The sequence below is a fragment of the Vipera berus genome (assembly GCF_964194415.1).
Source record: "Vipera berus genome assembly, chromosome: 1".
NCBI lineage: Eukaryota > Metazoa > Chordata > Lepidosauria > Squamata > Viperidae > Vipera > Vipera berus.
The window spans coordinates 245470320-245542408 of NC_138202.1; the positions used below are offsets into that span (position 1 = coordinate 245470320).

The 72089-nt window shown below is 38.2% G+C and overlaps 1 long non-coding RNA gene across 1 annotated transcript; it reads right to left on the bottom strand.

Annotated features, from left to right (window-relative positions):
- Positions 1–2341: 2341 nt before the first annotated feature.
- LOC308667031 lies at positions 2342–48281 on the bottom strand. Its single transcript, XR_014026216.1, has 4 exons — positions 48247–48281; positions 4040–4158; positions 2849–2935; positions 2342–2501 (listed from the first exon to the last, which is right to left on the bottom strand). It is a non-coding gene; the product is annotated as an uncharacterized lncRNA (long non-coding RNA).
- Positions 48282–72089: the final 23808 nt, after the last annotated feature.

Here is a 72089-nt window from a genome sequence, read left to right on the forward strand (position 1 = left end):
CTCTCTCTCTCTCTCTCTCTCTCTGAAGCCACATTTGGGTCAACTGCAGGGGGGCTTTCAAGCCAACACTTATGTTTCAAAAGCAAATACAGGTAACCAGCTGATTCTCAATTTCTCCTTTAAAAACCTAGAAAATAGCTCAATTCTACTTCCGCTGCTCATTTTGGTTGAGTATTAGTGTTCAGTCAGGGAACCATTTAAAAAAAAGTAATATAAAAGATAAGCCTCTATGTTCCACAATATGCTTATGCTCTGAGGGAATCATAGATGGCAAAAAGTAAAGACTCCATCAAATTAAACTGAATTTCATACAGGTTGGGTTTTATTTTGTGTTTGGAATTTTTTTAAAATTGTTTTGTTTTGTTTTGTTTGGATGATAAGCAATTTACCAGTGCATTTTTCAAGATGTTTTTCAGCTTTTCAATCTGCCCTATAACCTGATCACCCCTGGTGGTATCCTAATGGATATTAATCACGCCTGTTCTTAACTTCTTAGCTCAAATGTGGTTGACCAAGTGCTAGAAGCAACTAAATTCATGCTGCGATGAACCATGACTAGATGACTTTCAACAGTTATTATTAAACAGCCCAAACTAGCCCAAAGGATAGTTTAAAGGTATAAACTTGGAAACAGCTCTTTAAAGCATCTATGTCTTTTCTCAGGCTTACTTGGTTACCCTCTGCAGCTACAGTGGGATTCAATAAAATAAACATTTGATTTAAGGGTTTCTCAGTCTATTCCATTTGTGCATCCCTTCAGAACCTCTGTGCCATCCTAATAAGAAGTATAAATTTACTTTGGAATTGTTTATCTAAACATATGAATGCTTAAGTGCAAACTGTTTCTTCACTGCCGATTTATAGGTTCTCTAAGTCATCAGTGTGACGGCATATCATTAATAAAGATGCACTTTATATCAGCCACAACAATAGCTGAAGCTATAAATTACTTGTGTAGAAATACTGTTTTGATATATTTCTTGAGTCAAAGGCTACATAGTAAAATGCCTATCTTTAAACTCCAAATGATGTTTACATTCTTATTGATACATCAGTGTTAGAATTCACAAATATTGACTATCTGAAGTTTCCATAGTGTGGATTCAAGGGGAACGCATAAGAGATAGAAAAACTCTCAAGATATTAATTCAATTATACACTTGCTTCATAAATACAACTCTCTCCTCTCCTCTGTTAGATGTTTTTCATTATTTTCCTGTATAAAATTTTCTAAAGATGGTTTAGATTTTTTCACAGGTTGAACTACAAGACAGTAATTTGATAGCATTCACTTGTGATAAAATCACGCATAATATAAATTATTGCCACTTAATTTACATGCTGTCATATCTTGTTTAATTAGATAGATGAAAAGGAAAAGATAGGAAAAACTACTCACTATTGTGTAAATATCCAGACATTTCAAAATATAAACTACACAGGAAATAAAAAAAGTGATTTCAACTAGTTATATGTGACACTTTCTGAATTACCTCACAGACTGGAGAGAGAGACTACATTTGAGAGATTTGACAAAAGCTTAAAAAATATAAGGCTAAGGACTTTTACAGCAGCTCTCATAGCACTAAGACTCCCCTATATTAAATCATAAATGCCACCAATCCAATTTTAATCTATTGGAAGAAACATATAAAAAACCTGAGAAATCTACATTGAGCTCAATGAAAAAAAAAAAACCATTAATTGATGCAATCAAATAAAATAACCTAACAAACAGTTTCAGAAGAAGAGTCATAGGCAAGGGCCTACAGAAAAGACCATATTTTCCTTTTTATGGAAAAAGATGTTCATTTGAGACTTTTCCTTCCTAGCAGAAACTCAGATAACATGTCAAGGTAAATAAATACTGTTTGCCCTGTATGTTTATTTTTACTTTGAACTTTAAGACATTACTATACTATTTTAAAGTTTCCACTCAACTGTGGAAATTTTGTATTGCCAGTGTGAACAGTTCCTATCTTCTGATATTTCTGAATGAGATGGCATTGTGATTAATGGTAATAAGGTATTGGCCAGCTAAATGGAGTGAGATGTTCCTTATAAAGAACATCATATTGGAAAAAAGTTTGATGCAGTTTATGGGAGACAACTGCTAAAGAAAGGGGGTGGGGGTGGGAATCTACATTCAATTAAAATAACAAAGAACAACGAGCCCAAATGAGAGGGATGTAATTGTGTGGAGTAATAAATGAAACATTAAATCACCAAATCAGTCTTTTTGGAGTAATTATTATTCCTGAAAAACAAATGAGCACTTTTGGAAATGGAAAAGGTATGTTTCTCAACTAGTTTCCTTTTTTGCTAAATACTCACTCCCTGAAGACCAATATTGTCTTTCTTGTCATGTCCTCATGTCCTCAGTCAAATTCAAAGGTTCCAGGAAGGAAAATGGCAGCCATCAGAAGAGTCATGTTTTGATAAGAAGCATGGTTGAGGTGGAAGGAAAGAAGTATTGGATTTGGCACCCCTTTGGATTCTGGCTAGAAGACAAATGTGCTTCTCAGAACATTGAGCCTTGGTGGAGCAGTGGGCTAATGCCTCCTTAAGTAACACCAGCTGCCTGCAATTAGTGCAGGTTCAAGTCCCACCAGGCTCAAGGTTGACTCAGCCTTCCATCCTTCCGAGGTAGGTAAAATGAGGACCCAGATTGTTGGGGGCAATTAAGCTGACTTTGTAATAATGCCGCTTGAGGGGTGTGTGAAAGCCCTAATAAGCAGGCATATACATAGAATGAAGGCTACTGCTAAGCTTGTAAGCCGCCCTGAGTCTTCGGAGAAGGGCGGGATATAAATGGAATTTTAAAAAAATCCCCTTTTTAAACACTTACCAACTTTTATGAAGAAAAAGCTAAAAAACTGGAACTACCAGGATTGCTTTCTTAGCAACTAATTCTGGTTCTTAGGTTGTCCCATCACTAGAGAGAGATGTGTGTGTGTGTGTGTGTGTGTGAGAGAGAGAGAGAGAGAGAGAGAGAGAGAGAGAGAGAGAGAGAGAGAGAGAGAGAGAGAGAGAGAGAGAGAGAGAGAGAGAGAGAGAGAGAGAGTGTTTAAGAAAGAGAGACAAATATTTTATTCTGAGTGAAAGTCACTTTGGAAAGCTTCCTTTCCAATAATGGAATGTCAAGACTTTAGAGCTATTGTGAAGAAGCATAGAGTTACAGATAAGGTTTTTCTGAATGCCCAATTGTGTTCTCTCAATGCTCTTCCAGCTGCTACTTTATGAAATTACCCTAAACCATCAATTTTTTTCTCAACAGCTAACATCTGAGGATAGCAGTTAAGAATTTCAGCTTTAGTATGTCATTCTCATAAGCTCTTTGTTGCTTCAGTAGCCTCCTAATAATAATAATAATAATAACAAAACATAAGGAACTCTTCAACATTGGCCAGAAGATATTTATAAACAGTGTCACTGACCTCCTATTTAACTGTAGCTCTTAACTCTATAAAGATTTTTTTTGAAAGACATATACAAAACATCCCTCACAGTATTTCAGTGCCAAGGCATTTTATTCCTTGGCTTGTATAACAATAATTCCATAGGAAAGAAAATTATTTTTTATAAATGATAACCATCATTTTAAAATTGAAGTAAACTGCATTACAATCTTTTTATAGATCAACATATTCTAAAAAATACATACCATTTACAAGCCTAGGTCTGGAGTTTTACAACTATAGTATAGAGAAAGAAGCACTGATACTTTATTTTTTTAATTTACCTGCCTATCATTGTCCATTTTAAAATGTCATTGTCAACAATAAAAAAATGGAATTTTGTTGGGTGAAGTACAACAATACTGTGGGAAAAGCCACCTGAATGTTATTTATGGAGGGTTGCTGATGTTAATATGATAAGGAAATATTTAGGACCTCCATTTTCTGGAATCCAGAAGTAGTTATTTTATTTATACTTTCCTAAGCCAATGTCATGATTCTTAAGTAGCATTTTAATTCCATAACTATTTTATTCTAAATTTTACTGATTTTGAAAAAGAGAAGGACTGGCTTTTACAAACCTGATTATAATACTGCATACTGAAGTTTTTTAATCTGTTAAATTATTGGATATATGTAGGGCAAAGGTTTGTTGTTGTTGTTGTTTTCATTTTGGCTGTTCTTCAGTGGGACCTTGATCCTGTGGCAATGAAATGGAGAAATCAGGAGCATTGCAAATCTGAAAACAAACAAACACGTACAGAAATATACAGTACAAACTACTATATAGCATCATAAATTAAGGGAATATACTATAAAATGTTGATATTTCATGTAGATTTGACAACCCCAGCATCTCCTCTCCTAACCACATGATCATCTTGATATGTTCCTGCATAAAATCTGAACTGGGGAAAAGATTCTATATGTATGGGACCTCCAAGGTGCTTCAGAATTTTGCATTGTCATTGGATCCATGGGTTCAAAATATGGGGAATATCTATTGCAACTTATCTGGAGAATAATTGTCATGCTGGGTAAGTATTTTGAAGACCATATAGGAGCCGTGACCAGGGGGGCTTTTGCCCAGGTTCGCCTGGTGCGCCAGTTGCAACCCTATCTGGACCGAGATGCCCTATGCACAGTCATTCATGTGCTCGTGACCTCCCATTTAGACTACTGCAATGCTCTCTGCATGGGGCTGCCCTTGAGGACCACTCAGAGGCTTCAGCTGGTGCAGAATGCGGCCGCGCAAGTTGTGATGGGGGTTTCCCGATACTCCCATGTAACACCTCTACTCCGTGAGCTGCATTGGCTCCCGGTTGCCCTCCGGGTGAGATTCAAGGTGCTGATGATGACCTATAAAGCCCTAAATAGCTTGGGTCCGGGATATCTGAGGGAACACCTGCTGCCGGCATCAAGTTCCCTTCGTCCAGTGCGCTCCCACAGGGAGGGTCTTCTCAGGGTGCCACCGGTAAGAGATTGCAGCGGACGACACCCAGGGATAGGGCCTTCTCAGTGGGTGCGCCTGCCCTTTGGAACCAGCTGCCAGTGGAGCTGAGGACTGCCCCTGACCTCTGTTCATTCCGCCGGGACCTGAAGACCTGGCTCTTCGAGCTCTCTGGCCCAGGCTGAGAATTAATCTTAATTTTAACTGGGGTTTTATTTATGCAGGGACAAATATAATTTTTTTAAATTTGTTTTTAACTTTTGTATCTTGGTTTTTTAATCACCCTGTAAACCGCCCTGAGTCCTTCGGGAAAGGGCGGTATATAAATGTAAATAAATAAATAAATAAATAAATAAATAAATAAATAAATAAATAAATAAATAAATATGTCTGTCTGTCTGTCCGTCTATCTATCTATCCATCCATCCATCCATCCATCCATCCATCCTGAGGACTATCAGATGAGAATAGAAAATATTTACTTATATAATATTATAATAGTCATTATTATACAGTAATGTATATAATAGTCATGGTGGTACAGTGGTTAGAATGCATTATGCAGAATACAAACTCTGCCCACAGCATGGAGTTTGATCCTGACAGGGTTAAAGTTGACTCAGCCTTCCATGCTTCTGAGGTCAGTAAAATGAGGTTCCAGATTGTTGGGAGCAATATGAAGACATTGTAAACTGCCCAGAGCATGCTGTAAAGCACTAAAGGGGCTGTATATAAGTCTAAGTGCTATTGTTATTTCATGCTGAAGCAGCTCTAGGCAGATTACAAAGATGAAATAATTTAAAGCTAGCTAGCCAGTAGTGGGACGTGGTGGCTCAGTGGGTTAGGACGCTGAGCTTGTCGATCAGAAGGTCGGCAGTTTGGCGGGTTGAATCCCGAGTGCCGCGTAACAGAGTGAGTGCCTGTTACTCATCCCAGCTTCTGCCAACCTAGCAGTTCGAAAACACGTAAAAATGCAAGTAGAAAAATAGGGACCATTACAGTGGGAAGGTAACAGCATTCCGTGAGCCTTTGGCTTCTAGTCATGCTGGCCACATGACCACGGAGACATCCTCGGACAAGCCCTGGCTCTTCGGCTTTGAAACGGAGATGAGCACCGGCCCCTAGAGTTGGAAACGACTAGCACGCATGTGCGGGGGAAACTTTACTTTTTTTTAGCCAGCAATGAGCAAATAGGTACCATTTTTCTTGGGAGACAACAATCCAAACAATATAAACCAGTGGGATCATAAATCACCCAGCCCCAGGACCCATTGAAGAAGCACTCTTTACAGCTGGACTTTGGGGACATTCCTGTTCTAAAAGACAGGAGTGGCTGCAGATGTAACCGTGCTCACTTCTATGACTTGATCCAGAGCTATTTTCAGAGGAAAGGCCTTTTCTAGCCCATTTCCCATCAGGCTATTCTTGCTTCGGTCCAAACAATCTTGAAGGCAGGGAAGGGGGCAGACTAAGAATAATTGAACCTTGTGTGTCCTAGCTACTGCAAGAGAATATTGTTTGTCCAAGGAGTCATGCTCATATGATAAAGCCAGCATTACGCCACAAATAACTAAAGCCGACTTGATTTTATCCATCTGCCTTTGATTTGTTGTACATGACATTTATTTAATAAACCAGCCTTCTGGCTTTAAATTCTATCAGTTCTGGAAATCATGAGGTTAGAGAAAGTTATGTAGACCATTGAAGGTTTTGATTCATCTTATGTTTGGGTTTATTTGTTTCCTTTTAAATTTTTGATCCTGATAGATCCAAAAACCTATCTTTGGAATGTTGTCTGCTTAAAAAGCTATTTCATTAATTATATGGATATACTCAGCTTGACTTTTGGATACCCATTAAGAAAGTGTTTCTGCCAGGAGCCCCTATCAACTATGTGCATATTTTGTTCGCAGTAGGAAGGGACCCTCCTTTGGCCACTTATCCTTTTGAACTTTCTTTGGAATCTGGAGCAATGCCAAGCAGCCTTAACAAAGGTTAGACATTGGCCCAAAGTTTGAACATCTGCCAGAACAAGAAAAGTGTTTTCCTAATTGGAAGCACTCACCAAGACTGCAGTTTTCCATCATTAAAATTCAGATTTCTCTGAAAGGCTACTTGAAAAGTTGGTGTTTGGCATTGGCTACACAGACACACTCTGAGCCACAGACCTCTTTTCACATCAAAGCATTCAGAAGAAAATGTCCTTATTCTGTATGAATGTAACCGAATGTCCTGGAATTGCTTTAAGACAGGGGTCTTCAAACTTGGCCCTTTTATGACTTGTGGACTTCAACTCCCAGAATTCCTCTGCCAGCATCACTCTAAGCTAAGGCTACTCTGTAACACTTCATGGAGAAGTATTAGAAGTTTTATTAAAACAAATCATAAGTGTGTGTAGGATACTGTATGAAATTATCTGTTTAAAAATAGTTGTCATTGCATAATGCAGAGTGATCAAGTTGAAGTTAAAAATATTGTTTTCTGCTTTGTGCTTCCCTGCATAGGAAATTTTAGTAGCACTCTTCATCAAATAAATGGATTGGGGAGAAATGGGGGGTCAGGGAAAATAAATTATTGTTCAGGGGGAACAATAATTCATTTCCCCTTTTCCCTGATCCCATCTATGAATAGTCCCATTAAAATTAAGGGACCTCTGAACAATTGTCTGTGACATTAATGGGATTTTCTCCTTAGTAGGTACTGGTTTTCTGCTTATTCATGGAATTGGAGAAGCAAACACTTGGACAGGATCATTAAGACTTTAGATTAAAACCTTAGCAGTTTTGTCAACAGTAAAGAGAATATTCTCGGCTGTCTCCAAAATTGCTTCTTGCTGGCCAGTGGGACTCTGACTTCTGTCTCTTTCCCTGGTTACAGTCCACCAAATGTTTCTTTTTGACATATTCCTGAAATTTCTGGGCAGCTAATTCAAACTGAAAGCCAACTCTATTGCTAAGTGCAACTCATAGGGTGAAAGCTGACCTTATATATATAAGGAAATAAAGATTTGTCCCATGTTTGGGGCCTAGCAAGGTAATCTAAATAGTTAACAAGCATTTAACACATATCTCCCTTGCTTCTCAGCTAACAAAGTGAGATAGAGCTTGTGGCCTAGAGGTTAAAACAACTGCCTAATGTGCAATCAGCCCAGGTTCGAATCTCAGAAGGGTATGGCTGACTGATGAAAACAAATAAGTTTGAAATGCCTTTCAGTCTCCCTTTAATTCTTTGTTAGCAATCTAAAATTTACACAAATATGAGCTGTCACTGTTGTGACTACTGCCTGTCGATGGCCTTCGGTTAGGCCAAAACAGGAAATAAAGATTTGTCCCATGTTTGGGGCCTAGCAAGGTAATCTAAATAGTTAACAAGCATTTAACATAATGAATTGGCTGGCTCTTATAATTTGAAGAAAAAGGTTACAAATCACATCTGACTGTGAAATATCATACTCCATTACTATATATTTATCCATTTCCCAAAACGGCATCTGAATTATTCTTTAAGTATGTATGCATTCGAATATGCAAACACTTTCAAATAAAATAAGCATGAACAAATGTCCCCAGTGTTAATTGGTTTAAAGTGTTTCACCATTTTCCATCCCTCCTTCTCCTCTTTCACTATTTTGTGCTTTTTTGTTATTTTTAATAGAAATTTCATCCTGAAATAATTGTACAATGAAGAGCAAATTAAATGAAAGTCTAATCACAGAATCTACAATGGAATATAGTGCAAACCTGAAATAATATTACTCAGATTAGAGAACATTTGTTAAATATAGCTATTATTTAGAATTTTGATTATAATAGTAAAAACTAACACAAACTAAGTTTATACAAAGAAAAAAGAATGGAAAGAAAAAAATAGAAGGTGCAGGAAAAAAGAAAATGAAAGAACAAGAAAAATAATATAATAAAGAAAAAATATGTAAAGAAGTGACTCTCAACCTTAATCATATATTATGTTACATATAAACACGTGTATTAAATCTTCCCCCTAAATCACCCTATAAAGTTAAACATATAGCTCTTCATTCCATGTTCCATCCTTTATCTGTAAGCAAATCCATAAAATACTAATTGTTCAATCCTGGTATCAGCAAAAAATTGCCAGAACTTTGCAAAAAATTGCAGTGTTGTATTCTTTTTTATTGTATTCTATTTTTAAGTTTTAAATGTATTTTTAATATTTTAATCTTTAATTCAATCAAACTTTGAACAAATCATAGGACTTGATTTCTCTTCAGTTCTCTTCAATTCTTATTTATCCCATCACACCAATTTCTTCAAAGCTTTAGTAAGCTTCTTTTGTAGATCTAATAAGAGAACAATTTCCAGGTTGATTTATTTCCCTTATTTCCATTTTTATTTGTATCCTATAAAGTGTCCTTTTCCAAAATATTTTCTCGGCCTATCATTTGTAGTTCCACATTCTGTACTTTGTCAGATAAAATTTGTTCCACATCTGTTATTCCTTCATTAACATGTTTAGACATAGTCTATCCAAAGAAGTAGACATCATTACTGACAGTTTTGATACTGTAGTTATTAATTTCTGCTTCCATTGTTAAAAATTCCCCTTTAATGTTTCTGATATTGCAATGTTTTGTGTAATTTTGTAAGTTCCAGCATTAACTGACATAAAGAACAGACTTTTAGTCTTTTTTATGTTTAAAATCTTTAATCCCCTCTTCCACAAGAAGTTGCTTAATTTTTATAGTTAATTCCAGAACTTTGGAAAAAAGTCAATATTCCAAATTTATCTGGATCTTTAATCCATTTATAACTTTCTTACAACAAAATCTTATTTAGGTTTTTGCTGTTTTTTTTCAAATTCTTTAAATTCTTAAGCATATAATTAATATTTCTTTTGTTCAGAGTTGAAGATAAACTTACTCAATAAAGACTTTGCAGTTCTGAAAGTCTCTGTCACCTTTAAGATGGTTTATAGACAATTTCCAAAAGTGATTAGAAAGTGGGATTTGCAAACTTAGCGTCACTTAAAAAGCTCCACTACAGTTGCAAGCAAAATGGCTGATCCCATTATTTCCCAATGCTCAGACCTATGGAAAACCACTTTCCCACAGTCTCTTCATGTAAAGCAGACATCTGACATATGTGTGCATGGTATCTCATCCAGTTCTTATCCGGAAGGGTTTCACGGCATCATTTGTGCCCCTGTTCCTTGCTCTCTGCTGCAGTAGTTGGTTCCACTTTCTTGGAGCTGTGTTCAGTTTGCCATACCTCTCCCAGAAGCTGTCAGATTAGAGTTTAAAAAGATAAGTGGACTAAGCTGAAAATATTGTCTAATTTTAGAATTCATAAACATTTTTTTTAATCTGAGAAAATCATGGTATTAGTCAGCATCAGTCAAGCTTCAGTGAGAAGAGCACTTCAAAGCGATTACAACTGAACCTATCACTTGTAAACACTTAACAAAAGGCACTAAATAAAGCTGTATTTTAGAAAATAAATAAAACATTGGTGGTTTATTCAGTGGTAATGACTTCTTATGCTGGGATGAAATATTGCTTACAATTCAAACCAAAGTGCCCTACTTAAATTTAGACTTTATTTATATCTAGATTTCACCTCAATATTAGGTATGTAAGTAAAGCAAGCACCACTGAATTCTAACAAGTTCACAAATTTTAAAGTATACACAATGTAAATGCAATACAAAATCAGCAGATTCTACTGATATAGTTCTAAATTATTGCCTGAGTTATTTAGGTTTCACTTCAAAACATACTTTAGGAGCTGTTGACAAATATGCAATTAATTTAACATTATGTGATTGTTGCCTTTTCTGAATTTCAGTTACAAGCCTCATGGTCATTTGGAAATGATTCAGAATGGTTTTCCCATTAAAGCTAAACTTTATTACTTGGAAAATGCACAGTCTCCTGCTATCTCAGATGAGATGACATGCAGAGCCAAGATCATACTATTTAATGTTCTATTGTTCATAATTTAGTCATTTAAATGCATAGTTAAAACTTTATTGGCATGCATCAACACCAGTTGTGTTATTCAGATTCTGCAATTGCATTGTTTGTAGCCAAGATAGGATGATGATGATGATGATGATGAGGTAGGCATATTAGTTTGCCTTGAGCCACAATCTCCACTTTAGTGACAAACACTGAATCTCCAGCAGTGTCCCTGGCTCTAGAACTTCCAAAAGCTTCAAGTTAAAAGTGGAAAAAATCATCATCAGTAATCTTTTTCCTATGATCACAGTTGATTAATCTGAGAAGGATCACACAATTTTTGCTCATCACCTGTTGGATTCATTTCAGCTTTCAGCTACATGACTTTGGTTTTAAAGCACTAAAAGACACTTAAATAGATAGAAGCATGTTTTGGTTGGGTGGCATGGAATATTAACAATAGTTTCTTGGGGAGAACAAGGTGTCTTATATAATATCTTAGCTTGTAACTTCAAGAAGAATGTGTTTTGTTGAATATATGAATGTTTCCCTTCCTGTAGCTTATTTGAAATCTATTTCAGAAGATAGCAATAGCACTTAAACTTATATACCACTTCATAGTGCATTACAGCCCTCTCTAAGCAGTTTGCAGAGTCAGTATATTGCCCTGAACAATTTGGGTCCAGGATATCTGTGGGAACACCTGCTGCCGGCATCAAGTTCCCTTCGTCCTGTGCGCTGCCACAGGGAGGGCCTTCTCAGGGTGATGCCGGCAAAAGATTGCCAGCGGATAACACCCAGGGGGAGGGCCTTCTCTGTGGGTGTGCCTGCCCTCTGGAACCAGCTGCCCGTGTAGCTTAGGACTGCCCCCGACCTTCGTTCATTTCGCCGGGACCTGAAGACCTGGCTCTTTGAGCTTTCCAGCCCAGGCTGAGAGTTTTAATCGGGGTTTTTATATTTTTTTCAGGGATTTAATTTAATCTTTTTAATCATTTTTAATTTTTGTATCAATGTTTTAAGTACCCTGTAAACTGCCCTGAGTCCTTCAGGAAAGGGCGGTATATAAATTTAATAAAATTCAAATTCAAAATTTTACTGACCTTGGAAGGATGGAAGATAATCTGAAACTCGTCCATATTCCAAGATACTGCTCTTTCAACAGCCAATGTAGTTATTTATATTATTAACCAGTTTTAGATCAACTGAAGATGTCAGACCATTGTCAAAGGAAGCTCCCATGCAGCTAATTTTATTCATCCAAATAGTTTGTTCAGATAGGAATAACCTGTTGACAGTAATGGATGTAGAACTATCACCAGACTGTGGATGACTGCATTTCCTTCAGATCAGATTGTGCAAAAAAATAGTTGATCTACCAGCCTCTATCCATTTTGTCTCGATTGTTGGCCTCATCTAATTCATTGCTAGTTTAGCCACTAATTCAGAATATAAGTTTAATCCATAGAATTCTTTCTCAAGGGTTGAATTTGCAGAAGGCTAAAAAAACATTAACTGACTATAACATAAAGAAGTGAGGGTTTTTTTCACCACTTCACTTTCTGGACAACAAAAATCAGCAAATGTTGACATGGAACAAATTTGTTGATATACAATTGGATTGTGCAAACTGACTCTGATAGGAGAATCCCACACAAATTGTGCCTATTTAAATCCTAATAATGCTTCTTTGCAAAATAAGTTAAAAAGCAGATCTGGCCTTCTTTGACCAGCCAAGCACTGATACCACAGTTGCAGCCAATGAAGCCATGGAATGCTTTATAGCATTGCTGGCAAGCTGTGTTTTTGAAAACAGAAATATTTATTGAGAAAAGAACAAGATTTAAAGTATTCCTGTTTATTTAAAATTATATAAACATTATATTTTTAATTTGTACAGCTTGGATTAAACATTTTTGTTTATCAGTTCAAAATATTCAAACATATGTCAAGCTTTATTTTCATTTTCAAGGAGAAAGTCTATTATGACAACTTTCTATTGGGGAGAGGGATCTGCTTCCCTTTATTAAGATTTAAGGCCCTGCAATTGTTCCACTCATTCCATGATGATCCCTGAATTTCAAGGAAGGTTTGTGCTAACTAATGTATTGTGGACTACATTCCTATTAGTATCTGAACATTTCTGGCATTGAAATTTCCTGTCTAATTTGGTTTAAATGGTCAAGAATGAATATGTTAAGACAACCTGGAACCCCCTCAATAGGAAAATATATGCCATATCTTTTAAGTTATATGTTAGCAGTAATTCCAGTTCTTTGCTATTTCTGGCACAGTCTATGTTAGAAACTTTTCCACAATGGAAAAAAAAAATCACTAGAGGCAGATCAGAAATACTTGACAGAAGAGTCTGGAAAGAAGTAATTAAACTTGCTAGTGTTGATAAGACCTGCAGAAAAAATCTAATGAATTAATTGGCAATTGTTTCAGGGAGCATGGAAGGGTGATCAGATAAAGAATCCCTGCATTATATAATGCCATTTAGTGCAGGCAGGATCTCTATTTTCAATGAAAGCTCTGCTCTGTTTCAAAGTGACTTACAAAGGAGACAACATAGCGGAAGGAGACAACATTATCTTCACACTTTGTTGATTAATTTCACAGAAGACTCTGGCTGGCTACTGTAGGAAATACCTTGTATTATAAATCTTGATCTGATCCAATCACATTCCTTGCTCTTTGGAACTGACAGTATGATAAAAGTATGTAATATTTAATATGTTGAATTTTCTGCATTTCTCAGGAAGTAGTACTGGATGGGGTTCCAGTTGGTGAAGGTCAAGAGCAGGCTACGGAGAATCCCACAAGATATGTGGCAGACAGTCAGCTTGTAACACTACAGCCTATGTTCCCATTTCCCCTGGTCCCCTAGCTGGTATAGCAGAAAAGCCAGTAGCATGTAAAAGCTCCTTTCTTAACATTTAGGTCTTCCCAAGAAGTGGCCAGTTGATGAGATATTATGCCAGGCCAGGGAGGAGAAAAGATTTTCTTAAAACCATTTTGTTTCTCCTGATCATTGATAAACAGTTGAAAAAGTCCAATATCAAAAAATATCTTTGATAAAATGTGTGGTATTGCCCATGTGAAGGTGACTCAGCCTGGGGTCCCCTCAGCACATCCAATATCTCATAAGGACTAGAGTGCTTTATGAAATCTTGAAATGGCCAGACCAAGGAATCTGCACTCCGATTCAGGTGACCTTGAGAGCACAGATAAAACCCCCAAGTGGCCTCAATGGCTCTCAGACAGAGTGCTAACAACCACTGCAAAGAAATATAATCCTTGCACCACCCTCCAAACACCCTGTCAAAACTAATCTTTCCATCCCTCCCACTATCCAGCCAGAACTGATGGAGTTTCTTGGATAAGAAGACAAACATCTTCCTGGTGGGAAAAAGAAAAGAGTCCAGTTGCCTTTTGAAAAAGCACTTTTGAGAGAACCATGACCTGGATGACTGAGAATCTCCACAGATAGTCAGATCAAGAAACATCTCAACTAGCACTGGGGGGAAAAACTGAGAAGAACCGTCTCATACAGTCCTGGCACGAAATGATTCAAAGTTACTCCAAAAGCTTTGGCAAAGTAAATTAAGTGGCTTCTTCAGTTTGGTGGAACAAATTGAGTTATGTCCACAAGTCCAACAGTTTCATCAAAATAATTCTACATTGCTTTGCACTGGAAGCAGCACTTTAAAGTGGGCCTGGAAGCAGACAACTAGTCATCGAAGTTGATAAACCGTTAACTTCATAATTAAACAGGTAGAGGCAAAAGAGTAGTAAGATATTAATGCTATCGTTCAATGAGACAGACATCAAAATTATGGAGACAGAAATACCATACTTAATTTAGAAACATTTCTTTAATAAAGTATTGGTTGACAATAGCTCAGAATCATTGACTGCTGTTAAAGTGAAGCATTAACCTCCACTTATATTTTACTTACATATTTCTAAATAAGCAATGCAATATACAGTTAATTATTTTTTCTCATATCCAGGAAATCTAATCCAGGTCACTTACTTCTTGAAAAGTTTTGTTCTGTGCAGATGCAGAATGAACTTTCACAATATATATCTGTGTCAGAAGAAAAACTATGAGTACATAAGCAAAACTCAGATGCATATCTGCTAAATGAAGAACATCAGGCATAGAAAATGTACACTTCACTTCTTTGTACAAGAGAAACAGGCATACAATTTATATAGTCTGGTATATACTTACACACACACACACACACACACACATTGAGATTCAGTACAGTAATAGCAGTTTATAATACACTTACATATTTTCCAAATAGTCCCTAGTATTTCCCGTGTTTGCTGATTTTATTAATTCTATAGTTACCAACTTTACAAATAACATTATGTTCAGTTATGGTTTTCTTTAAATTTATCATGTTTATTTATTGTTTGTTTTCAAGATGAAATTCTGCACTAATCCTTCAGCAGCTCATTCATTTTATAGTCTGATTGTTGCCTTTTAATTCTTCTGCTAAATATGTCATGATACACTAGCTATTCTGAGTTCCACTGGGATCAGTTCCAAGTAGTTTAGTGCTGCAATGATTAATTATTGATTATAAGATTCCAGCAGATTGACCAAAAATATCTAAGTAAAACAAACATATTGAGTAGGCAGCAGTACTTTTCTACCAGGATACAATAAAATACCATTATGATCAGGGCTTTTTTTCTAAAAAAAAAAAAAAAAGTGCCGGAACTCTCATCTTGGCGGGCGCAGGAGGCAGGGGGTGTGGTCACAGGCATGAGGGGTGTTGGCGGCGGGCTGTCCCCCAGAGCCGGTGCGGCTGGTGCAGTGCAGTGGGAGCAGCAGGTCCTGCTCTATACGGCGGGGCTGTGCAGGGCAGGCGGTGGAAGCGTGGTGGGCCAGACGATGAAGGGCGAGGCGATGGTGGCACAGGTCCAGCACTGGTTAGGCCACCAGCCTGGCTGACACGGATGAGCACAAATAAGGAGTGCACATGTACTCCACAGAACCCACCTCCCACTCCTTGTCGTCTCTTACTTACCCAGTTGAGATGGTGTAGTTGGGCAGCAGGGAGGGATGCAAACTTCCTGCCAACTCACCTTCACTGCAGACAACTTGCCGGTGCAACATTTGCCAGCCAGGTCTTTTGGCGCTCTCAGCAGCAATTCCTATTGGCTTTGGAGTAGCATAGCTTGTGGGAGGGAGGGAGTAGCATAGCTTGTGCAAAAGCTTTTTTGTGTGTGTGTGCAAAAAAAAAAGATGCCAGAACGCCATTCAGAGCGTTCAATGAGAAAAAAAGCCCTGCTTTTATGTTTTAATCTTATGATTTTAAAAATATATTTTTTCTACTGTCAGTTGCCCCAAACCTTGCCATGTGGATTGCATACAAATATTATATAATCGGTAAATAAAGGTAGAACATGTTAAATATACATCAAATGATAATATGCTTCCCTACAAAGTCAATTCTTGCTCAATGACAGACCAAGGAGTTAACTCGGAAAGGCAAGAGGAAAATCTAGAAGAGGTCTGTGCAACTTGTAGAAGGGAAAGGCCCACACTGATAAGTTAAAAATCTTTGTGATCTGAAATGAAATGCTGGTGGGCTAATCAATGATTTGGTGACTAGAGGAGCATCTACAGTGTTGGAGCTCATGGTCATGGTAAGCCATGGAGGCACTAGGCAACATGACTTTTAGGGCAGTGGTAGTGATTTTATTACTTTTTTTAAAAAAAAAAAAAAGTCTGTGCTCTGTCCAAGGGTGCTTGGCAGGCTGCATGTACAGGCCTGGTCTAGAATTTATCTGGGAGCATTCAACTATCTAGAGCAGTCATGTCAAACTCATTTTGTTTGAGGCAACTTCTTATAAAAGAATTGTCATTAATTTGTTTTAATAAAATAATATAAATCAATTTTTCACTTGATTTCAAATTAAATGAATTATATTTGTTGACAATGAGATTTTTTTTAGTACAATTGCCAAATGCAATAAACTGGTTTTAGGTATATGTTATTGGAAGGAAAAAGCAATCCCTGCTGTGTTACTGATCCCAGAGAAGCATTTGCATGTATGCAGGTATCCTTAGGGTGCCATAGTTATGGATGAGAAATATTGGTTGCAAAGTTGGCATTTCTGGATGTAATACAGATATTTTGGACTTATTTTTGTTTCTTTGCATGTTTGATATTTTTTAAAAGGCATATGCTACTGACTACGCTTATGCACATATGTAACATATTTTGCTAGAATACATGACCACTGCTTTTCCAGAATGTGAAAAGTGAAAGATTGTGACTAAACAAAATTTTAATGTACAGATAATACCACCAGAAATTATTTTAGCCTTTCTAATAAATGTTGTTATTGATGTTAAGCTCACCATGGAAAACACCATATATTGTTATGTATATATTAGGCTCAGGACACTGAGCTTGTCGATCAGAAGGTCGGCAATTTGGCGGGTCGAATCCCGAGTGCCGCGTAACAGAGTGAGCGCCTGTTACTTGTCCCAGTTCTGCCAACCTAGCAGTTTGAAAGCATGTAAAAATGCAAGTAGAAAAATAGGGACCACTACGGTGGGAAGGTAATAGCGTTCTGTGCGCCTTTGGCATCTAGTCATGCTGGCCACATGACCATGGAGACATCCTCGGATAAGCGCTATATACACATACATACATACATACATACATACATACATACATACATACATACATACATATATATATATATATATATATATATATATATATATATATATATATATATGGTTAATTATTTAAAGACTGAAGTGCAATATAACTAGATTCTAAATAATCTATTTTTCAAAACACACAACAGTCCAAACAATAAAAGTAAAGTCAAAATTAAGAATATTTCATTCTTAACAATTGTTTAATTTAAAGTGGTTTAGTTGTAATAGATGGTTAGATTCAAAATAGTTTTCAATAGTACAAAATAGTACAAAACATACTATTTTTTTCTAGCATCAGTTAAATTAGACATATTAAATTGAGAAAAATGTTCCTCATTTCTTTCCTGTTACCTTTATGAAATCATCATTGCAGAGATGTTAACATAGCAAATAGATTATTTTGTTATCTAATTTTACCTTCCAAAAGACAGAAGCAGATGAAAAATCGGAGGTTCTTTTTTGTTGGCTTTTTTGAATTAGCTGCTTTAGATTCTAAAAGTTTAGTTCCTAAAGAAGTAACCCTGTAAATAATTTTAATGTCCTCCTCTAGTGCAGGGGTAGGCAACCTTGGCCCTTTTATGACTCGTGGACTTCAACTCCCAGAATTCCTGAGCCAGCATGGCTCAGCTTGGAGACCTCTCCCTTTCCCCTCAGCATGGCTGGCTCAGGATTTCTGGGAGTTAAAGTCGACGAGTCATAAAAAAGAGCCAAGATTGCCTAGCCCTGCAATAGGCTTAGGAAAGCCAATAGAGGGAGCTGCTTCTTCTTCTTCTTCTTCTTCTTCTTCTTCTTCTTCTTCTTCTTCTTCTTCTTCTTCTTCTTCTTCTTCTTCTTCTTCTTCTTCTTCTTCTTCTTCTTCTTCTTCTTTTGGAAAAAATAGGTGCCGGAATGCCGTTCTGAGCGTTCTATGAGAAAAAAAGCCCTGATTATGATACTTTGGTTTGTAGTTCTTCTAAGTCTCATCTGAGAGTTACAGTAGCTGGAAGAGACCACTAAGCATGTGGAATTTGAAAGCAAAATAATAACAATAAAATAATAATAATAATAATAATAATAATAATAATAATAATAATAATAATAATAATAATAATAATAATAATAATAATAATCCCCCATGAGACCCTACCTTGACATGGTTGTGAAACTTGTGTGCTCTGAGGAAGATGAGAGCTATGCCAGAGGTTTAGACATACTGGACAGGTGTCATCAGAAGAGTCAGACAAAGTGCGTCTCTCCCATAAAAAATATGGTGAGATGTAAATTTCAGAAAGCTATGCCAGTTTGGATGTGGCCTGGGTTAACAAGGTCTGTGCTAGATGTTGCAGTTCCTGGACTACAGGACTCAGGACTGTTGGCTGAGCAACCAGGGCCAGTAGCTGCTGAATTACTGGGAGAAAAGGTATTTTCCTATCCCAAATATACAGTGATTGAAAACAAAGAAATAATGATCTGTTATTACAGATCAAGTACAATAAGAAAAGGATATTTGAAATGAATGCACCAGTTCTGGAAAGAACAACATCCAGAATCAGAAATAACAGGACAGAAGCTAGCAGAACAATGTCAAATGATAGTATGAAATAAAATATTCACGGAAGCAGAATTGGAAGAACTGCAAAGATTCTTATTTACCCAGGGCAAAGAAATTAAAGACTTGCCACAAGTAACTCTGAATGTAGAGACAAATCAGGAGTAGAAGAATCCTGCAGAGATATAAAACTGTTTTCATTTGGAAACCAGACACCCTCTCCTCTGCCTCAGGGAGAACAAAGCCCTCTAACTAAAGAAGTAAAAGAATTGAAACAAAGAATAACTGAGCATCTAGAACAGCACAAAAACATTAGAATAAGGCTGCCTGCATTGAAGCTTATTCCAAAGAAACATCTAGCAAAAACATTAAAAGATGCAAATACTGCAATATCAAGTACAAGCAGCAACTCACTGCAAGAAACAAACCAACTAATGTACAGCACAGCTGCAGTTATACCTGAATACCTGGGATGCAAAATCAACGAATAAGAAGAAGGGGGGGGAAAAAAAACCAAACAGTGCATCACAAAAAATGGAAGATTAGAACTGGAAAATAAGTTCATCAGGTTGAGATCAGACACAAGCAAGCTAGAACAGATGAAATAAAAGAAGTTGAAGAACAAAAAAAAAGACCAAAGAATACCTAATCAAGAAATTTTATTTATTTATTTTAATTCCATTTATATCCCGCCCTTCTCCGAAGACTCAGGGCGGCTTACAAGCTTAGCAGTAGCCTTCATTCTATGTATATGCCTGCTTATTAGGGCTTTCACACACACCCCAAGCGGCATTATTACAAAGTCAGCTTAATTGCCCCCAACAATCTGGGTCCTCATTTTACCTACCTCGGAAGGATGGAAGGCTGAGTCAACCTTGAGCCTGGTGGGATGCGAACCTGCACTAATTGCATGAAAGATCAAGAAAGCACTGGAAATAATAAAGTAGCAAATAACAGCTATACCTAAGAAGATCAGCAGATACAAAGCTTGAATTGCAAATTATAGGCAGAATCTCCAATTTCAATCCAATCAGAAATGTTTCTACCAATCCATCAATGGAGAAATTGCAGTGAATCAGTCAGTACCTGACAAGAGAGAAACAGTGAAGTTCTGGGCACACATGTGGGATAACCCAAAGAAATACAACAAGGATGCAGCTTGGTTAAAAGAGGTGGATAAAATAAAAAAGAAGTTGAAATGAAAAAACTATTAACAACAGCAGAAATGATAGGGAAAAGAGCAAGGGAGCTCAAGAACTGGTCAAAATCAGGTGAAGACCAACTACATGTTTTTTGGTTGAAACATCTAACTGGTCTGTACCCACTTGTCACTAAGCAGTTTAACAACTTACTACAAGGAGGTGAAATTGAAAAGTGGCTAACATCTGGGAAAACCTACCTGATAATGAAAGATCCAGCAAAAGGGGTAGCACCAGGAAAATACAGACCAATTAGTTGCTTACCAAGAACTTTCAAATTGCTAACTGGTGTGGTAGCTGATGGAGTCCAACAGCATCTCTTTCCACCTGAGCAGAAAAGAAACTGCCCCAATAGCAGAAGAACAAAAGATCAACTCCTAACTGATAAAATGATTTTGAAATACTGCAAGAGAAGAAAGACCATCCTAAATATAGCATGGATTGACTACAAGAAGGCATTTGATTCTCTGCCACATGACTGGATAATCAAATGCCTAGAAATAACAGGAGTCAATAGAAACATCACAAGCCTTGTGCAAAGATTGATGGCACAATGGAAGACACAATTGCAGGTCAATGGTGACAGTCTGTGAGAGGTTAATATCAAGAGATGAATATTTCAAGGAGATTCACTATCATCACTACTATTTGTCATTGCATTGTTTCTTCTGTCAACATGTAAAAAAAACAAGAAAAAAAGTGAAGGAAATGATTGGTCCATTAGTGGGTGAAAGTCGCATGAAGGTGACAAGCAACAGGGAGAAAGCAGAACTATTTAACTCGTTTTTTGCATCTGTTTTTACACAAAGGGAAAAAAAACAGACCAACCTATCAAAAATACTGCCATAAAAAACAGAATAGAAACACAAGTTAAGATAGGCAAGAAAATGATAAGTGAGCACCTGTCCAGTCTAGATGAGTTCAAATCACCAGGACCAGATGGATTACACCCCAAGGTTCTCAAGGAACTGGCAGATGTGATCTCAGAACCACTGAACTATATTTTTCAAAGATCCTGAAGCACTGGGGAACTACCAGAGGATTGGAAAAGAGCTGATGTAGTTCCCATCTTCAAAAAAGGGAAAAAAAATGGATCCAGGAAATTACAGACCTATCAGCCTGACCTCAATACCTGGGAAGATTCTGGAAAAGATAATCAAACAACAAATCAGTGAGCACCTAGAGGCAAACAAAGTTATTACTAAAAGCCAACATGGGTTGTCAAAAACAGATCATGCCAGACAAATCTTATTGCATTCTTTGACCAAGTGACAAAATTAGTGGATCAGAGGAATGCTGTGGATATAATTTACTTGGACTTCAGTAAGGCATTTGATTAAGTAGATCACAACCTTCTACTTGATAACATAGAAAAATGTGGATTAGACAGAATCACCATGAGATGGATTCAAAACTGGCTGACCAGCCATACTCAGCATGTAGTCCTCAATGGAACTGCATCTACATGGAGGGAAGTATGTAGTGGGGTGCCCCAGGGCTCTGTTCTGGGCTCAGTGCTCTTCAACATCTTCATCAACGATTTGGACGAAGGGATAAATGGGGAACTCATCAAATGTGCAGACAACACCAAGCTGGCAGGAATAGCCAACACTCCAGAAGACGGGCTTAAGATACAGGAGGATCTGGACAGACTTGAACACTGGACGCTATCTAACAAAATGAAATTCAATGGTGAAAAAAGTAGGGTTCTACATTTAGGCAAGAAAAACCAAATGTACAGGTATAGTATAGGGGGTACCTTGCTCAATAGTAGTAACTGTGAGAGGGATCTCGAAGTCCTAGTGGACAATCACTTACATATGAGCCAGTAGTGTGCTGCAGCTACCAAAAAAGCTAACGCAGTGCTAGGCTGCATTAACAGAGGAATAGAATCAAGATCACATGAAGTATTAACACCACTTTAGAATACCTTGGTAAGACCACACTTGGAATAGTGCATCCAGTTTTGGTCACCACGATGTAAAAAAGATGTTGAGACTCTAGAAAGAGTACAGAGAAGAGCAACAAAGATGATTGGGGGACTGGAGGCTAAAACATATGGGGAACGGTTGCTGGAATTGGGTATGTGTAGTTTAACGAAGAGAAGGGTGAGGGGTGACATGATAGCAGTGTTCCAATATCTCAGGGGCTGCCACAAAGAAGAGGGACTTAAGCTATTCTCCAAAGCACCCAAAGGCAGGACAAGAAGCAATGGATGGAAACTAATCAAGGAGAGAAGCAACCTAGAACTAAGGAGAAACTTCCTGACAGTTAGAACAATTAACCAGTGGAACAACCTGCCTCCAGAAGCTGTGAATGCTCCAACACTGGAAGTTTTTAAGAAGAGACTGGACAGCCATTTGTCTGAAATGGTATAGGGTTTCCTGCCTGAGCAGGGGGTTGGACTAGATGACCTCTAAGGTCCCTTCCAACTTTATTATTATTGTAACAATACTAAATAAGTCAGGCCATGGCTATCAAACATCAAAAACATTTGCCAGACTATCCCACCTCCTTTACATGGACGATCTGAAGCTGTATGGAAAAACACCATCTGAAATAGAATTGCTGCTCAACACTGTTCATATATATAGCCAAGATATTGTAATGAAATTTGGATTGGACAATTGTGCCACACTCACTTTTAAACAAGGAAAGATAGTAAAACCTGAAGGAATCAAGATGCACCACAAAAATAACATTAAGAGTCTGATGAGGAAGATTACCACAAATACCTGGGTATCCTTCAAGCTGACAACATCAAGCACACTGAAATCAAGAAGAATAGAGGTGTTCTTAAAGTCCAAACTCAATGAAGGAAATACCATCAGGGCAATCAACATCTGGGCATTTCCAGTCATTAGATACACAGCTGGAATAGTGGATTGGACTCAAGCAGAACTAAAATCAATGGATAGGAAGACCAGAAAAATAATGACAATAAATCATGCCCTTCATCCATGCAGTGACATTGACAGACTCTACCAAATAGGTGGGCGTGGAATATTGCAAGTACATCAGATGATTGAAGAAGAAAAAAAATGGCTTTGGAAGAATATCTGAAAGACAATGATGAAGATGCACTGAAGTTAGTATATCAGAAAGGCTTAGTCACTCCTGGAGAGACCAAACTGGCCTGCAAGAAAGACCAAATGGAGAACAGAATAGAGGCATGGGAAGACAAAGCACTACATGGCTAGTACATTAAAAAAAATAGCAAGGAAAGCAGATAATAACAAGACCTGGCAATGGCTAAGAGCAGGAAAGTTGAAAAAAGAGACCGAGGCACTAATTCTGGCTGCACAAGACCAAGCCTTAAGGACAAATGCATACAAAGCCAGAATTGAGAAGACAGCAACAGACAGTAAGTGCCACCTATGCAAAGAAGCTGAAGAAACAATGGAACACCTGGTAAGCTGCTGTAGCTGCTGTAAGAAGATCGCACAGACTGAGTACTAGCAACAATAGTGCATTGGAAGGTCTGCAAGAAATATCATTTTCCTGCAAACAAGAACTGATGGGATCATAAAATAGAGAAAGTCATAGAAAATAAAGATTGTCTGGAACAGTACACATCCTCTTCACGACCTGTTTTCCTTGTTACCTTCTGGGAGGAGTCTCCATGGTATCCAAAGCAGAACATTCAGATTCAGTCACAGTTTTGTGCTATACAGTATTAACCTTGTGAACTCTAAAGCTTCTCCCTTCTGTTATGTATTCAAGATGGACAGTGATTAATACTTATATATTACTTATATGTAAGGGTGTAAGTCTATACATATGTTGTATATAGTATGTTTAAATCTGTGTTATGTATATTTACACTTTGAGAGCAAGCACTAAATTTCATTTTTAATGTGTGCCATTGTGCCCACAGTAAAAAATGACAATAAAGGTCATCTAGCTGTCTCTATCTGGGACTTTAGAATTCAAACAGAAAGGCAACAACCCAGACTTAACAGTTGTCGATAAGAAAGATAAAAAAATTCTGGAGACAGCAGAATAGAATAGAAAAAACTGGAGAAGATAACAAAACACAAAGACTGACAAATAGAAATAGAACTGTCACTGAGTTTTTTTCTGTTTGTCAGCTACGCACGTCTCACTCTGTTTTTCTGCCAGCTGCATTGTAATCTTATCATTGTAACCAGAGTGATTGTCACATGTCCAGCCATGTTTTGGTTTCAATCTGTTTTTACTATTAAGTGCGCATGTCCAAAACAAAACTTTCTCACTTTACTTTTTTCTTCTCTCTGTGCTGTCTGGTGAGAGCATGTAGTCAGTTAGGAGTTTTTTCTTTGTTTTCTGATTAAAGTTTTATTACAGTGGAATATGCTTCGGGTTTTCTTTATTTTACCTGATGTGCACCATGCGTCAAATGAACCACGGTTCATCGCCCTCTGATAGGGAGGTTTTGATTCCCCTCCCGACATGGTAGCAGAGGATGGTTGTTTTTACTTTCAAGAGATTTATGTTTTGCTGCTGATAAGCGTATAGGCTATTAGTCAGTTAGTTAGGTCAGCGACTGAGGAACGCTGTGCTTAATTGCTGCAATATGCCAAAGAAAACGGCAAGAAGAAGAAAGCTCGTTATCAGTCTGCTGAAGATGAGACAGTCATTTCAAAGAGATATCTCCCTTCCAGTTTACAGACCCCACTCGCATCTGCTACACGTCTTGGAGAAGAAGATGATTTAAGGTCAGTCACACCATCTTTTGATTTTACAAGCTCTCAGGCAGCCGCCCCAGAAAGAGTTCACACTCAAGGGGCCCATGCAGATCTTGAGAGGCTCGGTGCCAGACCTAAAGTTTCACTAGGGAAGGAAGTAATTTATTACCCCCCTAGTCCTGAACAAACTCTGCATGAGAAGGCCGTGCAAAGTTATTTTGAACAAATAGAGGCCTTTGAACAGAGTCTACAACAGGCAAAAGCATATGCCTCATTGATTAAGCAGCATGAGAGAGACTGCTGTTATTCAAATCCCAGATTCCGCCATATTGCCTTCTTCTTCCAAGCCAAAGCCATTCCAACAAGATTCTGCCATATTGCCTTCTTCTTCCAAGCCAAAGCCACTCCCAGAATGGAGTGTTGTGTCAGACGAATGGGAACAGGAAGCTCCTGCGTCACAGTCTCATGGTTATGTGCAGTCTCAAATGGTGATGATGATGAAGATGAGGACGAAATGGAAGAAGAATGGACGGTTGTTCCGAGACATTCCAAGAGGACCACAAAGGGAATCCCTCCAAAACAGTATTCGTGGCAAGTAACAAAAGCACCTTTACGTTTGATTTGTAATGTTACACTTCCTCCTGATAAGTTCACACAAATCAAACACCTTCCTGAATCAGAGCAAGATAAATGGTATGAGGCAATGCAGGCTGAAATGGACAGTCTAAAGAAACTTCAAGTGTTTACGCCTGCAAGCTCTCCAGCAAACAAGAAAGTTATTGGCACTCAGTGGGTCTACAGAATTAAAAAGAAGCCAAATGGTGAGTTGTTGTATAAGGCCAGACTTGTAGCTCAGGGTTTCTCTCAACGTTATCCTGAGGATTACACAAATACTTATTCACCCACAGTGCAGACTGAAAGTGTGAAAATCGCCTTAGCCACTGCAACTATCCTTGGTTTAGAGGTTTTCCAGTTTGATGTTGAAACGGCTTATCTACACACTGATCTACATGAAGAAATCTATGTGAAAGGTCCTCCTGGTTTCCGACAACAAGAAAAGGATACTTGGTTTCTACACAAAAGTCTTTATGGTCTGAAACAGTCTGGTTTAATGTGGTACTTATGTCTTTCTGACAAACTAAATTCAATGGGCTTTATTGAGTCCGAAACAGATGAATGTGTGTTTACTAAAAGATCTGATAATAGGTATGAGATAGTTCTTGTTTATGTTGGTGATATTGTTTATATCAGTCCAAATAAGCAGATGAGTGAGTTTTTTGCTAAAGCCTTACAAAAGTATTTCACATTGAAGTCTTTAGGATATATTAACACTTATTTGGGTGTTCAAGCTGTCAAAACTCAGAAGGGGTTTAGTTTCACACAAGAAGATAAAATTGAACAACTATTGCATCACTGCAACATGAAGGATGCTAAAACAGTGAGTATACCCATGCAAACCGATTTTCACAACTTGGCACATGAACCAAGTCCTGAGTTCGAAGATCAAACACTTTATTGCTCAGTCATTGGGTCGCTGCTGTATATTAGTAGTTGGACTAGACCCGACATTGCACTTAGTGTTAATCTCCTATCATGACACGTAGGCAAGGCAAAACAGTTTCATTGGACATGTGTTAAAAAATTATTAGATGCCTAAAACACACTAAAAACATGAAGTTATTGTTAGAACCAACACATACTGACTATGCAGAGTTATGTTGTTATGCAGATTATGATTGGGCGAGTGATAAGAAATCACGTAAAAGTACTTCAGGTTATATGATGTTTTTAAATGGATGTCCTGTTAACTGGCATGTGTGTAAACAGAATTTTGTTTCTTGTTCATCTACTGACGCTGAATATGTGTTCTGTACCAGCCTACTACCGGCCCTGCAAAAAAGGCAGGGACAACCACTTTACAAAATGGCAAGAGGCTGGAACTAAGCCTGCCAAATTTATTAACATAAAACAGAGCAAACAGAGCAAACATGAACCATGAAACAGGAGCTATTCAAACGGTTGCCTTCAGCAAACCAGCCCTCCCACACATTCCCCTTTTAAACAGTTCAGGGCGTGGCTTCTCTCTGCCTCCTTCCGAGGTGCCCCATTGCCTTCCTCTGTTTACTCCTGCTTGACTGCCTCCTGCGTCGGGCATCCTTGAACAGGGCCAGCTGTGGGTCATCTTCATCCACACTGTCAGGCTCACACAGCTGGGTCTGCGTCGTAACCAGATGGGAGGGGCCTGGCTGAGGGCTCTGTGGAGCCTCAAGGCTATCCTCAGCAAGCTCTCCAACACCCCACTCCTCCTCCTCTGAATCGTCCGACCCAACTGCCGAACCCACAGGCTGACCCTGAATCACAACAATATGCTTGTGTGTCAGATGCATGTAATTCTCTAACATGGTTTGATGCTTTAGTCACAGATATCTGGACACAACCAATTCGACCGATCACTGTGATGGAAGACAACGAATCTGTGGTTTATATATCTGAGAATCGATTTACAGGTTCAAGGTCTAGACACATTGACATCCGTTATCACAATATAAGTCAAGTAGTTAAACAAGGTTTTGTAAAATTGCAGTATGTGCCTACAAATGATCAGATTGCTGATATGCTGAACAAGCCACTTCCTGCAGCCCAGCACGAGTATCTTGGATAAGAAGACAAACATCTTCCTGGTGGGAAAAAGAAAAGAGTCCAGTTGCCTTTTGAAAAAGCACTTTTGAGAGAACCATGACCTGGATGACTGAGAATCTCCACAGATAGTCAGATCAAGAAACATCTCAACTAGCACTGGGGGGAAAAACTGAGAAGAACCGTCTCATACAGTCCTGGCACGAAATGATTCAAAGTTACTCCAAAAGCTTTGGCAAAGTAAATTAAGTGGCTTCTTCAGTTTGGTGGAACAAATTGAGTTATGTCCACAAGTCCAACAGTTTCATCAAAATAATTCTACATTGCTTTGCACTGGAAGCAGCACTTTAAAGTGGGCCTGGAAGCAGACAACTAGTCATCGAAGTTGATAAACCGTTAACTTCATAATTAAACAGGTAGAGGCAAAAGAGTAGTAAGATATTAATGCTATCGTTCAATGAGACAGACATCAAAATTATGGAGACAGAAATACCATACTTAATTTAGAAACATTTCTTTAATAAAGTATTGGTTGACAATAGCTCAGAATCATTGACTGCTGTTAAAGTGAAGCATTAACCTCCACTTATATTTTACTTACATATTTCTAAATAAGCAATGCAATATACAGTTAATTATTTTTTCTCATATCCAGGAAATCTAATCCAGGTCACTTACTTCTTGAAAAGTTTTGTTCTGTGCAGATGCAGAATGAACTTTCACAATATATATCTGTGTCAGAAGAAAAACTATGAGTACATAAGCAAAACTCAGATGCATATCTGCTAAATGAAGAACATCAGGCATAGAAAATGTACACTTCACTTCTTTGTACAAGAGAAACAGGCATACAATTTATATAGTCTGGTATATACTTACACACACACACACACACACACACATTGAGATTCAGTACAGTAATAGCAGTTTATAATACACTTACATATTTTCCAAATAGTCCCTAGTATTTCCCGTGTTTGCTGATTTTATTAATTCTATAGTTACCAACTTTACAAATAACATTATGTTCAGTTATGGTTTTCTTTAAATTTATCATGTTTATTTATTGTTTGTTTTCAAGATGAAATTCTGCACTAATCCTTCAGCAGCTCATTCATTTTATAGTCTGATTGTTGCCTTTTAATTCTTCTGCTAAATATGTCATGATACACTAGCTATTCTGAGTTCCACTGGGATCAGTTCCAAGTAGTTTAGTGCTGCAATGATTAATTATTGATTATAAGATTCCAGCAGATTGACCAAAAATATCTAAGTAAAACAAACATATTGAGTAGGCAGCAGTACTTTTCTACCAGGATACAATAAAATACCATTATGATCAGGGCTTTTTTTCTAAAAAAAAAAAAAAAAGTGCCGGAACTCTCATCTTGGCGGGCGCAGGAGGCAGGGGGTGTGGTCACAGGCATGAGGGGTGTTGGCGGCGGGCTGTCCCCCAGAGCCGGTGCGGCTGGTGCAGTGCAGTGGGAGCAGCAGGTCCTGCTCTATACGGCGGGGCTGTGCAGGGCAGGCGGTGGAAGCGTGGTGGGCCAGACGATGAAGGGCGAGGCGATGGTGGCACAGGTCCAGCACTGGTTAGGCCACCAGCCTGGCTGACACGGATGAGCACAAATAAGGAGTGCACATGTACTCCACAGAACCCACCTCCCACTCCTTGTCGTCTCTTACTTACCCAGTTGAGATGGTGTAGTTGGGCAGCAGGGAGGGATGCAAACTTCCTGCCAACTCACCTTCACTGCAGACAACTTGCCGGTGCAACATTTGCCAGCCAGGTCTTTTGGCGCTCTCAGCAGCAATTCCTATTGGCTTTGGAGTAGCATAGCTTGTGGGAGGGAGGGAGTAGCATAGCTTGTGCAAAAGCTTTTTTGTGTGTGTGTGCAAAAAAAAAAGATGCCAGAACGCCATTCAGAGCGTTCAATGAGAAAAAAAGCCCTGCTTTTATGTTTTAATCTTATGATTTTAAAAATATATTTTTTCTACTGTCAGTTGCCCCAAACCTTGCCATGTGGATTGCATACAAATATTATATAATCGGTAAATAAAGGTAGAACATGTTAAATATACATCAAATGATAATATGCTTCCCTACAAAGTCAATTCTTGCTCAATGACAGACCAAGGAGTTAACTCGGAAAGGCAAGAGGAAAATCTAGAAGAGGTCTGTGCAACTTGTAGAAGGGAAAGGCCCACACTGATAAGTTAAAAATCTTTGTGATCTGAAATGAAATGCTGGTGGGCTAATCAATGATTTGGTGACTAGAGGAGCATCTACAGTGTTGGAGCTCATGGTCATGGTAAGCCATGGAGGCACTAGGCAACATGACTTTTAGGGCAGTGGTAGTGATTTTATTACTTTTTTTAAAAAAAAAAAAAAGTCTGTGCTCTGTCCAAGGGTGCTTGGCAGGCTGCATGTACAGGCCTGGTCTAGAATTTATCTGGGAGCATTCAACTATCTAGAGCAGTCATGTCAAACTCATTTTGTTTGAGGCAACTTCTTATAAAAGAATTGTCATTAATTTGTTTTAATAAAATAATATAAATCAATTTTTCACTTGATTTCAAATTAAATGAATTATATTTGTTGACAATGAGATTTTTTTTAGTACAATTGCCAAATGCAATAAACTGGTTTTAGGTATATGTTATTGGAAGGAAAAAGCAATCCCTGCTGTGTTACTGATCCCAGAGAAGCATTTGCATGTATGCAGGTATCCTTAGGGTGCCATAGTTATGGATGAGAAATATTGGTTGCAAAGTTGGCATTTCTGGATGTAATACAGATATTTTGGACTTATTTTTGTTTCTTTGCATGTTTGATATTTTTTAAAAGGCATATGCTACTGACTACGCTTATGCACATATGTAACATATTTTGCTAGAATACATGACCACTGCTTTTCCAGAATGTGAAAAGTGAAAGATTGTGACTAAACAAAATTTTAATGTACAGATAATACCACCAGAAATTATTTTAGCCTTTCTAATAAATGTTGTTATTGATGTTAAGCTCACCATGGAAAACACCATATATTGTTATGTATATATTAGGCTCAGGACACTGAGCTTGTCGATCAGAAGGTCGGCAATTTGGCGGGTCGAATCCCGAGTGCCGCGTAACAGAGTGAGCGCCTGTTACTTGTCCCAGTTCTGCCAACCTAGCAGTTTGAAAGCATGTAAAAATGCAAGTAGAAAAATAGGGACCACTACGGTGGGAAGGTAATAGCGTTCTGTGCGCCTTTGGCATCTAGTCATGCTGGCCACATGACCATGGAGACATCCTCGGATAAGCGCTATATACACATACATACATACATACATACATACATACATACATACATACATACATACATACATATATATATATATATATATATATATATATATATATATATATATATATATATATATATATATATATGGTTAATTATTTAAAGACTGAAGTGCAATATAACTAGATTCTAAATAATCTATTTTTCAAAACACACAACAGTCCAAACAATAAAAGTAAAGTCAAAATTAAGAATATTTCATTCTTAACAATTGTTTAATTTAAAGTGGTTTAGTTGTAATAGATGGTTAGATTCAAAATAGTTTTCAATAGTACAAAATAGTACAAAACATACTATTTTTTTCTAGCATCAGTTAAATTAGACATATTAAATTGAGAAAAATGTTCCTCATTTCTTTCCTGTTACCTTTATGAAATCATCATTGCAGAGATGTTAACATAGCAAATAGATTATTTTGTTATCTAATTTTACCTTCCAAAAGACAGAAGCAGATGAAAAATCGGAGGTTCTTTTTTGTTGGCTTTTTTGAATTAGCTGCTTTAGATTCTAAAAGTTTAGTTCCTAAAGAAGTAACCCTGTAAATAATTTTAATGTCCTCCTCTAGTGCAGGGGTAGGCAACCTTGGCCCTTTTATGACTCGTGGACTTCAACTCCCAGAATTCCTGAGCCAGCATGGCTCAGCTTGGAGACCTCTCCCTTTCCCCTCAGCATGGCTGGCTCAGGATTTCTGGGAGTTAAAGTCGACGAGTCATAAAAAAGAGCCAAGATTGCCTAGCCCTGCAATAGGCTTAGGAAAGCCAATAGAGGGAGCTTCTTCTTCTTCTTCTTCTTCTTCTTCTTCTTCTTCTTCTTCTTCTTCTTCTTCTTCTTCTTCTTCTTCTTCTTCTTCTTCTTCTTCTTCTTCTTCTTCTTCTTCTTCTTCTTCTTTTGGAAAAAATAGGTGCCGGAATGCCGTTCTGAGCGTTCTATGAGAAAAAAAGCCCTGATTATGATACTTTGGTTTGTAGTTCTTCTAAGTCTCATCTGAGAGTTACAGTAGCTGGAAGAGACCACTAAGCATGTGGAATTTGAAAGCAAAATAATAACAATAAAATAATAATAATAATAATAATAATAATAATAATAATAATAATAATAATAATAATAATAATAATAATAATAATAATAATAATAATAATCCCCCATGAGACCCTACCTTGACATGGTTGTGAAACTTGTGTGCTCTGAGGAAGATGAGAGCTATGCCAGAGGTTTAGACATACTGGACAGGTGTCATCAGAAGAGTCAGACAAAGTGCGTCTCTCCCATAAAAAATATGGTGAGATGTAAATTTCAGAAAGCTATGCCAGTTTGGATGTGGCCTGGGTTAACAAGGTCTGTGCTAGATGTTGCAGTTCCTGGACTACAGGACTCAGGACTGTTGGCTGAGCAACCAGGGCCAGTAGCTGCTGAATTACTGGGAGAAAAGGTATTTTCCTATCCCAAATATACAGTGATTGAAAACAAAGAAATAATGATCTGTTATTACAGATCAAGTACAATAAGAAAAGGATATTTGAAATGAATGCACCAGTTCTGGAAAGAACAACATCCAGAATCAGAAATAACAGGACAGAAGCTAGCAGAACAATGTCAAATGATAGTATGAAATAAAATATTCACGGAAGCAGAATTGGAAGAACTGCAAAGATTCTTATTTACCCAGGGCAAAGAAATTAAAGACTTGCCACAAGTAACTCTGAATGTAGAGACAAATCAGGAGTAGAAGAATCCTGCAGAGATATAAAACTGTTTTCATTTGGAAACCAGACACCCTCTCCTCTGCCTCAGGGAGAACAAAGCCCTCTAACTAAAGAAGTAAAAGAATTGAAACAAAGAATAACTGAGCATCTAGAACAGCACAAAAACATTAGAATAAGGCTGCCTGCATTGAAGCTTATTCCAAAGAAACATCTAGCAAAAACATTAAAAGATGCAAATACTGCAATATCAAGTACAAGCAGCAACTCACTGCAAGAAACAAACCAACTAATGTACAGCACAGCTGCAGTTATACCTGAATACCTGGGATGCAAAATCAACGAATAAGAAGAAGGGGGGGGAAAAAAAACCAAACAGTGCATCACAAAAAATGGAAGATTAGAACTGGAAAATAAGTTCATCAGGTTGAGATCAGACACAAGCAAGCTAGAACAGATGAAATAAAAGAAGTTGAAGAACAAAAAAAAAGACCAAAGAATACCTAATCAAGAAATTTTATTTATTTATTTTAATTCCATTTATATCCCGCCCTTCTCCGAAGACTCAGGGCGGCTTACAAGCTTAGCAGTAGCCTTCATTCTATGTATATGCCTGCTTATTAGGGCTTTCACACACACCCCAAGCGGCATTATTACAAAGTCAGCTTAATTGCCCCCAACAATCTGGGTCCTCATTTTACCTACCTCGGAAGGATGGAAGGCTGAGTCAACCTTGAGCCTGGTGGGATGCGAACCTGCACTAATTGCATGAAAGATCAAGAAAGCACTGGAAATAATAAAGTAGCAAATAACAGCTATACCTAAGAAGATCAGCAGATACAAAGCTTGAATTGCAAATTATAGGCAGAATCTCCAATTTCAATCCAATCAGAAATGTTTCTACCAATCCATCAATGGAGAAATTGCAGTGAATCAGTCAGTACCTGACAAGAGAGAAACAGTGAAGTTCTGGGCACACATGTGGGATAACCCAAAGAAATACAACAAGGATGCAGCTTGGTTAAAAGAGGTGGATAAAATAAAAAAGAAGTTGAAATGAAAAAACTATTAACAACAGCAGAAATGATAGGGAAAAGAGCAAGGGAGCTCAAGAACTGGTCAAAATCAGGTGAAGACCAACTACATGTTTTTTGGTTGAAACATCTAACTGGTCTGTACCCACTTGTCACTAAGCAGTTTAACAACTTACTACAAGGAGGTGAAATTGAAAAGTGGCTAACATCTGGGAAAACCTACCTGATAATGAAAGATCCAGCAAAAGGGGTAGCACCAGGAAAATACAGACCAATTAGTTGCTTACCAAGAACTTTCAAATTGCTAACTGGTGTGGTAGCTGATGGAGTCCAACAGCATCTCTTTCCACCTGAGCAGAAAAGAAACTGCCCCAATAGCAGAAGAACAAAAGATCAACTCCTAACTGATAAAATGATTTTGAAATACTGCAAGAGAAGAAAGACCATCCTAAATATAGCATGGATTGACTACAAGAAGGCATTTGATTCTCTGCCACATGACTGGATAATCAAATGCCTAGAAATAACAGGAGTCAATAGAAACATCACAAGCCTTGTGCAAAGATTGATGGCACAATGGAAGACACAATTGCAGGTCAATGGTGACAGTCTGTGAGAGGTTAATATCAAGAGATGAATATTTCAAGGAGATTCACTATCATCACTACTATTTGTCATTGCATTGTTTCTTCTGTCAACATGTAAAAAAAACAAGAAAAAAAGTGAAGGAAATGATTGGTCCATTAGTGGGTGAAAGTCGCATGAAGGTGACAAGCAACAGGGAGAAAGCAGAACTATTTAACTCGTTTTTTGCATCTGTTTTTACACAAAGGGAAAAAAAACAGACCAACCTATCAAAAATACTGCCATAAAAAACAGAATAGAAACACAAGTTAAGATAGGCAAGAAAATGATAAGTGAGCACCTGTCCAGTCTAGATGAGTTCAAATCACCAGGACCAGATGGATTACACCCCAAGGTTCTCAAGGAACTGGCAGATGTGATCTCAGAACCACTGAACTATATTTTTCAAAGATCCTGAAGCACTGGGGAACTACCAGAGGATTGGAAAAGAGCTGATGTAGTTCCCATCTTCAAAAAAGGGAAAAAAAATGGATCCAGGAAATTACAGACCTATCAGCCTGACCTCAATACCTGGGAAGATTCTGGAAAAGATAATCAAACAACAAATCAGTGAGCACCTAGAGGCAAACAAAGTTATTACTAAAAGCCAACATGGGTTGTCAAAAACAGATCATGCCAGACAAATCTTATTGCATTCTTTGACCAAGTGACAAAATTAGTGGATCAGAGGAATGCTGTGGATATAATTTACTTGGACTTCAGTAAGGCATTTGATTAAGTAGATCACAACCTTCTACTTGATAACATAGAAAAATGTGGATTAGACAGAATCACCATGAGATGGATTCAAAACTGGCTGACCAGCCATACTCAGCATGTAGTCCTCAATGGAACTGCATCTACATGGAGGGAAGTATGTAGTGGGGTGCCCCAGGGCTCTGTTCTGGGCTCAGTGCTCTTCAACATCTTCATCAACGATTTGGACGAAGGGATAAATGGGGAACTCATCAAATGTGCAGACAACACCAAGCTGGCAGGAATAGCCAACACTCCAGAAGACGGGCTTAAGATACAGGAGGATCTGGACAGACTTGAACACTGGACGCTATCTAACAAAATGAAATTCAATGGTGAAAAAAGTAGGGTTCTACATTTAGGCAAGAAAAACCAAATGTACAGGTATAGTATAGGGGGTACCTTGCTCAATAGTAGTAACTGTGAGAGGGATCTCGAAGTCCTAGTGGACAATCACTTACATATGAGCCAGTAGTGTGCTGCAGCTACCAAAAAAGCTAACGCAGTGCTAGGCTGCATTAACAGAGGAATAGAATCAAGATCACATGAAGTATTAACACCACTTTAGAATACCTTGGTAAGACCACACTTGGAATAGTGCATCCAGTTTTGGTCACCACGATGTAAAAAAGATGTTGAGACTCTAGAAAGAGTACAGAGAAGAGCAACAAAGATGATTGGGGGACTGGAGGCTAAAACATATGGGGAACGGTTGCTGGAATTGGGTATGTGTAGTTTAACGAAGAGAAGGGTGAGGGGTGACATGATAGCAGTGTTCCAATATCTCAGGGGCTGCCACAAAGAAGAGGGACTTAAGCTATTCTCCAAAGCACCCAAAGGCAGGACAAGAAGCAATGGATGGAAACTAATCAAGGAGAGAAGCAACCTAGAACTAAGGAGAAACTTCCTGACAGTTAGAACAATTAACCAGTGGAACAACCTGCCTCCAGAAGCTGTGAATGCTCCAACACTGGAAGTTTTTAAGAAGAGACTGGACAGCCATTTGTCTGAAATGGTATAGGGTTTCCTGCCTGAGCAGGGGGTTGGACTAGATGACCTCTAAGGTCCCTTCCAACTTTATTATTATTGTAACAATACTAAATAAGTCAGGCCATGGCTATCAAACATCAAAAACATTTGCCAGACTATCCCACCTCCTTTACATGGACGATCTGAAGCTGTATGGAAAAACACCATCTGAAATAGAATTGCTGCTCAACACTGTTCATATATATAGCCAAGATATTGTAATGAAATTTGGATTGGACAATTGTGCCACACTCACTTTTAAACAAGGAAAGATAGTAAAACCTGAAGGAATCAAGATGCACCACAAAAATAACATTAAGAGTCTGATGAGGAAGATTACCACAAATACCTGGGTATCCTTCAAGCTGACAACATCAAGCACACTGAAATCAAGAAGAATAGAGGTGTTCTTAAAGTCCAAACTCAATGAAGGAAATACCATCAGGGCAATCAACATCTGGGCATTTCCAGTCATTAGATACACAGCTGGAATAGTGGATTGGACTCAAGCAGAACTAAAATCAATGGATAGGAAGACCAGAAAAATAATGACAATAAATCATGCCCTTCATCCATGCAGTGACATTGACAGACTCTACCAAATAGGTGGGCGTGGAATATTGCAAGTACATCAGATGATTGAAGAAGAAAAAAAATGGCTTTGGAAGAATATCTGAAAGACAATGATGAAGATGCACTGAAGTTAGTATATCAGAAAGGCTTAGTCACTCCTGGAGAGACCAAACTGGCCTGCAAGAAAGACCAAATGGAGAACAGAATAGAGGCATGGGAAGACAAAGCACTACATGGCTAGTACATTAAAAAAAATAGCAAGGAAAGCAGATAATAACAAGACCTGGCAATGGCTAAGAGCAGGAAAGTTGAAAAAAGAGACCGAGGCACTAATTCTGGCTGCACAAGACCAAGCCTTAAGGACAAATGCATACAAAGCCAGAATTGAGAAGACAGCAACAGACAGTAAGTGCCACCTATGCAAAGAAGCTGAAGAAACAATGGAACACCTGGTAAGCTGCTGTAGCTGCTGTAAGAAGATCGCACAGACTGAGTACTAGCAACAATAGTGCATTGGAAGGTCTGCAAGAAATATCATTTTCCTGCAAACAAGAACTGATGGGATCATAAAATAGAGAAAGTCATAGAAAATAAAGATTGTCTGGAACAGTACACATCCTCTTCACGACCTGTTTTCCTTGTTACCTTCTGGGAGGAGTCTCCATGGTATCCAAAGCAGAACATTCAGATTCAGTCACAGTTTTGTGCTATACAGTATTAACCTTGTGAACTCTAAAGCTTCTCCCTTCTGTTATGTATTCAAGATGGACAGTGATTAATACTTATATATTACTTATATGTAAGGGTGTAAGTCTATACATATGTTGTATATAGTATGTTTAAATCTGTGTTATGTATATTTACACTTTGAGAGCAAGCACTAAATTTCATTTTTAATGTGTGCCATTGTGCCCACAGTAAAAAATGACAATAAAGGTCATCTAGCTGTCTCTATCTGGGACTTTAGAATTCAAACAGAAAGGCAACAACCCAGACTTAACAGTTGTCGATAAGAAAGATAAAAAAATTCTGGAGACAGCAGAATAGAATAGAAAAAACTGGAGAAGATAACAAAACACAAAGACTGACAAATAGAAATAGAACTGTCACTGAGTTTTTTTCTGTTTGTCAGCTACGCACGTCTCACTCTGTTTTTCTGCCAGCTGCATTGTAATCTTATCATTGTAACCAGAGTGATTGTCACATGTCCAGCCATGTTTTGGTTTCAATCTGTTTTTACTATTAAGTGCGCATGTCCAAAACAAAACTTTCTCACTTTACTTTTTTCTTCTCTCTGTGCTGTCTGGTGAGAGCATGTAGTCAGTTAGGAGTTTTTTCTTTGTTTTCTGATTAAAGTTTTATTACAGTGGAATATGCTTCGGGTTTTCTTTATTTTACCTGATGTGCACCATGCGTCAAATGAACCACGGTTCATCGCCCTCTGATAGGGAGGTTTTGATTCCCCTCCCGACATGGTAGCAGAGGATGGTTGTTTTTACTTTCAAGAGATTTATGTTTTGCTGCTGATAAGCGTATAGGCTATTAGTCAGTTAGTTAGGTCAGCGACTGAGGAACGCTGTGCTTAATTGCTGCAATATGCCAAAGAAAACGGCAAGAAGAAGAAAGCTCGTTATCAGTCTGCTGAAGATGAGACAGTCATTTCAAAGAGATATCTCCCTTCCAGTTTACAGACCCCACTCGCATCTGCTACACGTCTTGGAGAAGAAGATGATTTAAGGTCAGTCACACCATCTTTTGATTTTACAAGCTCTCAGGCAGCCGCCCCAGAAAGAGTTCACACTCAAGGGGCCCATGCAGATCTTGAGAGGCTCGGTGCCAGACCTAAAGTTTCACTAGGGAAGGAAGTAATTTATTACCCCCCTAGTCCTGAACAAACTCTGCATGAGAAGGCCGTGCAAAGTTATTTTGAACAAATAGAGGCCTTTGAACAGAGTCTACAACAGGCAAAAGCATATGCCTCATTGATTAAGCAGCATGAGAGAGACTGCTGTTATTCAAATCCCAGATTCCGCCATATTGCCTTCTTCTTCCAAGCCAAAGCCATTCCAACAAGATTCTGCCATATTGCCTTCTTCTTCCAAGCCAAAGCCACTCCCAGAATGGAGTGTTGTGTCAGACGAATGGGAACAGGAAGCTCCTGCGTCACAGTCTCATGGTTATGTGCAGTCTCAAATGGTGATGATGATGAAGATGAGGACGAAATGGAAGAAGAATGGACGGTTGTTCCGAGACATTCCAAGAGGACCACAAAGGGAATCCCTCCAAAACAGTATTCGTGGCAAGTAACAAAAGCACCTTTACGTTTGATTTGTAATGTTACACTTCCTCCTGATAAGTTCACACAAATCAAACACCTTCCTGAATCAGAGCAAGATAAATGGTATGAGGCAATGCAGGCTGAAATGGACAGTCTAAAGAAACTTCAAGTGTTTACGCCTGCAAGCTCTCCAGCAAACAAGAAAGTTATTGGCACTCAGTGGGTCTACAGAATTAAAAAGAAGCCAAATGGTGAGTTGTTGTATAAGGCCAGACTTGTAGCTCAGGGTTTCTCTCAACGTTATCCTGAGGATTACACAAATACTTATTCACCCACAGTGCAGACTGAAAGTGTGAAAATCGCCTTAGCCACTGCAACTATCCTTGGTTTAGAGGTTTTCCAGTTTGATGTTGAAACGGCTTATCTACACACTGATCTACATGAAGAAATCTATGTGAAAGGTCCTCCTGGTTTCCGACAACAAGAAAAGGATACTTGGTTTCTACACAAAAGTCTTTATGGTCTGAAACAGTCTGGTTTAATGTGGTACTTATGTCTTTCTGACAAACTAAATTCAATGGGCTTTATTGAGTCCGAAACAGATGAATGTGTGTTTACTAAAAGATCTGATAATAGGTATGAGATAGTTCTTGTTTATGTTGGTGATATTGTTTATATCAGTCCAAATAAGCAGATGAGTGAGTTTTTTGCTAAAGCCTTACAAAAGTATTTCACATTGAAGTCTTTAGGATATATTAACACTTATTTGGGTGTTCAAGCTGTCAAAACTCAGAAGGGGTTTAGTTTCACACAAGAAGATAAAATTGAACAACTATTGCATCACTGCAACATGAAGGATGCTAAAACAGTGAGTATACCCATGCAAACCGATTTTCACAACTTGGCACATGAACCAAGTCCTGAGTTCGAAGATCAAACACTTTATTGCTCAGTCATTGGGTCGCTGCTGTATATTAGTAGTTGGACTAGACCCGACATTGCACTTAGTGTTAATCTCCTATCATGACACGTAGGCAAGGCAAAACAGTTTCATTGGACATGTGTTAAAAAATTATTAGATGCCTAAAACACACTAAAAACATGAAGTTATTGTTAGAACCAACACATACTGACTATGCAGAGTTATGTTGTTATGCAGATTATGATTGGGCGAGTGATAAGAAATCACGTAAAAGTACTTCAGGTTATATGATGTTTTTAAATGGATGTCCTGTTAACTGGCATGTGTGTAAACAGAATTTTGTTTCTTGTTCATCTACTGACGCTGAATATGTGTTCTGTACCAGCCTACTACCGGCCCTGCAAAAAAGGCAGGGACAACCACTTTACAAAATGGCAAGAGGCTGGAACTAAGCCTGCCAAATTTATTAACATAAAACAGAGCAAACAGAGCAAACATGAACCATGAAACAGGAGCTATTCAAACGGTTGCCTTCAGCAAACCAGCCCTCCCACACATTCCCCTTTTAAACAGTTCAGGGCGTGGCTTCTCTCTGCCTCCTTCCGAGGTGCCCCATTGCCTTCCTCTGTTTACTCCTGCTTGACTGCCTCCTGCGTCGGGCATCCTTGAACAGGGCCAGCTGTGGGTCATCTTCATCCACACTGTCAGGCTCACACAGCTGGGTCTGCGTCGTAACCAGATGGGAGGGGCCTGGCTGAGGGCTCTGTGGAGCCTCAAGGCTATCCTCAGCAAGCTCTCCAACACCCCACTCCTCCTCCTCTGAATCGTCCGACCCAACTGCCGAACCCACAGGCTGACCCTGAATCACAACAATATGCTTGTGTGTCAGATGCATGTAATTCTCTAACATGGTTTGATGCTTTAGTCACAGATATCTGGACACAACCAATTCGACCGATCACTGTGATGGAAGACAACGAATCTGTGGTTTATATATCTGAGAATCGATTTACAGGTTCAAGGTCTAGACACATTGACATCCGTTATCACAATATAAGTCAAGTAGTTAAACAAGGTTTTGTAAAATTGCAGTATGTGCCTACAAATGATCAGATTGCTGATATGCTGAACAAGCCACTTCCTGCAGCCCAGCACGAGTATCTGTGCAAGAAGATGTGTCTTATCTGAGTTCTGCATTACTGACAAAGAAAGGGTTGTCACTGCGTTTTTTTCTGTTTGTCAGCTACGCATGTCTCACTCTGTTTTTCTGCCAGCTGCATTGTAATCTTATCATTGTAACCAGAGTGATTGTCACATGTCCAGCCATGTTTTGGTTTCAATCTGTTTTTACTATTAAGTGCGCATGTCCAAAACAAAACTTTCTCACTTTACTTTTTTCTTCTCTCTGTGCTGTCTGGTGAGAGCATGTAGTCAGTTAGGAGTTTTTTCTTTGTTTTCTGATTAAAGTTTTATTACAGTGGAATATGCTTCAGGTTTTCTTTATTTTACCTGATGTGCACCATGTGTCAAATGAACCACGGTTCATCGCCCTCTGATAGGGAGGTTTTGATTCACCCCCCTGACAAGAACAACTGTGGCAAAGGCAAGCAAAGGTAGTACCAATAGTTATAGGCACCTTGGGTGCAATCCCAGAACAACTGGAGCACCACTTAAACATCATTGTATTGACAAATCTGCCATCAGTCAATTGCAAAAGGTGGCCTTACTAGGAACAGCTTCCATCCTGTGATGTAACACCATCAAACATCCACGTCTGCCAATCCCAGGTCCTTGGTAAGGATTCAATAGGTAGACAAAAATGCCAAATCCAATCTGAATATCTGGCTGACTGTGCAATAATCAACAACAATAATAACAATAACAATATAATGGTAACAACAACAACAACAATAATAATAATTCAAATAACATAGAGGAAGTGAGGAAGAGGTACTGTATATGGGTGACACTAAAACAGATGCCTCTTCCAGCCATTAGAATGGCTGGATAAAGGGCCAGGAATAAAGTGAGATAAAGCAATCTGTGTCTTCTTCTACGTTTAAAACTGGGAGAAGAACAATCGTTCAAAGAATCAGTTTGAAAGGCATGCTTAGCATGAGTCCTTGTCGTAATCCAGTAGCCCTTTGAAGCTTTTCAAAACTAATATTAAAGGCCTAAAGTAAACCCATGATGTAAAAGGAGAAAAGGAAACTAAAACAAAAAACCCAAAGTGTAGCAAGAAGAGAAGACATTTTAAATAAGAATAAGAAAAATATTTTAGAAACAGGAGAGATGGGGAGAGGGAGGGGGAGAGAGGGAGGGGCAGGGGGGACCGAGGGAGGGAGTGAAAGAGGAAAAAAGAGAGGAGAACAAAGATATTATCCAGAATGTAGATCAGCAGTTCTGGACACAACATATAACTTTCCTTCTTTCCCCGCCCTGAGATTAAATCAGGAACAGTAGTGAGAAGGAACAGGATTGCCCATCACCAATTAGCCCAGTAGGATTCCTACTAACACAGCTTCGTGCATTGTTTTATAGCTGATAACCGTACTTGGCCCAGCATTAGGTCAGCAAGTGGCTCGAGCAAAAACTGGTCCAGCCAGTAGAGCTATATATAATTAATTAAATTAAAACATAATAAAATAATTATTTACATTTGTTGTTATATTTATTTGCATGTTGTTTATATTAGATAGTAACTGAATATTCTTCAATATATCTATTTTTTTCTCTTGTATTACAACTGAGAGGCAACTTTTAGAAGAATATTTGGGAGTGCACCTAAATATTATGGAGATTGCAAGACACTGTAGATGTTAGGTTGTGCACCCCTACATTAACACAATCAATATAATGGAATTTTTACCAATAGTTAGCCATTTCTATTCTCTGTTATCTTGCTCAGAATTTTTTAAACAAGATTTTTATAGAATTCCGAATATTAACTTTTTAATAAATCAGAAGCTCACATTAAATAGAGCTTTAGATATTATGGGTTTTAGTTTTATAAATTTCTTATTTAAAGAAATATAATAGTTTAATGAAAATAGTTTTAAATATATTTTGACTATTAAGTGTTATATTTCTTTAATAACAATATTTATATTAAAATGCTTGTTTTTGGCTTTTGTAATGTGGAAGGCAGCTCTTACATTTTATTTCTTTTCATCTTGTTCTAATCCACAACACTCTATACAAATGTATCTGTGTATGTATCTGTGCACCAGGTTTTAGTTTCTGCAACAAAATTAGCATGGTGCAATTCAGAACACACAAATCCCTTTCATAAACTAACAACGGTCACTCACAGAGATAGTATATCATGAATAATAGTCACATTATTGTTTAAAGGGGGATTAAAATGATAGATTAATACAAAAAAAACACATGGAGATTAGATTAATTCATCACAATTACTGTCAAGCCACATATTTACAAAATAACATAATGCTTCATGATGGTGTGGCACTTAAACTTCTATCAAACTCATCACATATTAATTTACAAATGTAAACTTTTATATTTCTCTTCTGAAGCATTGAGAATACTTTTTTATTACTGATTTTAAAATGTATAAGGTGATATTTCTAAAATTTCTATTGGAAATGTGTTTTTTAATAGTCTCTAAATATTACATTTAGTTTTAAACTACTGATTCATTATGACTTTAGGGGTGGCTCATATGTAAAGTTACTTCGTGTTTCATTATTGGTGGTTTGTACTGAAATATGATCTCTCCTAGGCATTCTTGCATAGTGGGCATTCTATGTATAACTGTAATGTAGATCATGAATTGATATTTGGCCTGGTTATGCTTTGATGCAATTCCATCTTGTCCTTTTGTTCAAACAGGAAATTATTCCAATACAAATGCCAATATATGGAACTGATCTACTGTATGGAGCAATGTATGGAAATGCCAATGTATGATTGATCGAAATGGCTTCATTGTCTGCAAAACTTTATTGCCTGTTCAACCTTTCCTGTTCATAAAAATAGATCAAGCCAGCCTCTTTCCATAACAAATAAGACCTTGATGATCTCCAAACAATGGATTCCAAATGCACTGGACTAAATTTTAAATTCTCCCAGGGTGAATCAATGTACTTTTTTGGAGGGTGGAGGGAAATCAACATTCAGTATTCACCATTTTTATTACTTTCCTCAAACATATCCAGCCAATCTTGTTCATTGTTCATTGCCATCTTTACAGATTAAAAAAATACACAATACAGTAGAACACACTTTAGTATTATTTTATTGTATCTTGGATTTCTAAATACAGTCATTTATTATCTGTCCCGTTAGTTGTCCTGACAATAGGTTTTTTTTGTTCTTTTTGTTTTTGCTGTTGCCTGATTCTGCATGAAATGGTTCTTGATTTACCTGCTTCAGAATTAGAAGTGAAAGGCAACGTATCTTGATCAACTTAAGAATCAAAGAGTGCCGGAGGGGGGTGAACAATTCAGCATGATTTTATGCTTGACTTTCCCTAAGGCTTTGAAACAGATTTGTTCATATGTATTTCTGACATCCTGTTTCTCCAAATGACTTGCCTCCTACTGTGTTTCTAGAAGCTCAACAAGTTCTCTCTCTTGGGCTGTATCTCCTGCTATCTATTTTGGGTGACGTTCATGAATCCCTGACTGCAGTTACTTCACGGGAGTCCATCTTGCAGAAAAGTATCATAAAAAAATACAAATCTCTGTACCCAGGAGCTCACAGGAAGGAATGGAACCAGACTGATTCTAAGACACTTTGCTCTGTCAGCCACAGAGGAAAAAATATGCATTTTATCACATATTTGCTTTTGAATCATAAGATGATACAGCTGGGTGGCTATAGCAGAATACAATTTGTTTTTTAAAATCTGAATTGCCTCCCATGTTCACTCATTTTCATTTTTTATTTCCTATCATTATGTTTCCCTCCTCCTCTCCTTCTTGTTTTCCACTTTCCTTTGAAAAACTTAGGTACTACTTAATCATAGTATGAAATCTCCCCTTGCAAAAAGAAGAGAAAAAAGAAGAAAAAAGAGGATAATGTGGAAGATAAGCAGAAAGATTAATTCTGTGCTAAACATTTCTAACTTTTCTAACTTATAACTTTCTAAATGTCCTTCCCTCTGACAGGTTTCTGCTTTTCTAACATTAGTCTCAGGGCACTTGTCTACACACAAACCAATTGTAATATCATCCAGGGGCAAACCTTGACCTTTAAAAACATGCCCACACACAAATACACACCTGCTCCCATTACCATACAAAAAGAATGTATGAAAAGAGTACCATCTAAGATGATAAGGTAAGCTTTATTTTCTCTTTCTTCTGTGAACACACCGGCACAAATTAAAACATAAAATTCTGATGCCTATTCTCAAAAGAAAATAAACATATCCCTACACATAGACAGAGTGATAGACAGAGTGACTGAAGAACTATGGATGGAGGTTCACAACATTGTACAACAGGTAGCAACCAAAACCATCCCAAAGAAAAAGAAATGCAAGAAAGCAAAATGGCTGTCTGAGGAAGCTTTGCAAATAGCTGAGGAAAGGAGGGAAGTGAAAGGCAAGGGAGAAAAAGAAAGATACGCCCAATTGAATCAGAATTCCAGGGAATAGCTAGAAGAGATAAGAATGCCTTCTTAAATGAACAGTGCAAAGAAATAGAAGAAAACAATAGAATAGGGAGGACCAGAGATCTTTTCAAGAAAATTGGAGAGATGAAGGGAACGTTTCATGCAAAAATGGGCATGATAAAGGACCAAAATGGCAGGGACCTAACAGAGGCAGAAGAGATTAAGAAGAGGTGGCAAAATTACACAGAAGAACTATACAAGAATGAGCTTAATGTCCCTGATAATCACAATGAGGTGGTCACTGACCTCAAGCCAGACATCCTAGAATGTGAAGTGAAGTGGGCCTTAGAAAAGCTGAGCAACAACAAAGCTAGTGGAGGTGACAGTATTCCAGCTGAGCTATTCAAAATCTTAAAAGACAATGCAGTAAAAGTGCTACACTCAATTTGCCAGCAAATTTGGAAAACTCAACAGTGGCCACAGGATTGGAAAAGATCAGTTTACATTCCAATTCCAAAGAAAGGCAGTGCCAAAGAACGTTCAAACTACCGCACCATTGCACTCATTTCTCACGCTAGTAAAGTTATGCTTAAAATCCTACAAGCTAGACTCCAGCAGTATGTGGATCGAGAACTACCAAAAGTACAGGCAGGATTTCAAAGAGGCAGAGGAACTAGAGATCAAATTGCCAACATACGCTGGATCATGGAGAAAGCTAGAGAGTTCCAGAAAAACATCTACTTCTGCTTCATTGACTATGCTAAAGCTTTTGATTGTGTGGATCATAACAAACTGTGGCAAGTTCTTAAACAGATGGGCGTACCAGAACATCTTATTTGTCTCTTGAGAAACCTATATGTGGGCCAAGAAGCAACAGTGAGAACTGGACACAGAAGCACTGATTGGTTCAAAATTGGGAAAGAAGTCTGGCAAGGCTATGTACTGTTGCCCTGCCTATTTAACTTATATGCAGAGCACATCATGAGAAAGGCAGGGTTAGAGGAATCAAAAGTTGGAATTAAGATTGCCGGAAGAAATATCAACAACCTAAGATATGCAGATAATACCACTCTAATGGCAGAAAGTGAAGAAGAACTAAAAAGCCTCTTGTTGCGGGTGAAGAAGGAGAGTGCAAAAGTTGGGTTGAAACATAACATTAAGAAAACCAAGATCATAGCATCCGGCCCCCTCAATTCCTGACAAATAGATGGGGAAGAAATGGAGGTAGTGACAGATTTTATTTTCCTGGGCTCCAAGATCACTGCAGATGAGGACTGTAGCCAAGAAATTAAAAGACGCTTGCTCCTCGGGAGGAAAGCAATGGCAAATCTAGACAACACCCTAAAAAGCAGAGACATCACCCTGTCAACAAAAGTACGTATAGTCAAGGCTATGGTCTTCCCAGTTGCAATGTATGGCAGTGAAAGCTGGAGCATAAAAAAGGCTGAGTGCCAAAGAATTGAGGCCTTTGAACTATGGTGCTGGAGAAGACTCCTGCAAGTCCCTTGGACTGCAAGGCGATCAAACTGGTTAGTCCTAGAGGAGATCAACCCTGACTGTTCTTTAGAAGGCCAGATCCTGAAGCTAAAACTCAAATACTTTGGCCACCTAATGAGAAGGAAGGACTCACTGGAGAAGATCCTAATGCTGGGAAAGATTGAGGGCAACCACTTTTTGCATATCCTTCCTGTCTGAAACAGTAGTATTTTTTTCAAACCACACAGTAATACAATATGACAGGATGCTTTCAACTGTCCCTCTATATAAAGTGGTAAGGACCAGGGAAGAAAGATGTACTCTTCTCATACAATGCAGAAAATGCCACTTTCCCCTCTTCACCAATATATTGTTGTTGAGTGACCAAGCTAAACTGCTTGCCAGCTGCACACCCAGAAACTTGATACAACCAACCATCTCCACAGTTGAATAATCAATACATAGAGGTGTGTGCCTGTGCCTTCCTTTTCTGAAATTGACAATGATCTATGTCAAATGTCTGACACTATAGAATGTGTGGGGATGAGGGTAGGGTTTCCAGATATCCAGCAAACAACATACCCTCTTGTTTTGAACTCAGATAATTTGTCTGGTAGACATACAATAGCTTTAAAGTCAAATATTGTCTGGCTTTTGGGGGGGTCTTGGTTTTTAATAATAATAATAATAATAATAATAATAATAATTATTATTATTATTATTATTATTATTATTATTATTATTATTATTATTATTATTTAAACTGTTTCTACAATAGTGGTCATGCAAATGTTTGTAAATTATGACCTTGTAAATTGTCAGCTTCTTTCTTTCCTTCTTCTATCGATATACTCAACAGCCTCAAGTTATATTATTTAGTTTATTTCCTGAGCTCATCAACTGGCTTCAATCCAGCCCCTTTCAGTCTATGATCATCATAGACTGAAGATCGCATATTTCATCATACGATTTTATGGTGAGATTTGAAAAGCCTATTTTTGATTCTATATTGTTGCTAGCGTTTGTTCTTGAAAATAAAGATTTGTTGGATGCAATTGAAAAACTAGTCTTTATGATAATGAAAAAGCAATTTCACAATCATGTAGGCTCAAGTACATTTTTTGCAGTTTTTCTCTGTAACTTTTTTGTGGGTGCCAAGAAATTGAAAATTAGGTTGTCCTCCTTTACCCCCATTTCCTCTTATTTCCAATTTTCTGGGTTCTTCTTTGCCTGTTTAGATTTCTAGTAACCATAGTTGAGGAAGAGTCCTCATGCAGAGAATCATAAATATATATAATTTGAAAGGGCCATTATCCAAACCCCAGTTTGTGAAGAAATAAAGTAAATTACCTTGACAGGTAGCCCTCCAGCTTCACTTGAAAACCTTCAATAAGGGAGTGTCCAACATTGTCCTAGGCAAAGTGTTCTACTGCTTAACACATCCTCCTACCTCTCTCTATAGTAATATTCAACCTAAATCACCCATCTTTTAATTTCATTTTGTTGCTCTTTGTCCTGATCTATTTCTCCAGCTGAGAGGACTGCTGATGCAACTTGTTCCTGTGAAAAATCTATTCTGACGCCTTGTAATAGGAGCCTACTTTTCTAAATGCTCACAGACATGCTGCTTGGCAACCTTTTCTAATTCCTTGCCCAGTACAGACATTAAAACTAATTGCTTCGTAATTTTCCAAGGCTTCCTGCTCCTGTGACTCTGTTTGCTCTTCTCCAGTCTTCTGGCACCATTAGCAATTCTCTATGAGTTTTCAGAAAGTATTGTCCACTGTTCAGTGTTTAACATCTAGGATGTAACTCATAGGATCCTGAAGATTTTAATTAATTGGAGGTACCAAAGTGGGTTCTTAATACTGTGTATCTCTATCAATTCCCAGTAGTGCACCCCTTTTTATCCTGAAAAGTGTTAGACTAGTCTCTGTAGCTTTTTGAAAAGAAGGCAGACGCATTCTGCTCATTCTTTTGCCTAATCATCATTACTACTAGCTTATCTTTCTCATGCAATAAGCCAGTGGACTCTTAGACACTAGTTTTAATTTGAATACCATCTCCACCCCATGTGTTATATTTTGCATTCCTTCATAACCCCAGCTAAACAACTCCATGTACTTTAGTCTGATGATGTATACCATGCTCTAGGAAGCCAGAACATCAGCTGCAAAGAATCAAGACCACATATCAAATTCCAGTTAAGCTACGTAATTTATTGCCTATACACAAGAATCTAGTCAAATAATGGTCAGTACTAAATTGATGCTAGGTAAGAGTTAACAGAATTCAAGAGGGGCTGAACTTCGATCATTCATAGCAATGTAATGACTCCAAACTGATTTCGTGACTCTCCTACTCGAGGCTCTGCCTGTTTTCCTATCCAGGATTTTCCTAATCCTTTTTTGAAGCCAGTTGTTCATACCCATCTAACAAGTAAAAAATGTTGCATACTTTGACTAGTGCATTTCCCTTTCTTCCCCATCAAGGTAGCCTTTTTAATCTTACCTCCCCCGATGGCTTTCCAAAGTTCTCAGAGGCTTATCTGTTTTTCCAAGGGGTGAATACAGCCCCTTGCAGGATGTGTTTTGTGTTTTCTGCTGAGTGGCCAAATGTTCATCTTGTTTATCCATTTTCATTGTATGAATGAATGAATGAATGAATGAATGAACCTTTATTGTCAAAGTACAACCATGTATACATTGAGATTGGCTGAGCCTCCCTTCGTGCCCCCACCACCCAGCTTACAGCAACACAAACCCTCCATCTTATTACACCATGTGAACTAATTACACAACACACTGGCCTCGTAAGTCAATTATGCATAAAGTTTATAAAAATTATTTCCCGTTCAAAAGCCTAACAGCCCATGGATAAAAGCTGTTTTTCAGCCTGTTGGTGCGACTGGCTATACTACTATAACTCCTACCGGATGGTAGGAGAGTAAAGACATACCTTCCAGGGTGTGAGTCATCCCTGAGAATTTTTCTCACTCTTCCAAGGCAGCGAGCCCTGGCGATGTCATCCAGTGGTGTCAGGGGACAGCCCACAATGTCTTGTGCTGTACTCACCACCCTCTGTGATGCCTTCCTATCCATGGCTGTCAGACTAGCATACCAAACTACAATACCATATGAGAGGATGCTCTCTATAGTAGACCAGTAAAAGAGGGTCATAAGCCGTTGTTCTACCCTGTTCTTTCTCAAGACCCTGAGGAAGTGAAGCCTCTGTTGGGCCTTTCTGGCCACCAGGGTTGTATTAACTTTCCAGGTCAGATCTTCGCAGAGGTAGACTCCCAGAAATTTAAAGGAGGAAACTCTCTCCACACAGTCCTCCCCGATGTAAAGTGGGGCAGGTTCCTCCTTTTTCCTCCGGAAGTCTAGCACCATCTCTTTCTTGTATTTCTTGTATTTTTATTCTGCTTTGTTGAATTGTAAACCACCAAGAGTCTAAACTGAAAAAGTAAATAAAGTAACTCCTGGCAAATTCACCATCTCCTAGATTTCTTTCCATATGGATAAGCACAAATAATAGTTATCAGTTCTATGATGAACCTGGGTAATTTTCCCAGTAAACTCTGGAAGCTGCATGTATTTATTTATTTTTATTTTTGTTTATTAGATTTTTATCCCATCTTTACTATTTTATAGGTAACTCAAAATGGTGAACATACTTAATGCTCTTTTCTCCTTCAATTTTCCCCACAACAACCACTCTGTGAGGTGTGTTGTGTTGAGAAAGAAAGGGAGGGAGGGAGGGGGAGGGGGAAAGGAGGGAGAGAGAGAGAGAGAGCTGTCTTTCATGACTAAGGCGGGACTAGAACTCAGTATCTCCTGGTTTCTAGGCCAGCACCTTCACCGCTACACCAAACTGACATTCATGAGAGTTCACAAGATGGTTTTGGATCACAGCCACACTGTCAGCCCATCCTTCCCTCTCTGTTGCTGAGGGAAAAATCTGAAGGTGACATTGCTATGTATGTCCCCTTGGGTTCTTGAAAGAATGGCAAAGGCAATTTACCTTTGCGAAGTAAATAAATCCCTCAAATGACTTTCTACCTGTCGCACAAGGCATTTTTTTTCTGTCTCATTTTTATTCGTCTTTTAGTCTCCTTCACATATCAGTGTAACAGAAAAAGGACTCACAGGTGTTTGTTGCAAAAGATATTTTTTTTGGAGCTGATCACATTGCCAGAACTGCTGCTTTTGCCCTTATGCTGAAATGTGCTACTGTAGCCAGGGAGGAAATTGGATAGGGTATTTGCCAAAATTGCAGAAGAGGTTATGAGTCCTCTTTTATTAGTGCTTGTGAGTGGCCCCACATAATGTTAGGGAATGAAAGGTGGAGGTGAGCAGGTGTCTTTTCAGCTTTTTTTTGCTTTTTTTTTCCTGAAGCTGTCCCGATACATTGTTTTGGTTTCCTTTAGCTCAGCAGTATCATGACCAGAACTAAATACCTCATTTCAGTCTGTGATTGTATGACTAGGTTTTGTACTTTTCTATTTTTTTTTCAATATTGATGAAGATTCTGTATGCCTATCGAGTCTTTAATATGAGGTGCTGGCTTCTCTGACCTTCTGAACTCTTTCTTTTTTAAGGGGTCTCTTTTGAGGAAACCTTTTGGAGTAATAGTCCCTTTTCCTTTTAGGAATGATTATATTGATATTATTCACACTTTGGAACAGGATAGCTGTTTTCTGATAAAGGCCCAAGCAGTTATGGTCATAGGAAATTCAGTCTTTTGAAAAACAGCACTGCGTAGTTTTTTGTTTTGTTTTTAAATACAATTCTTTCCTTCATGATGAAGGCTTTTTTTTTTAAAGTACATGTTTGAATAATAAATCTTGTGGTTTTCCTGTAAGGCCTCTGCATAAACCAGACTACCCACCCGTTGAAAACAAAGGAAAACCAACCTTGTTTCACTCAATTCTTAAGGCATATAAAGGAAATACAACTTAATTAATACAAAGCAGGCACATTTTTGTCCATTAGTATTTTGCTAATTCCCCTCTGTGTTGCTTTGAACATAAATCTTAGGAATTTCTTTGTAACTTATGTTGAATCAGGAGATACCACCCTTGTTGCTCTTAAGCTTCTTTTAGTAAAAAAAAAATGTTGTTTTAACATATGTCTAGACAGCGCCTTGTTAAAAAGCTTTTAATCCCTGACTGAGCCTCCAGAATTAATACTACTTTTAAATGACTTTTAACAATAGGGAGAATAGCTCATACTGAGTGTCCGAAATAAATATTGTTTGGGAGTAAACATTGAATTATTTCAGAAGTTCACATAACAGGTCATATGGAAGACTGCAATTAAAATAAAAATGAAAATAAGCCTTCCACTTACCTGTATTAACAATAGAAGTGGGAAAACATTAAACATAACCTGCAAATTAGAAATAAACCAATTAATGAAAAGGTAGCGAAAACTGAAGTGATTTTTTTTAAAAAATAGTCATATTTTATTAAGTAAAATAAAGCAGTTAACTAATTTTGGAATACAATAGCTAAAAAAAACCATAATCCAATTATTTTACTTAAATCAGCAGAGAGAAAAAGAGATGTTAAGAGATTAACTACTGATATCTTGCTAGTTTGGGCCCTTCCAGACAAATGCTTTATTACATAGATGTTTCAACATCTTGAATTGTAAACCAGTAATTAGTTTTCTTCTGTCTTTTTTTGGGAAAGCAGTGTATAAATTAAAAAAAGAAAGAAAAGGTAAAAATTGTGTCACCTATGTTCTATTATGAGAGCCAGTTAGATACAGTAGTTAAAGCATAAAGCTAGAATGTAGGAGACCATGAGTTCTGGTTCCTGCCTTACACAAAAGGTAGCTGGGTGATCTTGCGCCAGACACTTTCTCTTAGCTCTAAGAAGCAGGCAATGGCAAGCCAGTTGTGAAACCTTGCCCAGAAAAACCCAAAACCCAGCAATTAGTCCACATAGTTTCTAGGACTCAGTCCTAACTCAAAGGCACACACTCACACACACACATGCATGCACAAATTCTATAGTGTAATTATTATTACTTTTACAAACTCAGACTTTAGATATCCAGCACATTTTCTTCAACCTCTGGCAGAATTCTGGATGGTATGATATCTTCTATCGAATCATTGCCTTTATCTTATCAAAGCCTCCTGCACCTCCAAACTCCTCTTCCAGACAGTTATGTAATTTTCTAGAAAAGACCCTGAGGGTACATGGAAACCCAAAGAGGCATGTACAATCTACTGAGTAGCCCACACTTATTCATATTTATTTGCCTCACATCTATTATGCTTTGCAGCCAAACCATTTCTCAGTTTTAATATAGTTAATGAGAAACATCATTCCTGGCCTTCAGGTTTACTATCTTTTATTTTAATGACATAGAAGGAAAAAAGTGATGGAGAAGACAAGGGAAGGAGAAACAACAATTCCAACCATCCATTTTTACTGTTCAATATTAGTTTATTGCATAACTCAAGATGGCATTCTCATAATGGTGATATATTGGGCCTCATTTATTTGATTAATATCCCATATTTCATCCAAGACCCCATTTGCTCCTCTAACTTTTCCCACAAAGACTTTGTGAGGTTGGTTGGCTTCAGGAGAACCCAACATCACCCAGTGAAGTTTTATGATTGAAGACAGATTTGCCAGCTCAAAATTATAGCTTTGGCCCACCACTGACTCTCTCTCATAACCTTTCATAACAGCTTGCTGAAATGACATTCTACCCACTGATAGAATGTTATATCTTCAACCATTTTTTCTTCCACTGCTTCTATAGTCTGATTAGGCCACTTGTTTATGAAGAGGAGAAGGCTGATTATAGTTTATGTCATGGTCTTTGCATTAGCTTCTATTTACTGGAGGACATTATTTTGAATTGTTCTTTTCTGCCTTGTCTTGTTGGCTTACTGGTACAAGTAAAATATGTTGTAAAATAAAAGCATTAAATTAAAAGCATAAAAAAATTCTTTTTTTAAAGTAAAATTGTGTTGATGTGGTAACATTCAGCTCCACAAAATGCATTCAGTGGCATAGAGTTTTTGAATGTGTTATTTGTTATTTGTATCTCTTAGAGAAAAAATTAAAGCCTTCACAATTTGATAATAAAAATTGACATACTCATTGTACTGGTAATTTTCCCCCCTCACCATGCTATCTAATTTTATATAATATTGCCAATGTTCTGGTCTATTAATAAACTAATTAATTCATCTGACACAAGATTCACTAATTTGATCAGAATATGATGGTATCTATGTTCAACTGATGTCTTGTTAGTAAATCTCATGCTTTATTAAAAATGATACATTCACAAATGCATTTGAACCAACAGTGACAGACAGCATGTTTCTCCTTAAAACTGCCTTGAGAATTGTGTATAGGAGAGGTAGAAGTATGCATGCACATAATTTTAATACAGAATGATTAGCAATTCTCTAAGGGAGTAACGTTTTTAAAATCTAAGTATTGAAAATTCATTTTGCCTCCCACTACCTGACATCAGAGCCCTATCATACATTTCACAGTCAGCTTTATCAGTGAGCTGAATTTAAACCTTTTGGTCATTTTCAGATATCTTTGTTATCCCTTAAAAGCTATCTAGACTGGTTTCCTGGCTTATGTAAGCAGCATGGCACCAAATGCTTTCTATTGCCTGCCTTCAATCTTCAAGGCTCAAATGAGCTGCTCTTGTTTTGTGCGTACACAGAAACACACACACAAACACACACAGAGAAACTATATTGTACGTTGTAACAGCCATGATTACCACTTTTGGGGAAAGCGTCTAGCTGAACCTCTACAATGTCATGCTTGTTTCACATATTTCATCCTGATAAAACTAAAGCAGAAAATACTAAATATACAAAAGTGAGTTCCTAGAGGAAATGCACAATATATCAAAGAAAGGAATACAATTTATAGACTACTAGAACCCTCATTGTGGTTATCTGTTTGTCTGTTTGTACCCTCAAGTTAGCTCAAACTTGCATTGTACCACAACAAATTTTGTATCAAGGAACCTAAATACCCATAAAGAATTCATAAACAACCTGGGACCTGTGGAACAGAAATTGTCATAATGTTCTAACAAGTTTTATTAGCAGAGTTGTAGTCATTGCAGCATCCCATGATCCCATGATTATGATTTGTGATGTTCCCTGCCAGCTTCCCACAAGCAAAATCAATGGGGAAGTCAGCAGGAAATCAGAAATTGCTCCCACTTCCACTGTTTTTTCCCCCACCAGTGATCATTATGTTTACCTCTGTCAGTAAGTAAATATTGACTTATTATTTGTTTCCCACAGAATAATTTTTACATTTATGGACTTTTTGTAGATAATCACAGGACCATCCAGCACTCAATTAAAAAAAAAGGTCAGCCTAAAATTTTATGCTCATTCCAGGTATATCACACTGCACTGCTTTTCTCTCAAAAGGTGACCTAACCGGTCACAGGGTTGTCTAGTAATAAATAAAATCAAAAGTTAAACTTCTTAGAAGGCTTCATGAACCATTTTTCTTTAGTGTCTTTCAGAGTTCTTGGTGGAGGTGCAGAAGGGAGTGATAGAAAAAACCAAGTCCCCACACCCTACATTCAAGTATTCCTTCACTAGCAATTGCCACAAGGGAAAACCTCTTACCCATTCTGATTTTTTTTTCCATACCTAACAATGATAGCAATGAACTATTTTAAGAATTCAAGGGATACAAGAGAGGATGAGTCATTTCTGTCTAGGCCAACATTTATATTAAGAACTTAACCATGGTATCGAGCGAGAGTTCAAACATTCTGTCTTCAATGCATGTTTCTACCAATAACTTTCTATATGTGATATTTAGAGGTAATCTCAGCAAAAATTGCTTTGCCCTTTCCATGCTGCTATTAACAGCATTTTAAAAAATGGGATGATAAATGTGATGCTCTGAAACTTTGGGAGACTTAATTCTCCCTTGCCCCACCTGTGATCTCAACATAAACCCTCTTAGACTCCTCCTCAAACCATGGATAATTCTATCTAAAAATGACTAGTACCAATGGATACCAGTGGCTGCTACTGTTTTTGTATTTAAAAGATGTATAGCAGGTAAAAATAGATTCGTTTTTTTCACAATTGCAGGAAGCAAGAGAAATGCCACACATTTCTTCTCCATGTGCTACTGTCTCAGCCACAATCAGACTCAGCCATTATTACTCTTATAACGTATGAATTTAAAAGTAGCTGTGCTTCTTTTAGGTTGCATTCTGGTTCTCACAGAGGTTAACTAGATGCCTCCAAAGAACTCATAACCAGGGCACAGAGATTTTTCTCTCTTTCTTTCCTTCTGTTGAAATTAATGTTTGAAGTCACACCACCTCTAATGTGGAGGTAACACTAGAAGATTTAGTGTTACCCATCTGAGGCTGCTAAAGTTGCCTTCCATGAATTTCTCCAAGTTTTCTCCATGAATTTCTCCAAGGGATCCAACTTTGTGATTATTGTCATGTGTTGAGGTATTTAATTTTAATGTGTAATTATGCAATATATAAACAAAGTACTGTCTGTTCTAAATCTTCATCCACTTGGCTTCAGTGGAACATTGTTTATCACAGTATTTTGAGAGAGGGAGAAAAACTATCTCTGCCTACTTTCTGCGTGCCAGATTTTATACAGCTTGATCATCTCTCTTTCTCTCTCTCTTTCTCTATTTCCCATCATTTTCCCCCCTGATTTAGAATCTTACAAACATTTGTGGCCTTTTCTCATGGAAACAGGTCACAGAGTTGTCTAATAATAAATAAAGTCAAAAGTTAAACTTCTTAGAAGTTTTTAATTCTAAAATTATTACCATGATTTTTTTTGTACTTTGTTAGATTCTATAGTTTTCTTTTTCCTTTTTCAAATGGGGCAACTACATTTCATATTCCAGAGGCCAATGGTGGCAGTATTATTGTTATTACTGTAAAGTCACGTGCTTCACATAGAGACGGACACAGAGCTGGGGTAAAGATAAGTTTATTCTGAACAGAACGAACTGGGGAAACAGGGAAGCCTGGTGTCTATTTGTACCTGCCCAGGTGGATGGCATCCAATCAGTTCAAACCTGGGCTTCCTGCCAGTGCAAGTGACAATGGGTGTAGATCCTGGCTTCCCACCAGGCTGACCATGCCTGGGGCTGTCAACAGCTTAAGTCATTAGGCTTATCCTGAGTGAGCAATCATCGCCCGGAGCTGTCCAGCCCCTCTGCTGATCTGCACCATCAGCCTCCTGCTGTGCTGTCCTTTGTGTATGCTGGGAGGCATACACTGCAATTACTATACACAACATGTGAAGTCTCAGCTGCTGGTTCTTTAGCTGGTGTTGGCTTTCACACACATCAAGCTTTTCCCAAGAATCTAGGATATTGTCGTGTACTGGTGTAGCATATGTGCAGATCAAAACTGTGTGACCTCTATAATTGACAGAGGCGAATTTTGTCAATAAGCAGATTTTCTAAGCACCATCCAAGATTTTGGGATATAGCACCCAGTGAGTCAATAACCACTGGGACCACCATGGCCAGTTTGGGCCATAATCTTTCAACTTCAATTTTCAAATCTTCTTACTTTGTGATCTTCTCCAATTCTTTGTCTTTTATTCTATTATGCCCTGGTATTGCCACATCAATTATCCACAATTTCTTCTTTTCAACCACGGTTAAATCTGGTATGTTATGAGCCCAAACTTTATTTGTTTGTATTTGGAAATCCCACATTATTACCCCCTCATTTTCAATGACTTTTTCAACTTCATGTTCCCACTATTTTTTTCATTACTGGCACATTATAATTTTTACAAATGTCCTAATTAATCATTTTGGTGACTATGTTATGTCATTGTTTATAATCAGTTTATGAAATCTGAATATATGATCTAGTGCAGGGGTGTCAAACTGCCGGACCATGGGCCGGTTGCATCATATGGAGACCGCACCCACCCCAGCTCTAGCAATGCAAAACAACATTGCAATACATTGCAACATGTCACATGATATGGTGAGTTTGACACCTATGATGTTTTTGTTTCTTTGCACAATCTACACTTTAAACATTTTGATAATTATTTAAAAAAATTATGGCCATGATTTAGTTAGTTCAAATATCTTGTCTTAAGTAGCCAAATTTAAGCCTTCAGTTTCTTTTTTAATGTTTTAGTTAATATTATTATTAAGAAGGAATTATAATAACATTAATGTGCTAAAGGGTAAAATATTTTACTATCTTGTCTAGCTGTAATCATATCATATTTTTAGTTGCTGCACAATATTTAATGAGATTAATGAAAAGTTTAATGGAATACAGTATTGCTTACTTTTAGATGAATTCATCTATCAGTGCATAGTTTGATCTATAAAAAGAGCTTTGATCCTGTGATGATACCTTTCATATTACAAATGAGCAACATCTCCCTACCACAGATCCTAGGGAAGGATTCCACAGGTGAACAAAAACTCCAAATCCAGTCCAAACATCTGGCTTACTGTACAACCAACTATAATAGTAAAATAAAAAATAAAATAAAAAGACCTGAAAGCAGAAGTAAAACGCCTATGGCCAAAGAAATAAAAGCTAGTAGTAATAGTAATAGGCACCTTGAGTGCAATCCCAAGACATCTGAAGCACCACTTGGATACCACTGGTTGACAAGATCAGAAATGATGATTGAGAAAGCCAAAGGAAATAATCAAAACAATTAAAAAACGAAAGTTAGAATATTTCGGACATGTGATGCAACACCCAGAAAAAATACAGCATACTCCATTTAATCCTCCAGGGAAAGATTGAAGGCAAACGAGGTCCAGGCAGAAGAAGAACATCATGGCTTCAAAATCTAAGGGACTGGTTTGGACAAAATTCAGCAGCACTTTTTCATGCGGCTGCTGATAAAAACAGGATCCCCAACATGATCGCCAACATCCAATAACGGATATGGCACAAGAATAAAAATTGACAAAAATCACCCTCAGTCAATTTCAAAAAGTGACTCTACTTGGAGCAGCTTATATCCTGCAACGATACCTTTAAACACCCTCAAACAACATCATATGAGAGATCCTTGGAAGGACATGGGAGGTGGACAAAAATGGCAAATCCAGTCTGTCTGGCTTTGCAAACAACAACAACAACAATAATATCTCTTATGAGAAATTGATCAGTGTTGGTATATGAAGACAAGAATGGCCTGTAAAACCCAAGTAATGACAGAATATGAAATTAAATACAATTTTCTCATGGGGATCATTGAATTAATATTGGTGAATCTGGTACATGTCTTTCAAAACCATTGTACTACTCACACAATTCAGAAAAGATTCTTTGTTGTATACGACCAATGGTGCAATCCTACAGAGTGAAGACACTGAAATTTACTTTAAAAATACATTTTAAAAAATCTCCCTGTAAAACTCCTAGGTGCACATCTCTCTCTCTCGTTTTTCTTTTCTTTTCTTTTTCAATTTTATTTCCCTTTGTAGTTATTTCCATATTTAGGCACCTAAACAAAGGCATTCTCAGTATTTTAAACCCACTCGGCATCTCTACAGCAGGTTTTATTAAAATACATTATATTAGGATTATAAAAATGTAGAGGAAATGACTGAATCAGGCAGGAAATAAAACCCCAAGAAAGGATCTTTTGCAACAATTTAATGAGCCTTCTGTTCACTTTCATGTGAGCTGTAGGGGTCCAGTGCAGTATAACATTTTATTTTATTCAGGTGACTGGAGAGAAGAAGAGGAGGGGTTGCAGAATCTCATATTAAAGAAGATATACTATTTAATATGTTGTTTGTCTTTTAGTACTTCGTTTGAACAGTCCATTGCTTTACTACACTCATCTATATTTATGACACTCAGTTTCTGATCATTATTGCTGTGATCAGTTACCACCATTATTTTCACCCACTAAAACACTTTTTTTCCCCAGAAAGATTCCAGGCCATATTTGGAGATTTTTCTCCCCTTTGTTTCTTTGTACTTTAAACAACATTTCTGCCATATTCTGCATAATATGTTCATTTCTACTTTGAAACAGCCTGTATGTTTTTATATATGGGTTCTTTCCCACACCAATTTATTGGATCATTTGGACAGGATAATATTATCATAAAGAGAATACTTAATTTCAAGTGATTCTTGGTCATGCTCCAAAACTATAAGATGAACTAGGTTTAGATATAAAACAAAGAAAGTAGAAAGCGTTTTAAAGAGACAAATATCTTTTCTGACAAATTTGTTGTCCATGCCTGAATATTTCTCTTCTAATGCTCCCAGAAAACTATATTTGCATTTGTCTGCTATGATAGACACTGCATTCAAAATACTTGTATTATTTTGCTATTCATCCCTGTGCAAACTGATATTTGATTCCAAACCAAAGGAAAACTATGAAACAGATGTTTGATTTGTTTCTATGGTACTTTTCAGACTGTACATTTACATTGACCGAAGTAATGCTAATATTTCACTTAATCTCTTAGCCTTTTCACATTGAAGGAACTCATTGCATGTTGAATGCTTTTCCTTAAATATAAACATTAAATGCAAGGCCATGCATGCTGTAGAACATGGGAGCCAGACTCGATTGTGTCACATGACGTATCGTGATGTATCACATTTTTTTGCCTTTGTGGAGCCAAGGTAGACGTGGCCTGTGAATGACCCATCTGGCCTGTGGGCCACCAGTTTGACACCCCTGCACACTCAGACTTCAAAGTGTGTAGGAAACCACTAGATTTTTCAGATAATGCTTGACTTAGGTTTCACAGACCTTGAATTTTACCCTAACAAGATTACTATCCTTAGTACAGCATGAAAAGTGCAACCCTAAATAACTAGCAGCTTCATATGGGGATTCCAGTTGGAAATGACAAATCTAGCAACTTATTTTTCACAGCAGTGACCAATCTCAGATGTACCTATTTGTTTTCAATCATGGTCCTTCCTACCTTTAATTAAGGCAATGTGGTTTAGGACAAGCAGGACTTTTTCAATAGTTTATTATTATGATAAGGGCTAGGTTTTATATTCCTATCTATAAGCCAGTGGTATTTTTTATTCATTTGGAATAAAGGGATAAAATCATAACTTTATAATTTTTAAAATTATAATTGCATTTCATTGCCTACCTGCATTATGCACTCTGAATTAATACTATCCAACAAATGATACCTCGATTGAAGAGAGGAAGGAAGGAAGGAAGGAAGAGAAAGAGAGATTTATGAAGTACTTTTTTATATATAGAAATGGGCTTTAGAGCTTTTTGAGTGAAAAATGCCTAACTTTAACAAATTTTAAGAAAAGCGTTTCATGAGTCATGATTACAACTTTTCCATAGTTTGGATCAACTTTTAACGCATATGTCTTCAGCTGCCCCCTTGTGCCTCAGAAGGCCAAAGCAGATTATTTGGATATAAGAACTTATAAAGATGCTTGGAACTGTTTATTAGGCTGAACTACTTGTCAGTGACATTTTCCAGGTATTCTGCTCTGCCACTGTCAAATTATTGTTCCTGTCATCCACTCCTCTTCCTTCAAGATAAATGTTTTGAAAAAGTTGATGCAAACAGAAATGATTTTTTAAAAAATCAACATTTTTGAACTTTCCCAAAGTTGTCACAATAAACAAATTAAGTGATTCTCAGATTAGTCCATATGTTATCTGAAGCAGCTGCTGTGTGCAAATATTTATGCAACTGACATATTTGAGCACCCCAGTGTCAGAAGATGTGTCCATGGAAGATTGCAATAGATATTAAAATATCTACATACCATTAGGTTTTACAGGCTAGCATGGGATCTTGCATCATTGGTTGTTTTTCCATTTTAACTTTTAACTTCAGCCTTGATCCTAGTTTGTAGTGGATCATTTGGAAGAATAGTTTATGATTCCTAGCATTTAGTTTATCTTAGGTTGCTAACAATGACAAAAGCCTGATAGGTAAATCAGGAAAGGAAGAAATAAAGCCTTCATCTTATGCTATGTCTGGGAATCACTCCTGGATTAAATTTTCTTTTTTCACAGTTTAATATTTAATGTTTGAAATGCTATTAGCAGATGCTGGTCTGTACAGGAAAAAATAAAATAAATAACCCATACAATCTGGAAAAGATACTTCTGTTGAAGATGCTGTGATTGCACTTAACATTATTGCAGCCAATTTATACTGCTGGCTTATATTCCATTTGAAGCACACCATCCAATTCTTCTTTCCAGTTTCATGAAAAATCAATGCAGGTAGTCCTTGACTTACAATCATTTGTTTAGTGACCATTCAGTGTTACAACAGCATTAAATAAGTGACTTATGACTGGTCCTTGCACTTACAACCATTGCTACATTCCCAGAGTCATGTGATCAAAATTTGAGCACTTGGCAACTGCCATCTATTTACAATGGTTGCACCATTCCCAGTTCATGTGATCACCATTTGCAACCTTCACAGAAGGTTTCCAACAAGCAAAGCTAATGGGCGGGATTTGGATTCAATTAACAACTGCATGACAACTGCAGTAATTCATTCAACAATCATGGCAAAAAAAAGTTGTAAAATCAGGCTTAAGAGCTTCCTTGCTTCACAATGGAAATTCTGGTCTCATTTGTGGTCATTAAGTTGAGGACACTAGTGGAGTACAGTTTTCAAGTCCATTAAATATCCATTTAATTGTTATGCCATGCATCACAATGTTAACTACTTTGCTAATCAAAATGTCAGGGAGTCTTTGTCAAATGCTTTTCAAAATCAAGATATGTCTGCAACATCTCCTTAATCACCTAAAGAACTTACAGAATAAACGAGATAAAATTAATCTTAATAAATCCATTTCAATGGTCCAGAAGTACTACAGTGTTTTCATTTTCTTATTATCTATTCCAGAATTTTCCCATATATTGATATTGGAAAAAGTTATTTTTTTTTCCTCACTTGGAAGATAGGAACAACATTCTTTCCCCATTTGTCATGTAGGACTCCACCTATTCTCCAGATTTTCTCAAAATCAACAAACCTTCAATACTTCAGATGGAATTCATCTGGCTCTCTATTTATTTATACAGTTTACAGGCCTCCTAACAGTGACCCTGGCAGCTTAAAATTAAAAAGTTTTTTAAAAAATATCCCAAACAACTTATAAACAAACAAACAAAAAACATCTGGTAGAGGCTCAACTTTTACTCTGCCCCAGAACCTGGGAGAATGGTTAATAGTCCAGTCTTTAAATGCTTCTTAAATATCACCAGGTAAAAGCCATCCAAATCTCTGGGAGTTGTCACTCCAGAGAGCAGAGACTGTGATAGAGAAATCGGGCTTTTTGAGTCCCATAAGATGAGACTGGTTTATTGATAAGACAATAAGTTAATTGGTGTGGCTATACTGTTTGATTGCATCAGATTGGCAGTCAAAGTTGGAAACATTAAAGAGGAAAATGTAGATGGATTGTAGGAAACCAAAATGAAACAGCAGACTGACTAGCTTCCTTTAATGTATATTCAATATCAATCATCTATCTGTCTGTCTCTCTGTTTTTATCTATCTATCATCTCTATCTATCTCTCTATCTAATCTATCAATCATCTATTTCTATCTGTCTCTCTCTCTCTCTTTCTACTATCTATCTATCTATCTATCTATCTATCTATCTATCTATCTATCATCTATCTATCTATCTATCTATCTATCTATCTATCTATCTATCTATCTATCTATGTATCTATCTATGTATCTATCTATGTATCTATCTATGTATCTATCTCATCACATGGAGCCAGTAGGTTTTGCCATGTTCTGTAAGCACTAGGGCTTCCGCATCTGTATATACGTTTGTCATGAAGGCAGTGAGATGTTCTGGATTCTGATTTTTAAGCACATTGAAAAGAATATGACTAAAATTAAATATAAAAGAAGATCAAATTAATGACAACAGGTGCAACAATCAACCTTAGAAATGATAATAAAGATACTGAATAGGTAAGTTCTGCCAATTAGACCAAGTTGCAGTTATGTGATGTCTCAACAACTATGACAAAAAAAAAATTGGGTGTGGTCATGTAATACTATGAGAAGTTTTATATCCAGATATATTTTATTCTTTATATTGTTTCTGTTTCCCTTAAAACATTAACAGAATCCATAATGATCTGAGAATCAGTGTCTCCAAGTAGATAATTGACAGTCAATCTGAAACTAAATTAATCAAGTAAAAATTCCAAACAGAGGATAATTCTTTACTCAAACTTCCTCAAAACTCCAAACAAGTTACCCAGACCTAAGCACAACTAGAATTAATTAAATTAGGTCTTCCAGCAGAACTGCATGTTCACAAGAATAACACCGCCAACTATCACCCTAGAATCAGCATGTAGACAAACTTCCTCTATAAAAGTCTGCTGCTGCGCCCCTAAAGGCAAATTGTTTGCTTTTAGGAATAAATATTTCTTCTTTCCTCACAGTTATCTGGATCTCATTTTTGTTCATTCTTACCCACCCCCAGCTCAAGTTGAAACCCAAATTTATTCTTCTGACAATGCCTCACTTGACATCTGAACCCACTTAATGACAAATTTTTAGGCCTCTATTATGGTTGCAAGCAAAGGACTACCTGTATATAGAAGCAGTTTCCAATATTTTGGATAGCAGTTATAAATGCATTCATATTTTATCCTCTAAAAAACCTCAAAAATGGACAGAAGCCTATGGTTGTATTTTTAGGACCATTGAGCACGATCTTATTTGAATATGAGATTAATTGTGACCATTTGGAAGTCTAAGCATTCTTCAACCCTGACTGCTCTTTTTTTCCATTTTGGAATACAAATTATTATTTTTTTCCCATTTGTCTTGGCCATTATTGTGTTTTCCATACCTGCTTACAAATTGCAAATAGCACTTTAACTATATCATCTTGCAAGTTTTATGAATAACTTCTCTGCCCCAGCTTTCTTGTGGGCAGTTTTGTGCTAGGGCCCACTTTACTTTCCAGAAAGCCTGCTTTCATTCAGTTATTAACCTTTGCAGGTATTACCAGTGTGGGATTTCATGTGCTCCTTTAATTTCTAGGTGCCCATGTATCCATTAAAAAGAATGTGACAGATCAGGGTCATCTGTGATTAGAATGTCTGAATAAGGGTTTAGTTTAGGTCCTCTCAGACCGAGTTTAACTTTATAACTATAATGCCACTTGAAATCATCACTCTATCAAGAAGGCTTCTCCCTCCCTCCTTCCCTCCCTCCCTCCCTTCCTCTCCCAACAATCTTAATGTAGCATGACTGAATGTTGATTAAGAAAATTGAATGCACATCTATACTGTGCTGGCAGATAGTGTTCTTCGAATCCTGGATTCTTTTTTCCCATTCCGCTGAATCTGTTTCTTCTGTGAATGAAATAAATTTGTACATGCATCATACAAGACTGTTCATATGCAGTCATCCATCTCTGAAAACCCTTCACGTTTGGCTCGTGAAACAAAGTATGAAAATCAATATGAAGTTATTTATTTATTTTGCATGTTCTGAATCTATTCACCAATGTTTTTGTTTCTGTAAGGAAAAAAAAGTTTTCAAGAAATAAAGCAGATGGGTGGGGGGAGAAGTGTCAGACAAGAGACATTCTAAAAAGGATATGAAATGCTGCTTGAGCATGTGGATGGGAAAAAAACAATGAACTCTGCATGATTTAGATGATAAGTTGAGACCAGAAAAATCTATGTAGTATAGCATTCTCAGCCAGCAGTGCCATCACACATACTTTGCTGATTACACCACAAGGGTATTTTTTTTATTTTTTTTTTATTTTGGCAATTAGATAGGCCACACCACCCCTGTTAGTGAAAAAGCAATAGCAACAGCACAGATTTCTATTAGAATTCTTTTAATTATATGTTTAATTTAAAAGTCTAATTCTAAAAACAGAGCAATTGAGGTTCTCCTTGTTAAAACACATAGGCACAAGCACAGAACACCTAAAAGGAACTGTATACATAGAGAGAAGTGCACATACACACATATAGGAAAGGGTTGTATAGGAATGCAACAACTTGAATAGCAAAAGATGTAAAGTGTTCTAGAGAAAGCTGTATTTATTCAACAGTATTTCTTTAAAAATTGAAATTATTAGAGAATAAGCAAAGCTTACAGAATTAGCATTGTCTCGTACAGCTATTATTGTGATGACTTAGGATGTATGAAGTACTGCTGTGACATTTATTCATAGATCTCTTCCTTATTTTTGTAAACAGAATTATTAACCTCTAGGTAAATACACTTTTCATTTCAAAGCAATTGCAACCCTTCAGATTTAACAGCAACCCAAAGCGAGAATTTGCAAAACATTAATTTGCAGAGTTTCATTTAGCGAAGGGTCTTGCTCCACAAATTACTATGTGTAACAATGGATTGATTAAGGTTGGCTTAACTCTACACCCATCCCAGACTTAGATGTACAAGAAGAAATTCATGAGAACATTTTAAACAACTGTGCAAGATTCTGACTATCTTTCTGCTTTGCTTTGTTTGTCCATTAGGTTAGACCTCCTGAACTTTTCTTGAAGGAGAATCCATTATTATTTTTTTGTTATTTATTTATTTGCCAGTATTCAGGGGTTGTCAATTTAAAGCCAATACTGCAGTATATTTTGGGGGAACTAAAGTCAATGTGTTTTTTCCCCATCACTGTTTGGAACAGTTTACAAGGGAAAAAAATTCTTTATCTTTTAGGGACCCCCCTGGGGCCTGGGCCCCCTCGTACCTGGTGCCTGGTACTGCCCGCTCCATGGCCTGGTGGGAGCCCCGGCCGTCCTTGTCCACCTGGCAGGTTCTGCCTGGTCCAATACCTCAGGGGGTGGTCGTTCTGCTCGAACGGTCCCTGAAGCCATCAGCTGCGATGGCAGGCCACGGAACCTCAGGCTTGCCAGACGAAAACCGGACTGGCCCGTCTGGCCAGGCGTTGGCCCCTGCAGCGACCACTGCTGCGTTCCCCGGCTTGGACCCAAAGGCGACCAAGGTGTGGGCTCCTGACACCCAAACTCCCCAAAACGGTCCCGCAACACGTCCAACGTATAGGCTCCTGGAGCCGTGGAGTAACTCCACTCCTCGCCTTCCTCCTCTGTCAGCCGCCGCTCTCTTCAGGCCGCCGCCAAGACCCCTGAGTGGGACTTTCCATGGGCCAAGTCCAGGTGCTCCATCGTGGGACTGTACCACCACTCCCCGCTCCGAGCCTGAGGCCCTTCCTCCCTGCCTCCGCTGCTAACGGCCGTGGACACAACTCCCTTGGTCTTTGGCCGCACCACCGGTTGAGGCCCCTCTGCCACAACCAGGTCAGGCGGTGCTGCAGCTGTAGCCCCCATGGCTCCTTCCCCGTCGGCTGCCAAAGCAAGCCCCTGTGGTTCCTCTGCCATGCCCAGAGCATAGGTAACGGCAGAAGGAATCCCAAGTAAATGCTGACTTACTGTCACAACGTCCTCAGCGATGAATCATGAACACAACAAAGGTACGGGTGACAAGGTTTATTTCTTCAACACACACAAAACAAATCCGTGGAAAAAGTCAGCGTTGACGGCGTCCTGCCTCAATGCTTCCTTTATCGTGCAGTGCCGCCCTAACCCCACCCTGTCAGAGCAAACCGGCATCCACCCACTTCCCCATAAAGACCCCACCCATCACCGTGCACACCCACCACCCATTGCATGTGTTGCCGCGTCCTGCCGAGCCGTCCTCCAGGTAAGTCCCATCCTTCCCCTTCTCCATATCCCCCTGGCCCTTCTGTTCCCGCGGCTGTGCTTTCCCCCCTTGGTCCAGCCGAATGCCCGGCCGACGAGAGAGGCAGCGCAGGCATGGCCACCATCTAGTCTGTGCTAGTCCTTCTGGCTGCTTCTCTCTCACTCTCCACTCGCCCTGGCTCCGGCTGCATAGGAGCACTTGCAGGGCGCTCCACTGTTCGTGTGGCCACCGGCTGGCACTGTGTCCAGGGCCCAGACGCAGGTGCATCCCACAGCTCCGGAGCCGGCTGCCCGGGTGCCGGGGGTCCGTACTGTGCAGGTGCGCCTGGTAGCTGGCTGGAGGGTGCCCGCCCCCGCCCCCACTGGTCGGCCGTGGATGCGCCTGTCAGCTGTTCGGCAATGGGTCCGTACTGCGCAGGTGCACCCAGTAGCTGGCTGAAGGGCGCCCGGCCCCGCCCCTGCCGGTTAGCTGCGGGCGCGCCCGTCAGCTGTTTGGCGGTGGGCTCGTCCTGCACAGGCGCACCCGGTAGCTGGCTGGAGGGCACCCGGCCCCGCCCCCGCCGGTTTGCTGCGGGCGCACCCGTCAGCTATTCAGCAGCGGGCTGCTGTCACCCCGGAAGGCCGCCGGGCCCCGTTGTCGGCAGAGGGGGGCAGAGTCGGCGAGGACAATGGTGGAGACTGTGAGGATGGTGTGGCCCGGACGGATGGCAAGCCGGCAGGGCTTGACATTAGGGTCTAAATATGGGGGAATTAATCAAATTAGCATAGTTACCTCTGAATGTGAATAATATGATCTGGGGTTACACTGGGTACAAAAAAAATTGGTCTGGAAGGCCATATTTCAAGGAGGCAATAGGCTGCTCTTTTTGTCATTAAATTATAGGGGGGACAGCCCTTTTCTGAAAGGCCTCACAATCTTTGTCAAAAACTAACATACAAAGAATGGTGAACAGGTGGAAAGACAGATCTGGTAAACTGTGTTTTGAATAAATTTCAGGTCCATTTTCATGAAAACATTATAGAAATAATGCTTTGGATTGAATCCAGGGATTACAGTTCCACAAAAAGAGGAGATTTGTGCAAATTGAACTATTCTGTCAATGCCTTCTTATATAGGCAAAGGAGGTCTTTTATAACAACAGGCCTCATTTTGTGAATGCGGAATCCTGGATCACACACAGTTATAGAAAATATTGAATACACTGCAATGAAGGTGGGTGAATATATGCATGCGTTTAGGTTTACATAACTTCTAGATATTTTCCTTAAAATTTAGGAGTAGATGCACCAGATATAAAGTATTAGGAATATCAGGGAGAGAGACTAACAGAATTGGAAGGGACCTTGGAGGTCTTCTAGTCCAACCCCTGCTCAAATAAGAGACCCTATACCATTCCAGACAAGTGCCTGTCCAATCTCTTCTGAAAAGCCTCCAGTGATGCAGCACCCACAACATCTGAAAGCAACATGTCAAACTGGTTAATTACTCTCACTGTCAGGTAATTTATCCTTAGTTCTAGGTGGCAGTCCCAAATACTGGAACACTGCTATCATATCACCCCTAGCCTTTTCTTCCCACCATACCTAATTCCTGCAACTGTTCTTCATATGTTTTAGCCTCCATCTCCCAATCATCTTTGTTGCTCTTTTCTGCATTCTTTGCACTCTTCAGAAAGAGTGGAAAGAGTGCAGGGAAATAATGACTTACTTTGATTATGTCCCATCAAGTCAATGTCAACTCAACAACATAGATTTTGTCCAGGTTGATCCTGCCCCAATCTGTTCCAGTACACTCATTTTCACTGGACCTTTTGTACACTGCACTTCTGTCCATCATAACACTGTCACTGTTCATCCATCTATGTGGTGGTCATCATCTTCTTCTTTTCCCTTCCAATACTTAGATTACTTTCTAGAAATATAACTATTATTCCAACTATTTTAACAGTATGTCTTCTGTAAACATTGTTTCTAAATTTACACGCAATTACAAATGACGTTCCATAGCATTCACATTCTTGTTGAAACATGCATCATTGTAGAACCTCAGAGAAGAATTGGAGAATTTATCAGTTTGACAAAGATGGTGGATACAGAAGCTCACTAAATTTTGCTTAATTTACAAGATGTAGAGAAAGAAAGGTAAGAAGGAGAGAGAAAGAAGAACACAAAGAGAAATCTTTATTAGAATTAAAAGAGTTCTCTCCCTAAGGGCATATTTCTAATCCTTTCTGTATAGAATAGTGTAATTAATAGCTGCAATTCAACTGAATTAAAAGTATCAACTGTGAAAAAGGCATCACTAGACTCTGTGCAATAAAAAGTATATAAAAAAGAAGTTGGTTTGAACAATGAAGCAGAGAACAATGTATCAGCAAAATCAATTACCCAACATGCTGATTTTCTCTGATTTTGAAGGAGATATGGATTCCAGTCAAAGCAATAGCCAAGACTCATTTACATTTTTTTTAAAAAAATCTCTAATGTTTAGGAGTAATCAAGAGAAAAATGTTAAGTAGAAGCTTTCTCAGTGACATGTGGCATTTTTGGTCAGCTAAATTAAACACACACCTGGGAAGAACTTCAAAGACAGTGGCGGTATATACTCTGATGCTCAGGGAGACACCAGAGCAGATTGCTGAAGAATCATGGCAACAGGCTACGCAGCCCAGTGTCCTTCTAGTTTGCTAAAACCCATTGCCCTCTATGTATGTTGGACCAAAAGCTAGGGACGGTGGATAAAGGTCCAACATGTTCTGAAGATACCAAGTGAGAATACAAATCATTCATCTGCTTTTGTCTGATACATGAAGCATTATCCTGGGTTACAGATAGGGAAGTTATAGAAGACAGATGGAATGGTTTTGAAGGACAGGAGGAAAAACCACTACCAAGCCAATGGTCATATAAGGAAAGTCTGAGCTAAAGTCAAGAAAATAACTTGAAAAAATATCTCAGACATCATCCATGAATGAGGCAAAAAAAATGTTGTTTATCCATGGAATGAAATGGGGTCAAAAAATTAAGATGGAGGCCACAACTGTATGACTGAAGCTCATACCTTTTTTATATTTGTCATATTGCCAAAGAAATAGGCTTTGGTCTCACAGTCATGACGGTTATGTTGATATTTTGTCCACCCTGCTACTGATAATGTAAAATTCTTATTTACTTATTTCATAGAAAGTGTAACTATAAAATAATAACAAGTAAATCAATCAGCCTGATTCAAGTGTAAGAAATGGTTAAGATGGCTGCTAATTTATAGTATCTCATTCTAGCTTCCCTTGAATTGTTTTGCTCTAGAAAAAACACCTTCAGATCAGCCACAAAATGTTCCAGAATGCTGAAATGATTCCCCATTGCTAGATCTAATAGTAGGCTTGCATAAATTAATTTCTTTTAGCATCCAACATGTCTTTTTTTACCCCTTTGTAGAGTACAATCTGGTGTAACAGAGAGATGATGCCATATCATATTGAAAGATGACCTGGTGAATGAATTCCAAATGTTGTGAGTGTCATGACTTGGTCCTTTTATAATTTCCAAAGGCCATGTGGGGATAGAATTGATATCTGGGTCTTTCTAGAGACCTTCTCGGTAAACAAACACCATCCTGCCAATGAATGAACTGTAATATGTCTCATATTTTTTAATACCATTATTTTAGGGTCCTTCACTTTTTCCTTGGTAAAAATCTGTTCCTTGTTTTATTATAATGAAAATTTCTGAAGGCATGCAGTTTCATTGGAACACTTGTATATTTGTAGAGCAGTGCATTCTAAGCACTACTTCATGAATCCTAGTAACGTATAAAGGAAGTTGCTTGTTTATTTATTTGAGTGGTTCTGAAAAGACAAGAAATGATTTGCTTGTATTGTTTGCATTCCCAAATTGCATCCTTCTTTTCCTTTTCTTTTTAAACATGGGAAAATAAATATTCATTGTGAAGACTGCAGTGCTATGTAATAATCAATAAAATGCAAATGACTGAATGTGTGACTAGTAATTAATTAGAGCAAGATGGGGGATTAATTAGAGCAAGATGGGGGATTAGAGCAAGATGGCGGACGTGCAGGCGGATCTGTTAGGGTGAGCTCTGCAAGTCTCAGAAAATAGGCGTCCTAGGAGCCCCCCAGGGGTGTTTATACCCTCTGGGTTGGGGGGATAGTGAGGGCAATTGATTTGGCAGCTGAAGGATGAAGGTTTTGGACTGCTGTTTTGCTGCCGGCCCTGCTGCTTTCTCGGACTGGATGTTTGCGGCGCCGACCCGCTCCCTCGGGCGTTTTCTGGGCCGTTTTCGCAGTACCTGGTGGTTTCGGCGGCCGGCGGTTTCGGCAGCGGCGGCCTCGGCGGTGGTGGACCCGGCGTTCTCGGAGGGTCCCTCGCTGCTGGCGGTCTTGGCGGAGGCGTTTCGGGCCATTCCGGGCCGCTTCTGTGGTCGGCGTGGTCTCCCT